Below are 61,619 nucleotides of genomic sequence, written 5' to 3'. Positions count from 1 at the left end.
TTTCGGATGGGACCACCCAACTTTTGATGCTATGTTTCTTGCCATTCCTCTTTTCCAAGTATTAGACTAGATCTATATATATATATATATATATATATATATATATATATATATATATATATATATATATATATATATATATATATATATATATATATCACTTATTTTAGAAAAAAATATTTTGTTGGTTTATTTTGGTCAAGAATAAAAGGCCCGAAATTGGAGAGCTGGAAAGAAATATCCAGGTAACATAGTTTGATGATGCTACCTGCCTGAAAATGCAAATGATGCCAACTAGGCATGACAAGCTTTGATCATTGATACGCATTCGTCAAAATTTAGAAAATCAATTAATAGCTATCTATTCATAACTTAAGTGATATATGTCATTGGTCTGAGCTTTCTCAGATCAAAATAAATACCATATATAGTGGATTATTAGATTATGATGCAATGCTGCTCGGATGGTTCCCGAGCTTCACCATTGAAAATGAAGAATCTATTGATTAGTTTTGCTCCATCATGATGCTATCTCATAACTAAATTCCTTTTAGACTCCTGCATGCAATCATATTCCTTTTTGCTAAATATTATTTTAGTTAATTAAAATATAATTTTTTTGTTAATGATGTGTGCATAATTTGGAATATTCTTGGAAGACATAATAATATTCTTTTAAAGACATAACTTTCCTTAAATAAAAAGTCTGAAAAATGAATCTAAAAATATGAGAAAATGTACAAAACTAACACTATACACACACATATGCTAGCATACATGCATGCACAGTGCATTTTGGTAAATAAAGATAAAAAATAAAAAAAAAATATAATTAATAATAAATAATAATTTAATTATATATATAGATATATTATAGATGCTAAATATTAAACTCATTCATTTAGAACTTGATTTATTTAGATTTGTTGGATATAATAATCTTTCTTAGAATTATTTTATTAAGAATATATCTGGTAAAAATTATATTTATATATGAATTGAGGCATGGGAAGGCTATGGTAGAAATTGTGGGAAAGTTTTATTATAATCTTTTTTTAAAAAAAAAGTCAAATGGAGTTCAAAATTATGAAATAGGGTTTTTGAGATAAAGATAATAACACAGATAGAGATAAAGATAGTAGACTAGAATATTCCACTCGATGGTCATAGGATGACTAGGAGCGCCATAAGATTTGTGCGATGGTGATTAATGGAGAGCAATCTCTATTTCTCCTCCTCTCCCTCTTAACCTAAGGCCTAACACTCTCTTCTCCTGAGCTCTACCTTGAAACAGTTCAAAGCACCGGCAACCCCATTCCACGCATCTGTCGGAGAAACAGATAAATAACAACCATCGAAACAAAGATGTACGCCTCTAATGATCCAATATGCCCTTCTGGATCACAGTAAATTTTTCGTAATAATATAAAACAATCTCAAACTTCAAAAAGAAAAGATAAAAAAGAGTAATAAAAGATCAACCTAACAGTAATTTATCAGCTAATAAAAGTTCGCACATATCAAATCTATAGATCAAACTATCAAATCCAAAAACTTAACACCCGATCGAGACCTAGCATCCATAAGGATGTTGGAGAAGGCATCCATGGAGAGGAGATCCACGGCAATATTGTGAAGAAGACAAAGTACTAACAAATGCATGTTGGAAGAGTAAAGGTAGGCCCGGATGGCATAGGTGACATCACATCCTTCAGTCAGTTGTTTGTTTGTCAATTATTATCTCCAAATCATTCTATAATCGTTGTCGAGGTTTGCTGTCTTGGTACCGACTTCATGCCGGTGCCATGTTAGCATAGTATCGGTACAATATGAATTTTTTTTTGACGTACTAAGTACTAAAACGCCATCCATTTGATAAGACATATTACATGGTTCTTGTTCCAAACTTCTTAATTATTTACTTATTGAAATGACAGTGTTAAAGTATAAATCTAACAATGATTAGCCTATGTTATAGTATATTCTAGTCTCTATGAATTAAGAGCCCGGTCTGCTCTAATATCGTTTTTTTGTTTACATAAAATTTTATTAAAAAAACTAGTTATAAAATATTATTTAGATAAAAATTAATAATATATATATATATATATATATATATATAGACACAAACGAACTGACAGGCCATTTCAATGATACGGTTTTTATGCATAGAATAACCTTAAAGACACGCCAAGGACAAAGCAAGGGTTTTTGCTACATGTAAAAAGATACCAAGTCAAATGCAAAACTGAGCAGCGAACCAATATCTTCTAATGTGATCTTGAGCAACCACTCAGCTATTCGTCTTTAGGCTCTTCCTCTTCAGTCTCTTCATCTTCAGTCTCTTCCTCTTCAGTCTCTTCATCTTCAGTCTCTTCCTCTTCAAACTCTTCTCTCGCCAACTGAGCAGCGGATTCCCACTTCTTGTTCGATCTTGAGAAACCACACGGGTAGGTGTCATCTCCCACGGACTTCTTTTCACTCCAAACACAAAGCTTAGAGAGTCGAGTTCCCTTAGTAGCCAGCTCAATGGCCCTGGCATTGGCTTCCTCATAAATGTGATAAGCTACCCATTCAAAAGATGAGAGCAAGTGATTTATCTCAGCAAAACCAGCAGTATGACACTGAGGTGGTGGGATGGTCCCATTGATCCATCTCACCAAACTAAGAGCATCACTCTCGATGACCAATTTCTTAGCACGACTCATGAGTTTGAACCATTGCAGACCTTGCTTCAATCCCTCTAACTGTGCAGCAACAAGAGAGGAAGAACCATCTTCTTCCACGGGGCCAGCATATGATAACAGCAGCGCTCCTTCCTCGTCATGAAAAAGGCCGGCAAACCCCGCCCATCCTGCTCTTTTATCATCCATGACTGTTGCAAAGTTGAGCTTGATCCAACCAGCATGGGGTGGCCTCCATGCACCAAGAATTCTTCTTGGAAGTCTTATTTGTCTGAATATATCTGTCCAATCCCTGTTCTCTTCTCTGATAACATAGGCAAAACGTATGTCTTCAATATCAGATGCGAAAGGTTTTGCAAAATCTTGCTCCCCAAATTCGCTGAGGTCTCTGAGAACATGGGATGATGGATAACTCATATTAGCTTTTCAATGCGATGATTTAGAAACTGCATGTTGTGATAATTTTGGCCACAAAGTGAATCAATTTATAACTAAATTTGGTTTCGAACTAAAACACAGATAACTATGTAATATAATTAAAGCATATGAGCACATTTCAGTTTTATTTCCTTTTGTAGCTACTCACCTTTGTATTTATTTGTCTACAGTTTGCACTGTACACAAAGAAACTGAGTTCATCAACCATACATTAATTAATCCTACAGCTTAGCAGGTAGAAGCAGTAGGCCATGAAATAATTTTTCAGAAGCTCATTTGGAGAGAGACATCTGTACATATACTTGAGATACACTTTCTCGATTGTGAACAATACAACAAGCAGGCATACAGAAATTAACCAAATCTACTTACTTACCATCAGATTTCTAACCAAACAGGTTAATCGTTTCCCGCTAGGCTGGATTTCCAAAATACAAAGTTTAAGTAAGTGGCACACTCAAAAATGCCAGTTCCAGGGAGAAATAAGAACACAATTACAAACTAGCTGAGTGACATTTTGTGCTTTATTCCTGAGTTATTAAAACATTGTTATATATGATAATGAAGCACTAGGATAAGCTAAAAGATACACCATGGGGCATAATCAATGTATAGTTAATTTGTTCGCGTGTTTAATGAATGAGTTGGATTCACACTAAATCCTGACTTTAATTTAGATATTGCAGCATTTTTTTAAGGAAAATTTTAAACATATATCCCTTACCGTATGGAATCAGCAGGGCTCCAACTAGAAATATAAATGTCTGCTTCTTTTATATCTTCAATTTCTTCGAAACCTTGATCCATAGTGATAAAAACATGCATCGAAAAAATATATATAAAAAATAGAAGAGTTAGATTAGATAATGATTAGACTAAACGGGAAAAATAGATGAACTTAAGACTCTCTAGTTTACCCGACAATAGACCTTCTAGCTCCATTTCTGAATCGATGTTGAAGAACAGCCATTGGTACTTCCCAAATGGTTCACTATCAAAGACAGGGAATGCAGTGAAAGGATATGTAGTGATGTGATCCCGAATTGCCCAGACATACCAGGCATTCCCCTCTTTCCAATTAGAAATGTCCTCCACTTCATTGAACAAAGCACCACTCAACATAACAATCTTATGCAGCTGTTGTGGCTCCCAGTTCTCTTTAATAAGATTTCCAGTGAGGAACGAATAGCAGCAAGGCATGAAGAGCAGTGTGGGTTGGTCAACTGTTCTACCACAATTCTCATTCACCCTGAGGACTGTGCACCCAAAGGACTGCATAACTACGATATCAGCCCAAGTAAACACAGGATCGAATACTTGGATTTCTAAAATGTTAAGGATGTCAAGCTCCCATTTCAGAAGCAATGCTAAAGCAAACTGGAATTGAGAGAAGTGGTAATGTTGAAGGCTGCCAAGGGCATAGACCACCATCTGACCATGTTTTCCAAAGTTGAAACGGCGAGAAAATTCGCTTCTAAGCGTTGGATCTTTCTCTAATTTTTCAAGAAATGACTGATAGAATTGAGATTCCTTCAGTTCCTTTATGGTGACTTCTATTTCTTCTTTAAGTCTTGATGCTTCATCAAATTCGTCCTCATCCATGCCACTCACAAAACTGCATCAATGTTTCAAATAGAACATGTTAGCAAATACAATGATCGTAGGAAGAAAGTTTGAGAAACTACTTTTCCCCAGGAAAAGATTTTTCTTCTAGTTGTTTGTTTTGCATGATAGAAAAATTATTCCCTGTATTTGGTGAAAATTTTGACTTTTCATTTTCCTAAAGAGTGCTGGAATTAAAACATAGAATTGAGCTTTCCTAGAGCATAATGAGAAGCTTTTCCTTGACCATATCATCAAATTTTCTAGCAAAAGAAACCAAATGAAAAATTATGGTCTTGTGATTGATCAAATATAAATTTCATTATTTCCATGAAATAAAAACAACAAGATGGGATTTCCTTGTTCATGCAAAATTACCCATGAAAAATAAAATAGGTAGCAACAAAAAAGAAATAGACCAAAAGTGAGCTATGATTTTAACCATATGGGTGAATATGACAAATCATTGCTTCATCATCGAGCTGATAGATGCATGCCAATTAATAGTCCAATTCAATGGCAAAGACTTCTATGAGAATCAAATATAGCTCTTATTTTTTGAATTCAAATGCACCACCTCCTATCATTTGTATTCTTGCTTGGACCATCTCAAGTAATACTTTTCATGGAGATGGATCTTTTGAATGTGAAAAATAAGACACCTATTAATTTGGATCGATGCGGAAAATATGCTAGACATGATTAAGTCGAGTTTTATGAAGGCTTAAGTTGATAAGCGTAATGACACGTGTTCATCATGAAGTAGCATATCGTTAAAAAGAAAATACCAAAGATTAGATCTGTCCCTACTTCGCCCTTTTAAGATTCCCTGTCGGGAACATAACTGGATAACGACACTTTTATAGTCAAATAATAGTTTTATAGTAAATATAAAATTTATTAATTATAGCAGCATGCACGTAGAATGGAACGGCGATCCTAAAACAATAATAAGAATGCTAAAGAAAGTTTATAATATGTTTGAAGAGTTCTTTAAAAGACTCTTTTACTAAAAAAGGCAAAAAAACTCCTCATTCCAATATCTGTGCTTCACATGGTGGTAGGCATATAGATCTTGCTATAGTTAGGAGCATGATATTGGTTGGCAGGCCTAGAACATCTTTAATTTACGGGTCGAAAATGTACTACAATGTGCTTTTAACCAACTTCTTCTAGATTACATAGGCATAATGGATCCTCTGAAATCCAATCCATTTTGCAACTTGTCAGAATTAAGAGAGAGAGAGAGAGAGAGAGAGAGAGAGAGAGAGTTGTAAGCAAATGAAGTATAAATTCAATGCATGTTGTGGTGTGTTTGTATTTTTTTTCTTTTGAATGATGATGAAGTAAGACCCCTCCCCCCTCCTAAAGTTGTGGTGTGCTTGTGTTTACAAATTGAAACCATTATAGATTGCCAAAATTGACTTATCTTTTTCTTTATCATTGAATTTGATTGTAAAATTAAGTTGGACAAGAATTTGCATTCAGAATTCCTACACATGTACGTATGACATGGTAACAGCGAATACAAACATACATAGATTGATATATAAAGAACTGAAAGCTTACTCTATCCAATCTTTCCTCACAATGCTTTCTGGCAAGCCTATTTTAGCAGAAAGAAGAAAAGATGAAATATATATTAGAGAAGAACAAGCCAAAAGAAGTTGTAATACAAGTATTGAAGGTGAAAAATGAGTTTGCAATCACTTACGAGGCAAGAAGGCATTCATATCGATCTCTTGCGCTGGTTGGAAGAAATGCCATCCGAGGTCCTCAAGGTGTTCGTCAGCTTCCGAGCCTGAGCTCTGAATCTTGTCTGATACATCAAGGATGTCGAACTCCAACGTGAACCATGCAACGGCACACACGTACCTCATCCTCTCTGCTTCATGGCTGCAGAGATCTTCCATCATGGGATGCCCTTCTTTGATCGAAATCTCCTTGGCCATATCGTTCACGATCCTGGCAAAGCTATGTCCTAGAATGGCCAGCCGGTTCAATCGAGAGGGGCGCCAGTTCTCCTCTAGCAGGTCCCCTAGGAGCCCTTGACGGGTGGAGGACATCAAGTACAAAGCTGGCCTCTCGCTCTCAAATCTTATCTTTCTACAGTGTTCCTTGATGGAAACAATAGCGCAACCAAGGGCGGTCATGGCGTCTCGCTCTAGAGGACTAAGGTTGGGGTGACGGACTTGGATAACTTCGGCACGAAGGACGGGATGATCTTTGAGCAAAAGAGCAAGGGCGAGGCGATACTTAGATGTGGGGCTGTCCCGGATGCTATCGATCCCGTATAACACCATGGGCATGCGATCATGGGAACACAGGATGCGATCGATGTTGGATTTGATGGCAGGGTTGGTCTCCAGCTGGGTAATGAGGTTGTGGTAGGTTCTTGAAGCCAGTATCTCTTCCTTAGCCTTCTCCATCTCGGCAACAAGGTTTGGAAGCTTGTTCTCATTAGCCTCCACGGTCGTGATGGGTGCAGAACTGGGTTTCTTTGAGGGGTGGGGAGGGGAGAAGGAGCCCTCTCTCTTCATGATGGTTTGTATACGACTGTTAAAAGAAGGAAAATAATAAATACTACGTCTAGAGTCCTGAATGGGGTTTGATTCCGGCCCGAACCAATTCCCTTATCTCTATCTTTGTACAATCATTTATATATAACATTTATTTTTGATGGAGAGGAGGTAAAGACTTACCTGTTCGGACTTGCAGGGAACACCTGGAAGCTCCCGAGATCGTTTGTTTTGCTGCAAGAATATCGCGTTTTCAGCACAAATAAGGCTAGAATTTGACGCTAGCAAAGTTCATGGCGATCCAGAAACCTAAAAACAGATCGGATGCTGAAAACAAAACAAACCAAAAAAAGAAAAACTAAAATGTGCGATCAACTTGAAAGCAACCTTCTTCTCCAGAGAAGGCCAAAAGAAAAAATGGAACTTAACAGGAAAAAAAAACCTGTATATGAGAGAGAGTCTGATATTAGGAAGAAAGACTGGGGTGAGGGTAGATGAATGAGAAAGAGTACTAGAAGAAACTGAGGAGAAAAGAAGGCGATATATGGAAGTAGTGAAAGGGTAGGGTGGAAGAAGCGGGCAGGACGGCTTTCCTCGCTTTTCCTTGCTTTAAATATTGTTCTCTTACGGGCGTGTGGCAGTGGAGACCTGCTTTGTTTCTTTATAACTTTCCAATATAAGACGAGCTCGGTGCGGAGGATGCTTTTCGTTTCCACGCACTTCACGTCGAGGCGCGCTTCGCATACGACGAGCTCTAATGCACGTAAAAGAACATCCTCCTTGGTGCACACCCACTGAATGACCATTAAACCTCCCCTCTTATCTTTCACTCCAACGTTTGAAAATTATTGTGTCAATAAAATGCGAGTTGCTTCCACTGTTGCCACTCAAAATACTCGTGAACGACATGCAACGACAAATATATGGAGATTATGGCCAAAATAGGCAAAACGGAATAACTACGCTAAGGTATCAGCTTTAGTATTTGAATCTTTTCATAAAAATATGTTTAATAATATAAAATATATAAAGGATTAAAAAAAATCTCAGGCAATATGTTGGCATTGTGCACACAAAAATTTATACTAATTAAGATGGTAAGAGATGATATATATAATTATTGTTATTATTTTTTAACCACTATCATTGAATTTGATGGCAGGTGTAAAAATTTTGGGTGTGCTATGCTTGTGTATTATTTTTCTATCAAAAACAAAAAAAAAATCTCTTTCCAAAAAGATGCATGTATGACATTATGGAGGACCAAATATCGACAAAGATTGATCATGTTTATTGAAATCGCATTTGCAGGATCTTTATGTAGGCTCGATCCTTTAATGCAAAGATTTTTTGCTTCCAAAATCTTTTGCGCTTGTCGGTATTTCGAGATGTAACAGTGTATCGGGTAGCTTTAAGACAATGCAAGAGCAAAATCTATAAATACTGCTTGACTGTAGTTTGAGTGAAAGTGAAAGATTGGATGCCACAGTAGTTTTTATTAGGCCAATGATTAGAAGCTTCATAAGAAGTAAAAGAGTTTGTCATTTGAGATTGGGTCCTAGGTTACTGGTGCTTTAATGTAATCTTAGAGATAAAAGATGAGATATGGACGTCGCATTCTATAACATTTACTAGGCCTACATTTTGAATCCTCGAAGAAGTATATAAAGAGCTTATTGTTTTGAATAAGATCCTAGATGTCCAATGTCGACGTGGAAAATTTCTTTATATACTTCCAAATGGTTTTTATATAACATTGTCTTCAAGATGGCAGCAATTCTTTCAAATGATAAAATGGTCCCACACTTTTGATGATTTTGGCAAAAAAAAAAAGAACTTAGTCATTTTCAACTAGTTAAAAAATTAATCGTTGAGATTGATCAGAACTAGCGAGCTGCAACTAGAATTATTGGTCTTTAGATCAAAGATAGTTAAAACTTACTTGGTTAATAGATTAAATATAGGACTAGTTTGGTTGTTGTCTTCATGAATCAATATTTTCCATTCAATTGGTAGCACAATGTTGGACACTAACAAATCATTTAGGATTAGGGATATTACAAGATTAGGTCTAGGTATTTTGCAACCATGTGACCACCCAAATGGAGGGTTTCGTTCAAAATTTTGACCCAAACCCTACATATTTAATTAGGTTTTTGTCTAAGTAACTCTACCCCAATGCCAATTGTTTTATACTGCTACGGCCCCTTGCTACAAACTCAAGCAAGATGTGTCTTGAAGGAAGAGGAGACATATGCATTTATCATTTAGAGAAGCTTCCTTCCATTTATCTCGTCTTTTTTTTTGTTTATTTTTCTTACATAATGACATTTGTTTCTCAATAGACTTCGATTACACCCTGCTTGCCTTAACTTTATTTCTTTTAGAAAGGGTCAAGAAGTGGTCAAGGAGTGAAACAACCTTACTCTTTGTGAGATCAATTTCCTCCATTGCCTGGCTAGGTTAATATGCATCTTTACATTGTTTATATTTTCTTGTGCTTTTGGATAGACACTAACATCTCATCTAATCTCTTTTCCTTCTACTAGCAACTATAATGCAACATATATACATTTTAAAGACAAATATAACTATATTGATATAAACTAAAAAAATAATATTTTGACTAAATATTATATTAAATAGAATATTATGATACTGAGATTTAAAAAGAAAATATTAACATATAGAGGTAGAAAATTAAAAAAAGAATAACTCTAGTGATCAAAAGTTTAATATTTAAATATTAATGAAAAATGCTTTGTGTATTTCTAATGTGCAGATGAAAAATCCATCAAGCTCATAATCAATAACTCAGCAACCACCCTGCCATGTTTGGCGACAAATTCGTGAGTTGCACCAAACGCTCGTTACCAACGGGTAAAAAGAATAAGATAAGTATAGGTCAAAAAGGAAAAGTACAAACTGATATCTTGTACAAACTCTAGAAACATCCTCTCAGAGATATAATCGAAAGGTACTTAGACGAGTCTGCTACACTATCCGATCGATTCGATCAAGAGGACGATATACATTCTCCCAATATAGCCAGACAAAAAAGAGCATGAAGGGTAAGCAGGTAGAGAGTGACACGAAGGGTGAGCAAGCAGTGAGTGGCACACCAAAAAGAAAAATAAAAGATACCAGCAAACCTCGTGGAGAGTGTGGAGGATGAGCCAATTCATTCAGATTCAAATACCAGGAGCCGCAGTTCTAGTGGTCATGAATCTGCTAAACAAGAAGAGTTTAAAAGATATGAGACCACCGTTTATGAGACATAACCGCAAAGTGGTCTTCGATTTACTAGTGGGTCTCAGTTTACGTATGCTATATAAGATAGAAACCACGATGTACGATCTGCAGTCAAGTCATAAAGTAAAGTGCTAACGTGCAGCTCCCATTCCGAATCCAAGAGAAACCCTAAGAGAAGACCATGCTACCATTAAGCATGCTACCAGTCCTAGCTGGCACCGAAGCCAAGGGAAACCATTTGAACAAGAGGAATGAAAGAAGAGCTTATTCGTATTCAATGCTAGCCGACCCAGCCTCCCAGATCCGCATCAGCGAGTGGTGTGACGACGACCAGGCCAATCTTCACATTTAAAATAACGATTTGAATGTAATCTGACTCGTTAGAGCCCGCGAAGATACGATGGCATATAAGAGACAAGCTTTCGAGGTCATTCAGGAGGACACGATACAGCTACAGATTACTTCGCATGTAAAGTAGGATTCATAGATGTATCAAGTTCTAAGTCGTATACTGGATCCTATTACCCACAGCCACGAGCAGTCTATGACCCATTCAGATATGGATATGGTGCATTCGAGGCATCTTCCGATAGCTACTACTCTACGTAGCTTGGAGCATCTTACGAGTTGGATTTTGCTGTCGGCTTATTCGGATGAGCCCCTTCACAGCCGTTTTATCAGTCAGGGACACTTCTCAGAGCGAGAGCTTCAACGAAAGATCGAGAGAAACCCAGAGCGCGTTCCTTATGGGATGAACATACAAGACTATGGTATCGTTTAGTTAAAAAGATGGACTGATGTGCCTCCTGACTATGCTAATGATCCGAATATTTACGAGAGGCATCGCCTCTCGTAGTGATTTTAGATATCGGTATGTATGTTGTACTTTAAATATATATAATTGATTATATTATTTTATACTTTTTACCTCACTAGTTGATTTTAGGATATTTCATGTTTGTAGCATACAACATCTCACTAATCATTTTTATATCTTGTATCACTTTAAAACAACAAGATGTATCATTTAGGTTAAACTAAAATCATAGAAACATCAAAAAAATATCAAGTTAGACTTAAAATTATTTAAAAAGTTAAAAAAGATTGATTATCAATTAATTAAACTTGCAAAACTTAAAAAAAAATAGGCGTGCCAGTTTCAAACTGACATGCCCAAGAGTACTGCATGTCAATACGGTATCGACCTGCCTGCTGACCGATACGAGTTTCAGTACCAGTTTGGCGGATCTTGGCTCAAATCTGCAAATTTCTTTTCTTTTTCTCTCTTTTTGTCTTTTGACTTAGCTGTTCAAAATACAAATAATTATATCATAAAAAAAGAAAATACAAATGGTTATTAAAGAACATTCAAGGAAAAAATGAAGCCTTTCCGAGAAATCAATATCTTCTATGAATTTTTATCTTTGATAATAAAAAAAAATCAATCCGTCCGATCAACTCCTTCTTTTAATTCAATATTCACTTTTGATCCCATCAAAACTACGGAATGGTAATATTGCAATTGAAATGTCATATGGAATGGTTGATTTGGGTGTGTGTTTTGCCAGCGAGATTCTCAAGAATTGAACTCGCCAAGTGCAATTCAGGGGAAGAACAAAACTCATTGGGGCATGGTATGACGTACACCCATCTCCAAATATGTTGTGATCTAATTTCAACTTTTCCTGCAAGATTATCTTGGTCCACCAAGATTAAGACAAGCCACCAAGATTAAGACAAGGCCTGTACAACTTGGACTAATGCATTATGTTTTGATGATGAGAACATGGTATCATCATACACAACATATGGATTCGATGGATTGCCCTATTGTGTTGGATTGCTGCATCCTTGGGAGGATTTCTTAACCGAACGTGTCCTCAAACACCGACCGATTCATACGACCAATGCCATCATTTTATCACAAGAACATACAAATCCCTGAATGACATAATTTATGATCCCATTGACCACTTCCGACCAACTGCCTTGTTGTCACGGGATTTACCGTATTGCACATCCTAGGAATGCAGTACAAACCAGCCTAACAGCACCAATGACCACCCACATTAAAAGATCACCTAGTTTTCAATGATTTCCACCATTAACCTTGCACAAGGCGGAGACAGGCAACACCTAATTTCCAGTGGAATGGTAGGGTTCGCATGACCTGGGGCCATGCTATTAATTTGCCCATATGAAGAGAAAATACCCCAGGATTCCAGGTTTTCTTATCAGAGCTAGCTCGGGTACAAACGGCCAGCACCAACATGATTTCCCAGCGGTAAGGGCAAGAAGAGCGTCGCCAGCCAGCCAAGTTGATAAAATAACACTGGAAACAACTTTTTTTAATCAGAACTTTCACTCACACACCCCTAATTGTTACAGATATGAATTGGCATAAAGAACCTGTCCTGCTGCTACTCCATTGGAAATATTCCTATAATTTATCAATAATGATCTCACAAATGTACAAACAACTACCTGTTTTCCACCATTTTACGCTCCATCTCTTTTAGTTTGTTGCAATGCACCACGTAACAAACACTCACATCTGTTAGTTAGAGAACAATTAACTCCATTGGTAAAAACGCATCAGAGAACTCTTACCCATTGTACTGCACCAGTGTGCAAAGATGAGGGTAGGAGAGAGGGAATACAACGAAGTGGCCATAGGTAAATGTTTATATATTAAAATCCTGCACAAAATTTCATTTGCCTGACAACCATTATATATGCTGATAATGGTTACATGACTGCCTAAACAATTAAAAAACAAGGGCTCGTTTTTGCTGGAGCGCGCATACGATGCCACAACAGTTGGTTCGTACAATTAACAGGTTGTACGTGTTCAACCAGGCGCCGTCTCTGGAAATGGGCATCCAGTTCAGCAGATTAAAGTGAAAATCAAAATATTGCAGTAGAAATCCAGATTATACACTGTTGATGTCCTCATGCAGTGGTACCAGCTAACACCCTGAACAATGACAATTGTGTCACCTTCTGCATGATAAAGACAGGCTGCACGGAGTATTCAAAATGATCACCACTTACACAGTTGGATAAGTTCTTCAGATTTCACAAGGCTACCTGCCACCAAATTGGCTAATTATGTTCCCAGAATCGGAAAAGAGAACCCTTCTCACCCTGCTTTTCCTTGGTGCATAAAAATTTAAAAAATGTCACCAAATTGTTGTATGATTTCTTCATAATAACAAACCTGAATCATCATAAGAAAAAGGTATGACAAAGAGAAAGGAGCAAGGGGCCACACCTACTATACCAAACAACGTTAGCTGTTTTGGAAAACATGGACCAAATCAATAATAACTGCCATAATATGGTTGAGCAGGTGCTGGTTGCTGGGGATACACCGTTGCTGCCCCTGCTGCTGCTGCTGCTGCTGGTGCAGGTTGGGCATACGTTTGTTGTGGATAAGCCTGTCGTAAGCCAGAAACAGTCATATCAAGACTTTGTAATAATAACTATTCTTATTGGTACCGTACGTGAGAAGCGCATTACTGATAAGGGTATCTCAACAACCATTAAAATGAGATATTACCCAACAATAGAAACTGCAAAGTTGCAAGGAAGGTTAGAAGTCAGGTAGGAAAAAAGAAATGATACCAATTGGACTTTAAGCTATTCTAAGCAGTGGGAAGATCCAAAAACAGTGTCAATGACAGGAAACGAAAAAACTCAATTTGTCACCCTAAGATTTCAAGCTAGCTATACTAGTTTCAGGAACTGTGAAGAATGGTTAAACGAACAAAAAAAAGGAAGCAACAGAACCATCAGCCAAAGCATGCAGCCTAAAACAAGATGACAGCACAACCAGACGGTGATAAATGCAAGCAAAATTCTAGCAATTTCAGAAATCATGACTGAGAACCTCAAATTTATGTTGTGGCTAAAAAACCAGCAGCAACACATATAACTATACCCCACGGGGGGTGATGCATGACAGAATTCACCAAGAGTGGCCATGCCCAAGTCAGATTTAGTAATATGCTCAGAAAGCAGCTCGATAGTTTTCACACAGAATAATTACTTCTTAAAACCACATCTAGCACAGCAAAAGAGAGGAAAGCAAGATAAGAAACATTATGCAATTTCTCTCTCTGGCTCAAAACTTCAATTACAAAAATAAAATTTCAAGACCCTAAACTATCCAGCTAATCATTTCAAACCCTCCTTTTAAGTTGCTCGGACTCCACTCAAACCACTGCACAAGAAAATAAGCACCAGTTGTTTTAAGTGGCAGTACCACCATTTAGATTTGGACCAACAAGAAGGAAAGATTCACCACAATATAAAACACGGGCCAATATAGCTTCTGCTGGTCTGAATCTCATCATTTACGACCATGAGAACATGCGAACTTAAAATTAACAAATATAACTGAAACCTAATCTGCAGTCAGTGCAATAAATTTCAACCTTCAGCACACACTTTTCTTTCTTCGTTATTTTTATTAGCATGTTTAATCCTGTAGCATAGTATGAATTAGTGATTTAGCACGTTCAAAAATCTTTTCCACCAATAACAGGAGCATGTCCTAGAGAAATCCTGTGGGAATCAAAGTCCAGGAAGCCAATGAGGCAATGAACAATAAATATAAAGCCCAAATAATGAAAAGGGAGAAAAAGATTGATGTAGAAAATTGAGACGGATTGGTGAAGATGGATTAAGAAAAATTTAGCATATAAATGGGCACAAAGCAGCCAGTTAATTTTATGGCTCCTTATGACAGATTTATAAATGGAAGCCTGCAGTCATCTTAAGCTGCACATTATCCCAATCTGGGATCACTCCTATCGATGAGGGATCATGCTTAAAGGCTTAATGGCATTGTTAACAAGTGATTAGATTTAACATATTTTCCCTCCAATTATGTTGTCCCTAACATTATCGGCTAACATATTAATACAGAACAAGGTTGAGATCCTCGCAAGAAAAAATGAAAGAAAATGCAATGATTCTGTTCGATTACAACTGTCCATGTCTATTAACCAAATTCGAACATTAGAAATCACTGGCATACATATTAGCTCTACCATGTAACACAGAAACTTAAACCTTACTATGTTAAAATCAGTCTGAGCAGGACAAATATATCATTTTTTGAAGTTCCACTATAGTAAGCGTACCCTGGCTTCATACTAAAAGCCAAACAAACTATGAGTCCTTAGTAAGTACGTGACCAGAGCAAGCAATTATATCAACAAAATTACTATCCACCAGGTGTTACTGAATTTTAAATATAACATTAGCAGCTGTCAGCCATGAAAGAGAAACAGCAACTACGAGCTCTGTATAAATGAATGACATGAGAAAAGACCCAATCTTAGACCAATTTAACATGTGCACCAAAGGTCATGATTCTGACTATACTCTAGAATCAAAATAAAAGCACTAACATTAATTTCAATGATAAATTGGTATTTGTACAAATTAGATTCCTTCAATTTGTAAAAATTACCGAGTAATAACAGCAACCAAAGATAGAGCAAACACAATAATTTTATATATACTGTAAGATGTTCCAAACACATTTCATAAATAAATTGGAAGGTCCTAGTACCTGGACTGGATATGTGGGAGGATATGCACCATAAGAAGCACCCTGAGCTGATGTTGGCATCTGTGGCTGGCCATAATTAGCATAACCTCCATATGCAGTATACCCAGCCTAACATAGATTAAAAGGGCAAGAAAAGGCAGATTATAAAACGGTGCCAAGAAAATATGCATGTCAATGCATTAGCAAAGGCCAAATAGAAATTCTGCACCATTAGTATAAGTTGGCTATACCAACAATGAAATATGAAATAAGTCAATTAAGGAAATAGAAAGAAAAACAATATGGCAGACGATCCTTTTCAGTTCTGCTAAATGACTTTAATCTCAAGACTATGGCTTCTGATACTTCTATGTTTGAGATTAGTATAAGTTGGCTATGCCAATAATGAAAAAATAAGTCAATTAAGGAAATAGAAAGAATATGGCAGACCATCTTTTTCATTCTGCTAAATGACTTCAACCGAAAGACTATGGCTTCTGGTACCTTTATCATACTCAGAAAATATATAATCATAACCATCAAGCCTTGTCACGACTATATAGGATCTACTTCACAGATCTTCATTCCAGGTCTGTTAAAGTAATCTAAACACTACGGCTTGTCTGTTGAAGTAATCTCAAGATTAAGGCTTCCAGTGACTATAATCATAACCATCAACCCTTGTCCTGACTACACAGGATCTGCTTTACAAACCATCATTCACCAAGAATACATATTTCGGGCTACTTCTGATCTCATAAAAAAAGTTATATTACTATTCAATAGAAGGTTGCAATATATGCACGAAATGAATCCACAAATTGTTTAAAGTATGCAGAGGTCCAAATGAGGGAAAGAATTAAAACATAAGAAGCTATAAGGTTTAGTTTGTCATCCACCATAGCAACATTCATCTACACTAGCCAAAGAAGTCTTACATAATAAAATTAAATGATAAGCTATAAGGTTTACTCAGTAGCAGACATTTCTGCAAAGTTCACCTGAACTCTAACAAAATTTTACAAGGATCAAAAATGATCTACCTGTGGCGCATATCCTGGATTCCACTGCTGCCCTTGTGATTGGGAAGTCTGAGGCCAAGCTGGCGCTTTTTGTCCATAACCAGCAGACCACTGGTTTTGTGCATTTGGGTATGCCCCCATAATTGACTGACCTGGCTCTGGATAAGTCTTTGCTATTTTAGCCTTGTCGGAGGTAAGGAAATCTTCAGCATGTCGTTTTTTTGATATCAACACACTCTTCTGACGAAGAAAGAGCATAGTGTGCCTACTTTCAGCCCTTTTTATTGACTGTGCATCTCCAAAGAGATCCAAAAACTAAAACAAAAGATATAAATAGAATTAATGTACAGATATTGAAATAGGTCGAGTGCAATATGCAGGACAAAGTTAAATAGATAACCAATAAGCACAAATCTCCCAGGAAAGATTCTTCTTAGCAGTCAAATAGAATGCATCTCGATAATTGCTAAAGAGATACAGTAACAGCAGGAAAAAAAGAATGTCGAATCTACTCACAGAAAAAGTAATTTGTTAGAAAAGGGGGTTTATTCTCAGAGTTCTCGTCAAAGATCTATAGTATGTTTTGAGATCTAATTTGAGCACTGTTCACATTTATCAAGACCCAAGTCACAGTGTACCAGCAATCAAAGTACAAGGTGCTTAAGTTAGCCATTATGGTGATAAACCCAAGTCTAATCAGTGTAATAGTTATGGCAGTTGCCTAGAGGCCTGTGAGACCATAAATGTGATGGACAGGGCATCAGACCCCTAGACAACCCTCATCTAGACTATCGTAGATATAATAATGCAAATGTCTATTTTCATACCACTTTTGTCTCCACATAAGTTCGAATGTCTATAGATATATAACAGTCGTGTATATGCAGCAGCATATACATGCATACAAGATATGGAGTATATATAATAATTTAGAAGGTGACAAACTAGTATACAGGCATGAGAAAAAATGTCTAGAAATTGTGATTATCAACAATTTGAATCAGCATCTTAAATGCACAAGCCAGGCTTAAACTATACTCGTGCCTGGATCATGGGTCACCAGTTCAACCACCATAAACTACAAATCAAACAGGCCCATCTCTTTTTTTATTTTAACCATGCCATCCATGATCATATACGATGTCCAAACTCCAAAGCCTCATCTTTTTGCATCGCTTCTGCCAAAACGGAAAAGAGAACATCCTCCTACCCGATGAAGAGGCGAGAGGGGAACAGAACAAGTAGAGGGGAAGAATGAAGAGGAAGGAGTGCAAGGATCTAGACAAGCACTTCCAGCATCATCAGCTGCCTCCTAATTCTAGCTGTGGTGACCCTTCTTGATAGATTCAGCAAAATGGCCTTCCTCAAGAAATCCAGCAACAACCTTCCTGCATCCTGGATCCGATGACAATGGCCCTCATCCCTAGATCCAGAGACAATAACTCCTCCCTGAGTACGGGTGATGGCAGTCTGCCTCCCACCCAGGTTTGGTGACATCTCTGGGGTACTAGCACATCACTTCTCCGCAATCAAGAAAAAAGTCCTCACAATTCCATGATAGAGAGGAGAGAGCAAAAGTGTTTCAACCTTTTGTCATCATTTTTTTTCAATTTACATTAGTTGAAACGTGTGGGTCGAAAACATTTGGATCGGGCAATTCAAATGGTTGAACTACCCATTTCAACAGGTTGGGCGAGTTTTTTAATACTCCTAAGTACTGCCATGACCCAACCCCTTTTGGCTGTTCGGTGACATGTTGGTGGGCCGACTCGGTCAACATGCTTGGATTTTAAAACTTCCTTTTGTAAATACAAAAGGAAGTTTTTTTACTTGTTTTATCTTTGTGATGTATGCCTTAAGGTATGCTAATAGGTGCATATACATTTTAATTTACATTACATTAAATAGACCATTGGGGATCCTTCGGGTCCATCAAATTTGAACTTCGAAGGAATACTAGCAGTCTACAATAGACAGTTAAAAGGAACTAATAAAATAAGGCTTGTTTGGTATTCCTGTTAGAGGCCAAAAAGAACTTGAAAGGCCAAAAGCACTTTTGGATGATTTTGAGGTGTTTGGTAAAAATTTTGAAACAGCTTTCTACCCCCTCCAAAAGCTAGAAAAAAAGTCTACCAAGGGGAAGCTCCAATTTGAAGCTTATGGGCAAAAGCTCTATATGAGAAAATATGGAAAGTTTTTTCCATTTTAATAAAAATTTCGCGAAAACGAAAATGCCCATGTTAATTCTTCATATGTAATATAATATAATATAGTATAATATGATATGATAGAGGAAAACTAGGATCTGGTCAAGTGAATTTCCACTCAAATATGGTCAAGTCCTGATTGGACGATAGAGGTCCAACATCAATGATCAAAGCTACTGGATGTGATCTACTACCACTAAACTGTTTGCCAAATCGTGTGATTTGGAGGTCCTTAACTTATGCATCAAATGGTAAATTATATTATATTACACTATATCATAGTGATTATATTATAATATATACTATGATAATAATATTATAATAAAATAATACTATATATTATTTAAAATATATAGTATGTATAAAATTTCTTATTTATTACATTATTTAGATTAACATATCAAAATGGATAATTTGTAAACTAAGGATACTTTCGAATAACAATTTTGATAGTATAGACAGACAATTAAAAGCACTATCTGTTGTTCTTCATCATCGGCTCCTAATACTAAAAGCACCTTCTTAGGTAGGTTATCAAACAAATATTAAAGTCCTACAATACTTTGTAAGTGTAATTACCAAACAGCAAACTATTTCTCACTAAAAGCTCTACTAGCAAACACTTTTGTTCAAAGCTTTATAGATAAAAGCACTACCACCTACAGCAACACCAACTTGGGCCTAAGAATATTACAAATTATTGAATTATATAAAATACAGAAAGAGATAAAATAAAAACAAATCCAAAATATAATATCAATAAACAAAAAATTAGCATGCATCTAATGCATGTCTCAAAAACACTAATAAACAAAATAACAATAAAAATTTTAAATCCTTGAATTATTGTAAACAAAAAATATATACGAATAGATAAATTGATTGCACAAAAATATAAAAAATACATGAAAAAAATAAGAAAGATTTCTCTAGAATGCATGTGAAATTTCCATGTACCTATAAAATATTTTACACTAGAAGGATAGGTGCACATGCACACGCAAGCGAGAGCACGAGAGAGCGGAGGGGGCAGGTTGGAGAGAGAGTTCTTCTTTGTTTGTCAAAGGCGAATCCAGTTGGGAAAGGGGGGAGAGACAAAGAGGGTACGATCGGGGGGAGGGAGGGGGAATGGGGAAAGGAGGGTGGGGGGAGAGAGAGAGAGCATATGATCCCACAGATAGTGCTCTTTTAAAAAAAAAATCAATTAAGTTCAGTGTTTTCTTAGGATTCAAAGCAATTAAGTCTCTAACGTAAACAAAGGAAGTCTAGATGTTCGATTAAGTGAGTATTTCTTTTGAAGACTCGAACTAATTTAGGGGCATGTTTCGTGTTACCTTTAAAAGTATTCCGTAACTCTAAAAAGCAATTTAAAAGCAAAAAAGGCTTCCTAAGAAGTCTCCAATCTGATTAAGAAAGTTAAGTTGTTGTCAAGATATCAAGATAAAGAATTCAAAACTAAATTTTAGTTTTGCAGTATACATGTAAATAAGACATTTGTGGGATTTGTTGCATTTTTTCTCGCTGATTATAGTCAGAAATTTGTTGGACTAAAACTAATATGGCATATTCGTCTTTTGTTTATAATAAATATTAATTAGTTCCATTAGAAACTTTATTAGATAATCACTGGAAAGATGGGTAACTTTGGAAATTAAGTTTTGCATAACCTTAGCAACAAACCTCAAGTCTCATCATTCATTACGATTCATAGTTCTCCATATTTCTCTCGCTCCACTCATATATCAACAATTGAGTCCCATTTAATTATGATCTCCACCACCAACAACTAAAACTCCTAATATCATTTTCCTTTAAATTTCAAAAAAACTCTACCCATATCTCTCCCACAATCTCTCTGGAAAGAAGTATAGACTTCCCATATCGGATTTTAATTAAATGCCTATCATACCCATCAATTTAAACTATGGTTTCAAGAAAAGTGAAAGCAAAAAAACATATCAAATATTCACTTGAAACTTTAATTTTATCTAAAATGGATCTAGCTAATTACGGAAAGCATGGGCATGTATGCAAGTATAAATGTAATAGTTTAATTGAAGTCCTTTTACTAAGTCCATTGCCAGCAAAACCACCAAGGCAATTGGCCAACTGCTAGGGTACAGGTTAAGTCTGATGCCGAAGGTCACCAGAGGTGTTTGACAAATATACCAGATTGACTTTATACCAGTGAAATTTTGTTAATTACTAAGAATTGGAGCACATCTCCCTCTTGTTCTATCCAAGCTGCAACACTACCCCACTCCCTGCTCGTACATATCAACTCTATATTTGCACATCCACAGAAGCAAAACACAATATTCTTGAAAAGGAAAAATATGAAAATTAACAGTCTTAAAGAGGATCTAGTTCATACAGCTGACACTTCCCGAAACAATATTATTCTTATTCTTATCCATCGAAGCATTTATAAGATAGTTAATTTCTGCTAAGTACCAAGGCAATTCAGAATGTCCCGAGTGTAATGAGAGAAATTGCACCCAGTTAGGTAGAAAATGATGCTACTGGAAAGACTTGCATCAAAATAGCATCATACAGAGGCTTATATGAACCCACAAAACAAAGCAGATCTGATTTCCACAATCTTAACCATGTCTTCTTGGTTCGTATATAAATTGGATAATGATCAAAATTAAATCATGTATGAGCAATAATACAGAAACATATGAACAACTTTAAGAGGCAAAGCAGCTAAGGTATTGGCACACTAACAAACAAGTTAAAAATGAGCCCCATAGCTGAACCTTAAACAACCAATTACAATTCCACCAAATAACGTTAGAAGATTTCTTAAATTACTCATGACCCTTAGAATCACACTCTAATTAAGATGCAAGCAGTAATTTAAAAGGTGATCAAGGTAAGCAAGTGAGCAAGGAACCTCATAGTCCTGCAGCAAGCAGTTATCTAGGTAAATTGTATCAAAAATTGTTAACTAGCTAGCAAATCAAAGATAAGCCAGAAATATTTAAGGAAATAAAAGAAAACTAAAAGAATAATTATCATTTATGTGATGATCTATTTTAGTGGAATGACATGTGAACTAGAAAAACATATACAACAGTAATTGATATTCATCCCAAGAACATGCTCAAAAATTTAAGGATACAACTTTCAAAGAACAAATATTCAATTTGAAGTTTATGAAGAAACAGCTCACAAAGGATGTTTAAAGGTGAACATGTTGTGGCACAGCAAGCTTTGCCTAAATCTTTGCTCATAATTTTACCCACCTTATCCTATCTTCCTCCTTTTTATAAACCCTATTGCACACAATATGCCATCTAAATCAATCCTCCAGTACTCTGTCTACAAATTTTTAATAAATTCGTTTGGCACCATATCCTTCTTGCTATTACCAAATCCATCATAACATTTCCATGTCTTCACCATCCATCTTGTATGTTTAGATTCTTTGTATATCCAACACTATTAAACATACCTCCTAGGGCAATATTGTTAATTTATAAAAGTGGTAATCAATCATACAACCCAGAAACACTTCTCCACTTCAATTACTCTATTTCAATTTGATGTCTTCATATACCTCTCCATTTTTCCATATGACACATAAAAGAGAGCAAACTAATTGCATCATGGTATCTCTTTAAATATTTATTACAACTTGGGCCTCACTTTCACTTCTATTTCTATTTGAAAAAAACTGTACATACTCAGTTTCCTTCCAACAACTTTTAGGCACTTGAAACTTTTCTTACAAAAATTCAACAGAGCCAAAGGACTACTATGACAACAAGAAGCTAAAGATTCAGAATTCTGGTGATCACTAATACACCAAGACTATTTTAAATAGAAAACTTAATGCAGAATCAGAAATTTGGGGACAAAATGGATACAATCAGCATACCTTCTAACCCCTAAGGCTAATACAACTCAAGGAAGAAAAGAAAAATACATTGCTCTTGCACATAAGCCCCCACAAAGTTAGCATTTTTAGCAAACAGAGAGCACAATAATGTGCACTCTGACATAAATTCACTAGTCATAATTTATTTACTACAAAACTTACTTGCCAAAATCTTCAACCTAAGGCAGCACAGACCCTGAAATCTTGCTTCCATTCTCGCAACCACTTATTTGTGCTCCCACGCCATCTTGGATTAAGTATTGTTTATGCCAGGACTTCATTTTAAATAGATCTTACTACTATAATTACTGTACAATCAATCGTTCATTTTTCATAAATTACTGATTCTTGCATCTTTTGACACATGATAATCAAATGAGTACTTATTTTATTATGCAATTACCCAATAATATTATTTTTATAAGTGCTATCATATTGTTAGTTTATTGGAACTCTGCTTCTCCACTTCAGAAATTGAATTTGCTCTTGCACCCACTTCTATTCGAGCATATTAGCCTTAAAAATGCTTGACGTAACACCACCATCAAAGAATTAAGGTCCTTGCTTTTGGTGGCAACAATGTCCAGAGTAGTGAATTTTCACCAGGTTCCAGCATTAGATCAACTTCCACATAACAAGAAATCATAGGCAATTGAAAATAAAGGTACAATATCTATTATCATAACAGGAAAAAACACACTGCTAACATGGGCAGTAAATAAGTCATGACCATACAACCAGGGTAAAAAGGTTGACTGTGAACCTGTTTTTCAGCTAATATATGAGGACTACAGACAATCTTAACCCAATTGAGCAAATTTACTGTAACCTGTGTAAACAACAAATATATGGCAACTTCCTTGTACTCCCAAGAACACTAAATGAGCTGTCGGAAATTTAACTCTTTACTATTTTGAAGATATTGATTACTTTCTATCATGAATAGGTGAAAACTAACTGTTTTGTTAAAGTAACACTTCGAACTATTACCTCCAAAAATATGCTGGATATCTCTTCTCTGTCAGTGGTGCTAGCCATGTTAGAATTGTCAGGGTTGGGCATAATGAACTTCTCCACCAGTGAATCCAAATAATCAGCACGCTTTGGAGATGGCTGGATCGACTCGAGATGGATAACAGCCTGCACAAGTCAGATGGAAAACTTAATGATACGTAACTACGAAAATAAAAATTAAGAAAATTGACAGCTGAATAAGATCCACAGCAGAAAGTTAAGAGAGACAAACCTCCAGAAGAGGTTTTGACAGTTGAATATGCTCAAGAGATCCAGCTAAAATTTCCCTAGCCTTTTCTGCATTACCAGCAACCTACAAGAAAATGCAAATATAATAGCCCAGAGCCATGTATGAGAACTTAATGAATTAATACAAGCACAAAAAATATATCAGATATAGCACAACAATTCTACAGTAATTTATTTACCTTTCAAAACCTATGATGTATTTATTTAATAGTTAACTATAATGTGACCAACGGATTATATTCTAGATCTGCAGTAGTACATTGACAAAAAGATCAGCAGAAACTTAGAAAACACATTTAGTTAGCAATATTTTGAAAGTTATAAAATATTTTCAGCATATGCCCATACTTCGATAATATTTTAAAAATCACTGAAAGCAAATGTTGGGGCAAACTTACTGACATTTAGTTTGTTCAGACATATATATAACTTTTTATAGTTTACCTATAGGTTTGAAAAGAGCAAGCAAGGTTTAGCTCTTGTAATAAACCTTATGTCAGTATGATGGATATCCTAAGCAACACAGATTTTGACAGTGAGAATCTTACCAGATACACAAAACGTGAATACTGAGCAAGCAACATTGGCAATATCAGAGACTGCTCCTTTTCCTGTTCAGCAGTGATAGCCTTCTCATATATAGCAAAGGCAGCATCTTTATCTCCCTGCAGAATCATGGGAACCTTCAACAAACATCTTCGACCAGGTATAATCAGTATATGTTTTGAAGGTCAGTAAGATGAATACCAGTCGATTTTCCATGTTTGCATGTTTAACAACGGCTTCCAACAGACCAGGTGAAATTTCAGAATACAAGAGCTGATACTCTGTACGAGCTCCCAAAACATCTCCACTTAGTTCCTTAAATCTAGCAGCGAAAAGGTGAATTTCCGGTTGTTTCTGTTAAAAATGAAGTAAATGACTGGTGAGCATTATGAAGGAAAACAAGATGTTAAATATTAGTGTTTCCAGACAAATTTTTAAAAAATGTTAATCACCAGCCTCCTTGTCATAATTTTTTATCTGAACTGGCCAACTCAAGGTACTTCGGATAATAAATTTAAAATCTCCCCACAGTTTCTAGGAAGTATATTCAACACCGCAATTGAACGTTAGAATTGTGCTAGATAATTGCAATTTATGGCATCACACAAAGATGGTATAATTCCAGAGATTAAAACTGATAGAATATTGACCAGCGGATATAGCTCTCCCCCACCCCCACCCCAACACCAATATTTAGGGAAAAATTCTTATGACAGATAAGCCATTCCTACGCACAGAGAGATGTGATCAAACTTACATGCTTTATCTATTAATCACATTAAACATATTCAAATGAGCACGGTATACATGTCAGTGGTTCTAAATATCAGCAACTCACTGCAGATGAATTACATATTTGAACAGCACAAAATTCAGTCCCGCCACAAAAAAAGAAGAAGGGTTAAGGTTGGGTTAACAATCAAATGATAAAAAGAAAGTCAAATACGAAACTAATCCCGGTGGGCTTTAAGAAGGAAAGATGTGCCAAAACAGTACATTGATATTATTGAGATGTGTCCCGGAGAAATGACAAGAGTTAGGAGTAGTATAGTTGGGTGACAAGAATATTTCTAAGCACTGTGCTTACACCAATGATCAGCAATAAGCCTCATCATTTTACACTAGTTATAAATTAACATAGTGCTAAAATTGAAGAGGACATAGGTATGGTGCATTTACCTATAGAACATGCAATGTTCACTAAAGAGAATGGAAGTGTAAATGCTAAATCGGATACTAAAACTTACTTACACTTATAATTACTAAGTAATTAAAAGTAAATGTTAAAATTCTTGATTGTCAAAAAAGCATCCATTAGAACTCAAGTATTGACCATCGCTGAAAATAGTTAAAACCAATTATTGATTACATCTTCATGCATTTGCATAGGAGTTCATAAGAAAATAATATAATGAAAGTTTCCGGAAACATTACATAACAAAAAGCCATGCTAATCTACATAATGATAATTTCACCATCAGAGCATGTTCATATTTAAAACATAAAATCATATAAAGAAGAAATAAGTAATGTCAGAGAGGTAATCCATGACAAAAGTCTTAGAAAAATAATCAGGACATTTTGAGAAGTCCGTCACAAAAGGCTCATGGATGTTTTAGATTGTGAAATTCAGCAAAAGTTTACATGAGAAGAACTATTTTTTGATATTGCTATCACATATTGTTGCAAGCTAAACAAATTAATAAATCATGGGTGGAAAGGCATAATTAAAATATTATTCATTATACAGATGTAGATACTATGGCTATTTCACAAAAATAAAAAAAAAAACAATGAAGAAGAAAAGATCCAAGAAAAACAAAAGCATACTTTCACAAATACTTGAGTAGCCCGAGCAAGAGCATTATTTGCAAGCTCCATGCTTCCACTCGCTTCCATGCATAACACATAACGGGTCCAGAACTCCGGATAATTGGCACAAGCAATTAGACATCTTTCATACAACTTAACAACCTGAAAATAGCATATAGATGGTATCAAAGAAGAAAGAAATGAAAGGAAAAAAAAAACAATTCAACTTAAAAGAACAATATTCTTGCAACAAAGAGAAGTGCACAAGAAGTACTCCATTAGCTGATAAGGGAGGCCCCTCAGTATGAAAGGAGGGACCATCCTTGCCTGCTAGATAGATGGTTAAGTGGCTAAGCAATAAGCAAACACCTGCATATATGAGATTTGACCTTTTAAGAAAACAGATATTTGTGCAGCAGGTATCATGAACCCAGAACATCCACTGACAAATGAGGGTTTGAAGTACTTAGCCTCATAGAAAGCAAACAACATGCCCACGCTTTATCCTCAGTTCAATATCCCATTTTAAAAGCTTCATCGAACATACTAGCCACTAAAGCATATAATGCAGCCAATATGACTAAATTGTAAGTTCTTAACCATTTGAAGCAAAGGTAGAAAACACTAACAAGTTTGAAATTATAAATTGAGTGTCAAAACAAAAACAGTTGTATACCTTGTTAAAGTCATCTCCTCTCTCAATAAAATCAAGATAGTTGTGCCAGTTTTCAAGCTCTGGTTCATCAAGAGGCCTGACATGGAAGTATGGCCTTCTAATAGCTGTTTCAAAACCAATGATCTTAGATTCGTATTCTTTAGCTTTCTTATACATCTCTTCCCTAATTGCAATATACTTCTCCAACTCCTCTGCTTCTGTTAAACCTGCACTTACGGGTTTTGGAGATTGCTCTACACCATCAGGATGAACCTCGCTCTCAAGACTTTGGCCACCAGTCTCGGCATTGGCAACTGCCATAGCAGCTTCTTCAGAAGTCCGTATTTCAGATAAAGATCGACTAGCAGCCAACTCCTTAAAACTGAAATGACAATAGGAGCAGAATATAGATTAGAAATTCCAAATTTTAGCCACATTAAAAAGATTTTAAGAAATGGATCATATAATGTCGAACCAACTAAAAATTGCACCTAGTGGGACAATCAATACATTTTTTACTTACTCTTAGTCATCTTATTTTACTTATTCTTTGTTATTATTATTTTTTATATTTTCCACTAATATAAGAGGGGAATTTTGCCAGTCACAAAGCCTCTATACTCTTTTTTCAGATGAGGATTATCATATTCCTCCCTTTTTCTCCTATTGACTCCACTTCACATCAAGATGTTTTTGCAACTATCAAATCTCAACTAGTTGCGGATGTTTCAGGATGCAACCATAGCAGCAACTTAGCCATGACCATGTTTACTTTAGAAGCAAAATAAATATGCATCTCATAGTAGATAAGTAAAGCATGTTAAAAACATCGGCACAGATCAACGAGATAATAGGACATTAGCACAATCTGTGAATGAGAAAGACATCATCAAGCAAAAGAACTACATGCCCAAATTCATCATCATCATCACAGATCACTGAACACATCTTGGTAGTTGATACATTGAGATATTCGTCAGTTATTCAAAAGAACAAGTATTTACTGCTCAGAAATTTGTTGGCTACACATTCATTCTTGAAACTATTACATCAAGGTCTTATCAACACATATCACATATCCCTATGGGCAAACTTTTTAGTACATCAAAGCTCAGCCATGCCAGAAATGGGAACAAGGATATGGGTAACAAAAGGTAACAAGAATAAATGATTAAGTTAATAAAAGCCATCCCTAAATGTCGTGATTGTAATCTTACCTCATATAGAGGCTAAAATCCATCCAGAAAGTATAAACTGCACCATTCAATAATCTCTCTTTATAGGTTAGATGATTTAAGGTTTAACTTTCTGATTCTTGCCTTTTACAAAGTCACAAATGAACCTCCTAGTAATTAACTACTACTTGTTCCAGCTTTCTTTTATACTCAATCATCAACATCACATTTTTTACCAAATACTTGATACAATATCATTATCTTTGTGACGGTATTTATTACTTTGTTGAATCACAAAACATTAACGTGCATGCTGAATATTGCACGACTAACTATGAATTTATCTACACAAGTGAAACCAGTCACCAGAACATAAAATTGAAATATTCAATTTTTCCAAACATAAAAAGTTATATAGGACAACTGAAAATCTCTTATGCAAACATTAAGAAAGGTTTCAGATATAATTAAGTAGCAACCATTTAAGAATCAATAGTCCTGATATAGACAACAATGTGTAAGCAAAACTTAGAGCAACGGCTACAGATCAATCAAGATTGCCACAATATTAACTTGCATATCAAAGTAGACTCAGTGAGAAGAGTTATCACCAATTATAATAACGATCCAGTTGTTGTATAGGATGCTCCAGTATTCTTGTATAAATCATGGCCAGATGACTCCATGCTTGTTGTGATTCTTCATATCTGATGTACTCATCCCACAAATTGTGTGACCCATAATCTGTTCCAACATATGCCAATCCACGTTCAAACAGCCTGAAAGACAACAAAACATGCAAAGTTGTTATGGTAAGCATTCAGTCCTCCAGTAACATTCATGTCCATGCATGAATTCAAGACAATTATATTGTTAATATTGAGGACCATTTTTTTTAAAAGCAGATGACACATCTGAAGTTGACACAAATACACTGCATTTACCTTCCTGAAATATTCATATTATGCCCGTGGAACGGAGGGAATCATAAGGGCCATCATAGCCCAAAACTGAGCGTGATCTTCCGAGCAGCATTTTGAATAATGTTGCACCAATCATAACCTCAAGAGTGCCAAAATTAAAGGAGCAGTAATTCATGAACTACATCACTACTATAGGAACCTTTCGAATAAAAGACAGGGAGGGGGTATAAGAACACATAATGATGCAAGTACAAGCTAATAAAATGAAAAGAGCTACACTAAACAGACTCAAATCAAGGGTTGGCACATTAGAAAAGAGTTCCTAAAGTGCATCCCCAGCAAACCTTTCCTCCATCCATGTGGCTATCACTGTTCATGCCAACATAAGGTTAGAAGAACACAAAAATCATGACTAGCATCTCATCACAATGAAAAGGCCCACAAAAAAAAAAGTGTGCAATACACTGGAGGGGCAGATTGTTTGACTGTTACCTTCGAATAGTATCTGGATCTTCATATGTTGAGATTGCAAATTGACAGTACTGCAACCAAATTTCCACAGAATAAGTAACTGCCAGGACAGCCCGTTCATACACCTCCACAACCTTGTCAACACTGTCCAGACGTCCCTCATGATCTGCATATTTCTTCCAGTAGCCATAACACAGAGGAAACTCGGCCAAGAATGCGTCATAAACTTTTCGAATTTTTATAATGTCGTTCTACACAAAAAAAAAGGTAAGAAAAGACATGTCAGTTCAATTCAATTTTTCCATGCAAATATTAGTAACCCAAATATAAATTAAGTACTGAAAGTACTAAAATAAATACAGTATAACAAGTAAGCAACAATCTGTTTGTTCACAACCCAAATGCATCTGAAGTCAAAAAAGTAGTCTTCTTTTCATATAGTTTTTGATATTTTAGGCATTTTACTATCAGTTGGCATCTTTACCAACTAGATCCAAATCCCTTAATCAACAATCAGTTTGTTCACAACCCAAATGCATCTGAAGTCAAAAAAGTAGTCTTCTTTTCATATATTTTTTGTAATTTTAGGCATTTTACTATCAGTTGGCATCTTTGCCAACTACATCCAAATCCTTTAATCCAGCTAGTAAGACACCATCTCAAAGCATGAGAACACATCACAGGCGTGAATCTAAAACAAGAGACAAGTTGGTGGTTGTCACCAGCTGCACAAAGGCAAGCCAGAACTAAAAAAGATATGTTAGGTCTTTCATAGACTACACAATAATATCCAAATTAACACCATAAGCATTTTTTGTGCAATGAGATTATTGAAAAATGTTGATTTGCGGAAGCACGGCTGATCAACCACAAAGGTTTTCTACAGATCTGCAGCAAGGATTTCCATACCATCAGGTAAAGGGCATATCATACCATACCAATACAGAACCTGTACCCAGTACAACCCCCACACCAACGTGTTGGTCCCAAGGTTGTATCATACCAACACTCAATAAGGGTGCACTGGCTAGGTACCAAAACTGCCAGGTAAAACCTTGATTATCATAGCTTCTTTCATCATATCCTGGCCAAGATATTGGCTTCAAAATCTTGCACCTAATAATTGTTGCAACTTGTTGGATTGGCATGTTATTAGGTGGACATTCTGTATTATTCCATCATCATTGGAATTTCATACTATTGTCTACAGATCCACCATCACCTTTCTCATTTTGCACGATATGAGGACAAAGAGGGTTAATAACTATTTTTTGTCATATGTGTGGGTAATAAATGTTAGGCTATATGGTACTCTTACAATTAAGGCTGCAAATGGGTCGGGTCGACCCGTGACCCGACCCGACCCGACCCGCATAGACCCGACCCGACCCGAATTTTAGGACCCGCGGGTCCGGGTCGGGTCCTAAAATTGGACCCGAATCATTTTCTGGGTCGGGTCTGGGTTTACCAAACGGACCCGACCCGACCCGAATGGACCCGAAGAGAGAGAGAAGAAAAGCAAAAGAAAGTCTTTTCTTTTTCTTTTTTTTTTTGGCGTGGGTTGTGGTACTGTTGGTCAGTGTGGGAGGATAGCAAGTTAGCAACAAGCATAGGTTCACAGAATCCAAAGGAACGTCAGGATTCTCTCTCGATCTATTACACTGTTGAGACCTCTGGTGTCTCGGTAGCTGCCTTTTTTTTTTTCCTTCTGTTTTTTGGTTTTTGTTTCTTTTAACTTTTGAAGGGAGAAAGTGAGGGAACACTGCAACTGAATATGGGTCATGTGCCAGTTTTCTGTAATGGAATTGGATTTTGGAAGAAGGTCTGGGATTTTTTTTGTCCTCGTGAGAGGGGAGCTGGGAGACTGTCCAATCAGTCATATAGATAAAAAATAGTGTGATATGAAATTTGGCTTGTAGACCGACTTAGTTAGTAAGTCATGGGTCATCTGTTCTGACTGGAGCTCAATTGCAAAGTCTTTCAAGTCATGGGTCACCCAGCACCTCATAATTATGATATGACCAAATTAGATTTGCCCAAAACTTTTCCCAAAAGCACAAAAAAATTGGACCCGATCGGACCCGGACCCGATCCAAATCAGACCCGGACCCGACCCGAACCCGACTCGGACCCGACCCGACCCAACCCGATCTTCAACCGGGTCGGGTCCGGGTCCAAAATTGGGACCCGAACAAAAAAACCGGGTCGGATCGGGGTCACCTAGGACCCGACCCGACCCATTTGCACCCCTACTTACAATCAGCCCTATTATGCTCTATTTTTTCCCATTGGTTGTCACCTGCAGGTGTCTCAGCGACTATCTGAATTCCAATAACAAGCAGTAGGTGAAGGATTGTCTCTATTGCTCTTATAACACTATACAGGAAGTACTGTTGGAAAAAAACAAAAAGGTTACCAGAAATGCAAGTACTTCACTTGTTAATCATTGATCCGATTTTTGTTCGATGCAATACATCCTTTAACAAGTAACTTTAGAACTAGATCAATGACAAGGAGTTATTTTCAAAGCAACTTTTTAATTAAGAAAAGATATGGAACATTAATATTGAATTAAGCTTTGTACCTTGCATAATGTGCATATGTTTTCACATAAATATTAGAAATTGCAATACTGTTAGAGGCAAACCAGTTATCCAAGGAAAAAAAGAGAACTGAACAGTGTTGCATAGCATATACGGCTAAAACAAACATTCCTTCACATATATATTTCCAAAATAAAGAATCTGCCAATGTAGTGAGTTAAGTATCTGATAGAATGTGGCTTATAAAATTTTTTTGGCAATATATTTTTTTCATATTTTTAAGTTCTGGCTGTTTTGTTGTTGTAGAAAGTACTGCATGTCCACGTGTCGGATTGAATTGTAATGATGATAGCTGCAATCAGGAAAGTGAAAATGTTGGTGATGTATTAGATCCCACAACAATCAGCCAAATCACAGTTCTTTTTCTTGTTTTTCCTTTATCTTTTTCTATACCTGAGGTTATATGCCTCATATGAGAATAAAATTATATTCTTACATATTGCTTTTACCCTCAAAATATGCCTCATGAGAATATACAGTTGGCCCAGTTCCATTGCTTTTCAAGCTATCCATGTGGATCAATCAATACCCATCCACGTAGTCAAACTCAATACATGGACTTCCTATGCATAATATCATTAACAGATAATATAAATAGTACTGATGACAAATTGTACACGACTATAGCATTCTAAGTTTTTGATGGGGACATGATATCTAGTTTACCCTAATAGAGAATATTCTCTTCGTGCAATTTGACACTTTAAAAAGCATACCTAGCTTATCCTAGTAGCTAGAGTCAGAAACTAAGAACTCTTAAGAAAACATCAAAAATGCAGGTGTAAGAGTTGGAAGCACAAAATCAAGTAATCAGTTTAGTTGGATACATAAGGTTATAATATTTTCTATTCTAATACCTAAAATTAGTTTGTAATATCATAAAGCTCAGTACTATCATTCAGAGTTCTTCCTGAAGTTTTACTTTGCTCCACACATAACATGAGATAAGAATCAATTTCATTCTGCAGGTAGCTACATAACTAATGATAAATCAAACTTCATATCTTGAACAAAGCTAAAACATTGTTCATTAATCTACCACCGAAAACTAGGTTCACATAACTAATACCACAGATTTAATATGCATACAGACATGCTTAATAAGATATGTAGCATATTCAGAAAAACAAACGAAGTCCAGTGATACCTCTGCGACCTTCTCGGTTTCTTCAATGAGGGCTGTCCAAGAATTGAAGTCTAAACAATTTGCTCTTACCATATTCCATAATCTTTCCTCCTCAGCAGTATACGCCACTACAAAAAAGGAAGATTTAAATCAAAGGCCACCAACGTCAATGAGAACAATACAAATAAACATAAGACAAACACCAGCAATCTTTTAAATACTGACGAAACAAAACCAATTCAAAGTAACGAATCTCTTAAAGAATTTCACATCTCAAGAAGGAATAGAAAATTCCGATACCATCTTCATATGGTTGCTGAACAACAGTACCACCCACATCATTTGATAAACCTCCATTCTCAATAACCCCTGTAGATTGATAAATGGCCACTTCACTTGCAGCTCCATTCATGGAATCATAACCAGTTGTATGAGTAGAAATACCTGCCACGGTTTCATGACCAATGGCAATTTCACTAGCTACAGCAGCCCCATCATCAGGCTTAGATTCATATGCCATGCCAGCATTCTGTGCAACAGAATTGGTATCCTGGCTGTACATATTCCCGTTGCCAGGATTTGAAGAATCTGACAAAGCGTAATCTGTAGCTGCAGTAGGTACACAAGAAACAAGGCCTTCACCACCTGAATTGGTCATGGGGTACTCGGCAGGAACAAGACCTGTGGATGAATACTCTGCAACGTTGGATGCTTGAGAGACTGCTGATTGACTATCATCCATCCTACAAACCAACCAAAGAGATTCACAGGGAAGAGCTGCAATAAATAAACAGTTCAGTATGTCATGATAGAGGAAGGAAAAGACTATGCAAAAAACAAAATAAAGCAAAGTCGATTTACTGGTTCACAAGAACGCAAATTCCAGGCAAAGCTTGCACCCTATTGAAAGACAGCTTGAGTGAGCAAAATCAGCCCAAACTAATATCATTTACCAATTCAAAGGTGAAAATATTAATCAAAGGGGGACACAGATCTGGATCAGAGGTATTGATTTGCAGTGAAGATAAGAAAAATGAGAGCACTAATCAACGAAGTTGGCATAAAAAGGTTCAAGAAGTCAGAAAAAAAAGGTTTTCCATCAAGGTTAGAACTTCAATTGCTTCAGTCAGGATTTGCAAATGAAGCATCCTAGTTTGAAAATCCTACTTGTATTAGGGTTTCCAGAAATTACAACAGTTGATGAAACTAGAGCTCTATGAAACCAGATAACCGCACAATCGTACATAAGGAAAGGATGTTTCTGTGTTAGTTGAACTTATTTATCTCTTTTCTTGACAATTCTGTAACTTTTCTTTCGAAAAAAAAAATCAAAAGGCATTATTGCTTGGACTGGGCTGGATATTCAACAACAGATGAACGTGAAAGTTTAGTGAGAAATAATTCCGAATCCACAATAAGTGGAATTATCACCAGTAGAAGACGTAGAATTGCTCGATCTTGGCACGGATTCAACCCAAATCAGTCACAAGTTCAAAATTTCAAAATACAAATCAGAATAAAAATGATAGGGACCATCAAAATAAAATTGAAACCAATCCACAAAACAGATAAGCTACATAACAGCCCACGAGCCCCCGCAGGAAATCAAACTTGGATCTATCAGCATAAACCCTACCGTATTAAGCTAGATCACAAATCTATCCAATTAATTCAATTAAAAAGGAGAAAGAATAGTTAGCGTAAACCGTAGCCGTAGATAATGGAACAGATAATCAAATTTTATGTGAAAAAGTTCAGAATAAGAACAAGATTTCTACACTACAAAACCCTAACTCTACCGTAATTTTAGAGAGAGAGACAGAGAGCGCATACGGGAAGAAGGCACAGGCACCGTACCGGCGGGGCCAGTGGAGAGAGAGACGGGGGAGAGAGAGACGGGCCGGCGCGACACAGCGGTGGCGGAGAGCAGAGGGGGGAGGGGGGTGGAGAGGGAGGGGAGAGGAGTAGTGCTTCGTGGGAGGGAAAAGTAGGGGTAGCCGGTTAGGGTATTAATGATCAGTAATCGGCACCTCCGGTGCATGTACCTGATAGAAGAGTGGATATATCTGATGTGCGGCCGTGATTGAAATGGATATTACCCGACTCGGAGGTCAGCCTGAGACCTCAACTCACGTCTCACCTTTGTGATGTTCATCAAAGAAATAAAGTCTTCTTTTTTTTTTGTACAAATATGAGATATCTCAAAGCAAATATTGGACGGTCCAACAATGGATTTGTAAAGCCTTCTTTTTGAATTCTTAAAAATAGAGATATATATTTTTTTTTTTTAACAGTGTGTGTACGAATACACCCAAGAAATTCAAAATACAACAACTCACGGAGTGCTAGTAGCACCTTCCCCTCCCCTAAGCAAAGGGTGTACCCTAAGTGGTGGGCTGCGTGGGCCGCCACCCAGTCGGCCGCCCCATTGGCTTCTCTAAATGCATACTTGGCCTGAAAGGCCCTCCCATCTCTCATCATCATCCCTATGTCACGGATCAAGGGGCGGTCTGTGCCGTCACCCCTCGACCCCCTCCGAATCCATCCGATAATTGTGGCCGAATCGCCCTCCAGAATGATCAAGTCAAGAATAATAATCGAACTGGAGGGCCTCCGGCACTACCCGCGCACGACGCAGATTCGCCCAGACAGCTCGCAACTCTACTCCTGGAACCGACGTGTCAAACAACTGGCAGCCACCTGCTGCCACCATCCTGGAGTGCAGGCCCCGTATGACAAAGCCTGCATTGCCCCGCGTACCATCATCCAGCACCGACCCATCGAAATTGACCTTGAGAAAACTCGGGGGTGGGGGCTCCCAGGTGAAAAACACCATCTGAAGAGCTGCCATAGTAGAAGGGGAACTCCAGGTGTCCCGAGTTGTCAAAGGTCTAAGAAATGGTGGGCCTGATCTCTGTGACCTGTGCTCGAGCAAGCTTCGCAACAAACTTCGATGACACCCTGCGCTCACCGAGAGTACAAGCGTTCCTTGCCAGCCACGTATCTTACCTCTCTTTCCATCCCACTATCCTTCTCTAAATTGATTGCCTGCTTCTCTCTTTGATCCTCGATGAAAAATAGAGCTTTTGAGAAGTAGAATAAAGGGAGTAGAAATTTTTTTAAAAAAATCTATTTGCTATTTGGTAACTACATATATAAAATGCTGTGAAGCTTTAACATAATAAAAAAATATTTTTGTTATAATAAAATGAGAATAAAGAATATTGTATAATATTGTTTGATAGAGTATAATACGATATAATATTACATATTATTTATTATATATTAAAATATTATTAATATTGTATAATATTATTATAGTAGTGAATATTATAGCATAATAATATAACATAATATGATATGATCTAATAATGTATTATTAATAGTACAATATAATATAATGTTATATAATAATATTATAATTTTGACATAATATATAATATAATATATATATATATAATAATATTGTGATATAATATAACAATATAATATAATATAATATAATGGATTAGAATCTAACCTAATAATAGATTATACTGTATATAATAATATTACATTATTATTAAATATTATTATCTCAGATTGTATTATTATAATATAATATTGTTATATTATAATATATGTTTTATATTATAATAATATAATATTATTATAATATAATCATATAATACAATGTAATAGAATGTAATATAATCCAATATATTATCCTCTTATATTATTAATAGTATATTATAATATTATTATGATAATAATATATTATATTTTCATAAAATAACTATTATTATTATATAATATTATGATTGCAATGATATGCTATATTATGCTTATAATATAAGATAAGAATATATTATATTATAATTATGTATTACTATATTATAATATTTATAATATAATAATAAAATATAATATAAAATAATATTTTATTAATTTATTATTATATTATTATATTTATAATATAATAATATATTATGATATGATATGATATGATATAATGATGAGATTTGTTTGTGGGCATTTTGGTCATTAAAAAAATTAATTAAAACCAAAATAGCTTTTCGATATTAGTTAGAAAGCATTTTTGGAAAAAAGCTCTAAAATAGAGCTCTTTTCAAATAAACATTTTTAGTTTTTTAACAAAGCTAAAACAGCTTCTCAATTTTTTACCAAATATTAATATACCATCCAAAAGTACTTTTGCAGTGCAAGAAAATACTTTCAAGCTCACCAAAAGCTGTTTAATAATTTATATTATTAATGGAGCCTTAATTATTTAACCTATTTAACTTCATTTTAACCATTACAATTTGAGATAGATTACCTATTTAAAACAATGATCATGTTGCTTCTCAAAGAAAACAAAAAAAGTCAATTTCATGTCAATTTTTTTAACCTATTTAATAAATAAGTCGATTTAGGATTACAAACTTTTTATCTATTCCGTATCCGACCCTATCCATAACTGATCAAACTTGATCCAATTATCAATAGTTGCATCACTCGCATGAAAGAAGGATTTATTTTTCTTCACGTAAATCCACCATTGGACCATTTGATAGAAGGATTTAATTCTTCTTTCATATGAAAAATATGAAGAATTCTCTTACCAATACATATATACATGCATATAAACATACACATGTGTGTATATGTGGGTGTGGGAAAAATTAATTTATAGTATCTTTTTTTTTAATCACCCTTCTAAATACAAAAATGACAAGATTTAGAGGCTTACTCAAGAAAAGGGAGCATCTGATAAATGATCATTAATTGTGCTTGCTTGGAACAAAAGCCCAACAAATACCTCCCTGTCGTGGAATATTTTCTTGCTATCTTTCTCTCAATCATTTTTTTGACGTGAAGGTATATCTACTAAAATGTCGTTAGAGAAAGGAAATGAGACAGAAGGTTTGGAAGCCAAACATCAGTTAGATAGTTGGCTTCTGCCTCAATGTGAGAAGGAACCTTGATTCATGCTCTCTTTTTTTTCTTTTTTCTTTTTTTTTTTATGAAGAAGGATGGTCAAAACCTTGAGTCATTGTGCCCATAGAATCCAATTTTGTTAACAAAACCAATCTTTGAGGGAAGTCTTGTGTCCATAATCATCTAGATTTATTAGAGTCACCAAAATGTGCCAAAAAGTATGCAGCTTCATTTCGTTCCCAACAGGCAAGGGTGATTGAAATAGCTTGGCAACTCTCCAACCAAACGGCACAGCAATATCGTGGATGTAAGGGTGCTGAGAGTATGCAGTCTCTTTCCACCAGTAGACAACCATGACAAAATCCCCTGGGATCCAAATTCGAGTGGGTTCAAGAACCAGAAGACCACGCCACAAGCCAAGGCTGACATGTTTTGCAGAGGGATAGAACCCCTGGTAACATCAAAATTCTCGAAGCTTTTCCAAACCACAGATTCAACTCCAGAATCATGATGGTGGAGAGATCCCTGGACATTCAACTTTACGATGCCCGGCTGAGAGGATCCTGAATTTGGGAGGATCCAAGGATTTGGGAGGAATTCAGGATTTGGAATGATGCATAAAACAAAAGAATGTAGGATTTGGAATGTGATGGCTAAAACATAACATATGAAAAAAGAATGTAGAGACAATAAAGTAGCTGAAAGCAGGATTTGGAAGAGCTAAAATAAAAGAATGATGCATAAGAAATACATAGTTAAATTCTGATACACGCAATTCATAAACGCAATTCAAGAGAAAGTTAAATGTAGATTAAGCTAAACAAATAATTTAATGATGTTGCTTATCCTATTGCCAGGAACTCGAGCAAAGGAAGGGAGAACATACAATTGTCTGTTTAGCAGGTTAAGTCCTCCCATAAACAGATCAAGAATTCTCAGTTATATTTCAAATTTGCTTTGATATCTACAACATTCTGTGTACATATCTGGCCAATACAGTCCATTTGATTGGTTTTGTCACGTCCTAAACAAATTTTTATTTGTTGGGAAGAAACTGAGAGTTTTTTTCCTCTAAAGACCACTTTACCATGGCATGAGGTTTTTTTTTGAAGTAATGATCTGTAAACAGAAGTCGGATACGGGCGGAAGACGTGAGAAAATGTGCTGAAACATTCAGCAGATTCAGAATTATAGCCCTTGGAGAAAATACTACCTTGTCTTTCAACTTTTTTACTGGAACATTATGCTTATATAAAAAATGACATAATGGTTTATAATGTAGTATGTGCAGAAAGTAGTGAACTATTGTATTTTGAATTTGCTAGTCCAACAAACATGCTAGACTAGATAGAGAGGTGGATGATTAAAAGAGAAACCATGAACAACAGGGAATCTGCTCACTGCTATAAATTCTTCCAACTTGTTCTATTAAAAGATGTCAAAATAATCAAGACATTGTAGGTGGCTTGTTCTAGTTCCCCCTTTGTAGACTAATGCATTATACTAACTCACCAAAAACTGGAACCCAATTACAATAACTGCTCCACAGGACTGTTCTACTACACATTAATTGGATTCTGGCAGTAGTTCAACAAACTGATTGCTGGATGTATTACTTAATGAAGACAACCATGAAACTAGGACTTGATGTATTTATAAGTACATCATGTCCTTTGACAGGCTTAATGGTGCTGAAATACAACAAATGAATGGTAAAGAAAGCTCAAGTCAACATAACATTTTCCAGAGTCTTGATATTGCTACCATATTCCTCAAGCAATTCGCATTCTCCAAAGATGACTATCTCTGAAACTCAACAATTTATTTCTTTCAGTATTTCACAGTTAAAGCTATTATGCAACTACCTCAGTTTCTTCCCTAATCAGCTATCATGCAGATCCTATGAAACAAATATCATTCAATGATAAACTAGCTGCAATATTGACCATCATCTCGTCTCCTTGAGCAATTATTCTCCTTGAGAATATAACCAGACCATTTACAAAGTTCAATGCTATCATCCAACATCACGTGGTTATGAAAAATCAAAAATGTTGGCCCAAAGACTAGGTTAAGACAATCGATCAGCCTTTTATTCCAGAATCCGACATAAAGGTCATGCTACTCATCACCAAAATGGCCTATAATGTCAGATGTAGAAAGGCTGCTAGCTGGTCGTTGTCAAGAGATGTGGAAAGGCTATTCATGAGAAACCTAGATTGGCCGCAAGAAGCAATGGTCATGCTGCATCAGTCTAATGCATCTTCTTATTTGATCCCAACATAAAATGTCATACCAAGACCAATGTCCTACAAAATAGGCAAAATAATGTAGGATGCAAGAAGGCTGCTTCTCTGTTCTCATGCATCACAACTGATAATAAGAGTTTCCCTTGATCATTGATAATAGGGGTTTGGATGAAAAAAGAAAAAGGCAATTCCACTTGGATACACGAGCATAGGATCACCGATAGGGAATGTAAGTGGCACGGAAATTAGATACAGTTGGTGGAACCATACCTTTTATATCCTTCATAGTTCACAGTTGTACAAGGATGAGATAGAGCCAAAGTTAGAACAGAGTTACTGAAAAAACTTGACACTATAATCCAATAATCCCTCTCTTCAATGAAGGGTTTGGCAAAAAAATCAAGGTTGTAACCGTAAAACTCTGTGTTTCTAGCACCAGGCAAGATTCGCAACTCCTGAATGAATGATGACACACAAGATGACGTCAGCAATAGATTTGACACTCTAATACAACATGCAAGGATCAAACCCAGCAACATAAGCCTTAACCGTACAAAAGTTCAATAGTTTAGCAGGTCAGACCTGATAACCTCCTTACAATCATGCGACACATTGACAAATAAACTATACTCTCATATGAGACCAAAACACCTATTAAGAATAAACATGAAGGAAAAATAGGAACGAAAGAAAGAAAAACTGGTACCCAACAAGAATATATATGATACCATTGTCAAACTTCAATGGACTTCTATTTGTTATCAGGGAAGTCCTTTAGAGTTAGTGAAACAATTTATAATCAACAAATCGAAGTTCGTCAATGTTTACCGTCATCCACCTGTTGTAAAAGGCTCAAGGAATATATAAATGAAACTAGAATATATTCTACTCCAAACTCATAACATGAGCCGTGATGGAGATGACTTCAGCTATGCACAAAATTGGGCACCAATCCTAGAGTTGCAATAGCAGCTATGAAATGACATTATATGCTTTAGGAGCCACGTTGGAAACATTTAAAGAGAGGTTCTAAAAATTAGGGACAAACTTGCAGAGGAAGATATGAGTTGAGAAACACATCACAGAGTGTTGGAGTTGAGATTTTGCCACCTTTTTTTTTTCTCCTTTTCTGTTTTCTCCTTCGTTACAATTATTATTTTCTGTTTTCTTATTTATCCACTACATATTATTTGACAATATAAATGAAAATTACCAATTACATTTTGGCATCATTATACATGCATCTATCATCAAACCATAATTTGAACCTCAAAAATTCTAAAACTGAAATTTCTCATTAAAGATTAAAACCAAGCAATCGCTTCATCATATATTTGCATATTGATTAGATCAATCACATATTTCCCTTCTGAACATGAATGCATCTAATATCAAGTAATGGTTTTGATTAAAAAAACTCCAGATTGAATAAAACTTAAAATTTCACACTGAACGTTAAAAGGATGCAATGATCGACTCCAGAGAAGCTGACCACATATTATGCATAAATGGAATGGTAAAGACAACTTATTACAAAAGGGAAAGAATGCTTGGAAGACTCACTAAAATAATGCTTGATGTTGGCAATGAATCATTTCTTTGTCTTCATTTAGCACATATGACGAACACAAAAAGTACTCATCTATCACAGATGGTAAGAGTAACTACTTAGACCACCCAGATAACAATGACTGATGATTTATAAGAACAACAATCAAAGATCTTTAACAACTTGGATACCCATGGAATTGGCTGTACCAATGATGGACTTGCATATGGCCTCAATTGACATGTGCTGGCAGAATGGGTCGGATTGCTTCACCTTTGCAATCTCATACACGTGGCGAAGCGTGATGGATGACACCACCACGTGTCCCGGACGGCTGCTACCAGATTCAATCCCAGCAGCCTTCTTGAGAAACCAGGTGACAGAGGGGGACTTGACAGTGAACTCGAACGTGTTGTCCTTATAGGCTGTTATCGTGACAGCCATTGGCGTGTCAGGCTTGTACTTCTGAGTCCTCGCATTGAAATCTTTGCAGAATGCCATCAGATTCAGCCGGTACTGACCAAGAGCCGGCCCAACTGGAGGGGCCGGCCGTGCTCCCCCAGCTGGCACAGTAAGCCGAATAGTGGCTGTGATCGGCCGGCGGGCTACCACATCTTTCAATGTTGCCATGTTAACAACTAAGAAAAATCTGCATTCATGTTATTCATTAAAATATCACATATTGCTCCCAAACTACTCTACATGTACAACAATAATTACCTAAAATTAAGACATATGCCCTGTATTTTGACTCTGTTCTGTTCGGATACATATAGTTGGAAAAAATGAAGAAAAGGAGAGTTTTTCTTGTCTCCAAAACTCTCCACTTTCAGAGATGTTAAAAAAAGTGGGTAGGAAGAAAACTTGTTTTCTCTGTTTCTCTTCTCGTCTCTCCTTATCTACTGTCCAAGCGAGGGAATATAGGAAGTAGAGGAGAAACTACGAGAAGAGGAACTGGGAGTAATAACTGAAAACCAGTTGCCCAATTAGGGGTTAGATTACCATGAACACAACTTTTGAAGAAGATTGCAAATTATTATTTCAATTGTAAAAATCTGAAAATGAAGCTATCAGAGAAATGATGACAATATCCAGTAAAGATTGCTAAATATTGATTATTTGCCACATTAGGGATTATATTACCAAGACTACAATATTTAAAAGGAGAAAGGGAAATATCATTCTGTGGAATCGTAAAAATATGCACGAGAAACAAAGGCATAGGAAAAGATGTTAAGAACTCCATGGCCAGGATTTTTTTTAAAAAAAGAGAGTAAATTTCCATATTTCCAAAACCCGAAACCTAAACATCACCACCCCGCAGAAAGAAAAAAAAAATGCACGGTCCACAAATCAGCCTAGATCACTTGAGCCATTCGTCGCTATACACAACCATTCTTTCTCAAAAACAATTACCATTTAAGGCTTTTAGAATGGTACTTAGTAACACAGTAATTTATTCAAACACTTGTTAGGCGTTCTCTTTTCAATCATGTCCATATATCTCCGCTCCCTATTCCCTTTTCAAGCAATTACGCCAAAGACGAGACCACAGAAGAACGGAGAAAAGTGAGAGGAAGAGGGCGTACAAATCCACGGTGCAGTGGGGCTCGACGCTCCGGTCGGCCGGCCGGTCGAGCAAGCGGCGGCGGGGCTGGAAGAGAGAGAGAGAGAGAGAGAGGCTAACCTGTCCCGGATGACAGCGGCAGCAGGCGGCGACGAGGGCGAATAGGGAGCGGTCGGTGCTTGAAATTGCTATACGGACTTATGAAAGAAAGCTATCGAATCCTTCACAGTAAAATCTATATTGTTTTGGTACAGTGACCTAGAGAAACACTAATGTGATTTATTCTTTTATTATTTATACATATTGATAAATAAATTCTTGATTTTGGAAGGTATATTCTTTTTTGCTTCTCCCATTGAGAAGTAAACATCAAATTAAATACAATAGAAATAGTTATAGCAAGGAGAACATAATGTGGTGACATCATTGAGAAATACTATTTCCAAGGAGAACAAATTAAAGGCGGCAATGTTTCATCATGAATTATCTAAAATAGATAGATTTGGATAAAGATTTCAAAATTGGATCAAGTATGGGTTATGAAAATCAATCAGACTTAAATGGGTTAGGCTTCAAGTCCATTGTCCAACTCAAATGGATCATCATATTGGATACGTAAATCCTTAAAAGAAAATCTTGCCCTGCATTCCTAGAAGATTAGTGATAGTAGGTAATAGGCTAGTCAAAATTTGGTTCATTTATCAAAAAAATCATGATTAGAGAATAAATAACAATTATTTGAAAAAGGTGGAATGTAGAACATTTTCAAGATTTATCTTGTTTTTCTTCAATTTTTCTCAAGTGATAACCTTTTCACCTCCAGAAGAATCTCCAGTTTTAATTCTCTCTCCTGCTTTTTTTGTACTCCCACCTTAAAATCCTTTTTCTTAGTTTTATTTTGTTTTGGTATTCTAAGAAATAGATCAAGCAGCTATCAATATATTGGCAGGCTGCATACGTTCTATATAAAATAATGGGTTATTTCTAATCCTTGTTACAAATGGATTAAGTAAATTTAAGCATGACAAAATCCAACTTTAACTCTAAGCTGAACTCTGGCTGAAACCAGTACCATACCTCAACTAGAGTTCCTCATGTCGTTCTATTAGTTGTTTATAACTCGGACATTGCATCTTCCATATCACCTATGGTTAATTAGGAAATCTCCAGGCACAAATGTTGGTTATTACAACGAGAGACGACCCTTAAACATACCCTAATTCTCCAAACTCTAGTGAAAGTAAGATTCAATTCATGGTCACCTGGTCTAGCTACCAAGAACTTTATCAGCTTAATAAGCTAACACCAGATATATGTTTGAACAAAACCCCATCTATGTTCTCAAGCTACTGTGTTTTGTGAGCCAATATATCGAACCATAGTGATAAGGGTAGAGTTGCTCCTCTGTAACCTTAGCATCACAGGTTTAAAATATGAAAACAATTCCTTCACATATTGAGGTAAAACTGCATACATCTAACCTTTTTATCATGCAGTAGTCTGGAGCCTCATGCATTAAAACACCATGGTCCTCCTGAACCGCTGCTTCCTGCGAGTTCAGATACCTTGTGCATGGGCGCAGTATGTGCAGCATGTGCCTCCATTGTGTGCTGAACTTCAGCAATGGCATGGGCCACAAAAGTCTTCTATTTAAATTTCTGCTATATATGCATGCAGCATGACAGATCCCCTCCCAAAACAACGGTTATAACATCATATGCAGCTGCTTATAACATCATAAAAGATATATCATAACCATCAGTAACCAAATGACACTGTTCCAAGCCATCTGACAATCCCCAAAAGACCAATTGGCAATCCCATTCGTTAGTCGCATACTTCTGCTACCAAGCTGAGCTTTGTACATCATGCCAGAATTCCGATGCCAAATGTAACTACAGTATAGTCATTCAGAAGAAGCAAGTACAGCAAGAAGCTTTCACATTAAATATAAAAGGTACAACTACAAAACAATTGTATGATTCCCATCAACAGATTACTTCTCACAAAGATGGATGGGAAGACAAATTCATTAGCCTAAACTTCGCAGTGGTACAATAATTCAAATATGCAACCACAGGTAGTATCTTCACGTGATACTAGATAATCTACGCAGAAGTTTCCAAGTCTCCTCTTTATATGAATAGACAGGTACATGCTCCCTCAACGCCTGCAGCAGTATGGCAAGTAGATGATACATGTCATGCTTTCTTTTAAATGAAGGAAGGCTTAAGCTAGTCAAAACACCCGTTCCTTCCACCACATGTAACTAGTTGTCTTCAAGATGATCCTGGGTAGCATAAACAGAAGCAACTTCTCTCCATTGCCCTCAACCTCAAAGAAGCAATTTACAATTACGTGACTGCTCAGACCAGCATGCACACCTGACAACCACTCAAATTACGAGAACAAGCACCATCATGATAATGAAGCCTGTCCCCAAAATTTGTGGATTTCCTGATACAGTACCAATATCCCACATATTACAACAAGGACTATGCAGTAGGAAACCACAAGTATGGGTACAATAATTTAGGCGCCTCTCTTCTTTTGGTCTTTGGCTGCTTTCACTTCTTTTGAGAACATTCTGGGAGCAATTGCCATGGCCATGAGCTCTTGGAAAAGCAGCTTACAAGCGTAAGGTATATGCACCTATATAAGGAAGATGGTATGTTTGGTTACGTAAGCGAGCAATCAAAAGGGGTGTCAGGCAGAAATAGTACTTCCACTAATTTAGTGTCTCTATTTAGCCGCACTCTGTGCATATAATTAAAACTTTATAAAATTGGGGGGAGCCACAAGAAAGAAAGCAAACATATGACACAGAAACATGAGAACATGTGGTTAAGATTAAACAGAACTGAAGTTGACTGGAGGCATCAGAAATAGTGCAACAACATACATACAGTAAAGCAGTAAAATTACATGAGATTAAAATTACTCATCCAACCTTGCCCGTCACAATTGCTCAAGAATGCTTACCTGTTTGAGATTAACTGAACTATCAGAAAAATCAACCGATCCCATTATGCTACATCACATGTTTGTGTTTCAGCTAGCAATCCAAAATATTATACACATATCATTCTGTCCAAAATATTACACACATCATTCCGTCCAACTAAATATGTGATGTGGCATAATGGGATTGCCAGCTGAAGTTATTACCCCAAACTTAACTAGGCATTTGAAGATATAAGACAACCAGGCATAAGTACCATGCGCAACTACACATACAAGGGAGTGAAAGCTATGTTCATTGAACAAAAGCCACTGAAGTATTGGATGGCCAACATTTTGAGCAATTATAAGTTTATGCACGAAGGTTTGCATAAGCAAATATACTTTAGATAAAGTCTCAAAAAACTAAAAATGCTCTCATATATGATAATTACTTCGCAAAGCATTTTTTGTAAAGGAAATGGACTAAAAAAGAAAATTCTTACCTGAACAATGTCAGTCTTGTTCTTGCAACCTCTGCACTCAAAGGAATTCTTCTTGAGGTTGGCAATAGCAATAAGTCCACATCTCTCACAAACATGAACCCTATAAGCATCGCTTTGGTCAAATAATCTTTCCTTCAGGAAATGCGCAGCCCCATGTGCAATCATGCAATCTCGCTCCATCTCACCAAAGCGGAGACCTCCATCACGAGAGCGTCCTTCTGCTGGCTGCCTTGTAAGAATTTGCACAGGTCCACGCCCTCGAGAGTGGATCTTGTCATCAACCATGTGCTTCAGTCTCTGGTAATAAGTAGGTCCTATGAATATCATGGCAGTCAACTTCCGCCCAGTGTGGCCATTATACATAGTTTCAAACCCACGCATCTGATATCCACACTTATGAAGAGCTTTGCTGATATTGTCCACCTAGGAAATTTGTGATAATATAAGTATTTTTTGTAATGGGACAATTACAAATGAACAATTACATATTAAACTTCTACATCAGAATATATCTGAAATCAATGTTAGAAACATTATTTAGGATAGAACTCCTGATAGATCATTGAATTGGAAAATCCAAGTCACAGACCAGTTACAAGGAGATAGTCTACTATATAACTTAGAAGAGACCGTAGTCAAAATAGTATGTCTTGAAACTTATACAAGTTTAGGATCATCAGAATAACTTACAAGACACTCGTCCAAGGTCAATCTTCAAAGTCACGTTTCTGTCTATGGGGGTAAACTTACCTCTCAAGAAATTAAAAAGAGATATTCAAAGTAGACTTCAAATAAAAGATTATAATTAACTAAACCAGAGGCAAATATGAACTCCAAAGGCAAAGCTCCCCTCAAAAAAAAAAGAAGAAAAAATCAAATCCAGGTATGAAGTTGAAAGGTTCTAGTTGCGGTGACAGTTCTCAAACACATTTATCATATTTATTAAACCATATCTAGTACAAATCCTTAATGGTAATGCAAAATGAATAACATTCTGTTTTTGTATAAGCTGTCAACAATGTCTTTTAGCGAGATATGCAAAAATTACTTCCTCCTGGAGCAGACAAAAGAAACTTCCCTTAATGTTCTTTAACATCACAGTGCCTCAGAATTCTTAAACTGAATAAGCAAAAATGCTCCAGCATTTATAGCAAATTAAATTGTGACACGCTTCTCAGGTAAAGCTTGCATGAAGGTTTTACAGATTTACTTACTGTGACATCAGTAAAAGGGGTAGCATCTCCCTCCTTTCCCATATGGGCAGCAACCTTTCCCATGATGCACTCAATAAGTTGACCTATTGTCATTCGAGAAGGAATGGCATGTGGATTCACAATAATGTCAGGTGTGATGCCTTCCACAGTCCATGGCATGTCTTCTTGTGTGTACGTCATTCCAACAGTTCCCTTTTGGCCATGCCTGCTACTAAATTTATCACCAATTTGAGGAATACGAACTGACCTCATTCTTACTTTCACAAATCTCAAACCATCAGCATTTGTCGTCAATAGGACCTGTGATAAAGAAACATTACCTCTATTTAAGGAAAGAGTAGAGAAAAGGAAAAGGAACATTATTTCAACACAAAAGGAGAAAAAAGATATAATATCAATTATAGTTAAGTCTTGAAATATTTTCATGACTTAAGAACTCTATTTAAGGAAAGATACTACAAACAATATAATTGGTGGAAAATAAAACAATAGCCAACCTGATCCACCATCCCACTTTCACTGTGTCGTACACTGGTACTATGATCACGTCGTGTGTATCTTGAAGCTTGACCTTGAGAATCATCTTGAGGGATTGGAGATGTCTTTCCAATTATGACATCTTCACCAGAGACCCTTGTACCCTGATAATGTGCATAAATAATTATAGAATAACGAAATACTACTAAGTTATCCGACTACATGAAATAATTGACTGTCTAAAAAACTCACCGGAGGTGCAAGACCATCATCATCCAATTTGTCATAAGAGCCATGTCGCATACCCTGCATAAATAAGGGAAAGGATCAATGCACCTATGGTGCCTGGAGTTCAGATCCTTCATTTTAGCCTCAAGTACCCAAACACCTGACACTTAAATATGCGTATTATTATGACATAGCTATGAATCCATAAGACAAAATTCTTCATTATTAGAAAGATCCAATATTTATGCACTTGGCACACAGCACATCTATCGGCATCCATGTAACATAATAATCCACAAACCAAATGAACAATAACAAGCCAACATCTAATCATTCCAACCACTCACCATTGTATTTTCCCTATTTGGGCGCCCAAAGTCCTCTTTAACAAGAGTTCCCATCTTCTTTTCCTCATCTCTGGATATAGGACCATATATTCGAGAGGATGATAGCATCTTAAAAATGACACTAGAAGAACATCATAAAAAAGGAAGAAGAGGGAACCAATGAGGTACCTGTAAGAACGGAAAAACAAGGATCGAAAGAATCCACGATCTATTGAAGATTGGTTCATGATAACAGAATCTTCTTGGTTATATCCCGAATAGCAGGCAATTGCAACAATTGCATTCTACATTATGATACAATGCAAGAAGATATCAGAAGCATTCTGACAATTAACCATTTAAGCGCGCGCGCGCGCGAGAGAGAGAGAGAGAGAGAGAGAGAGAGAGAGATTCATACAATGCCAGCAGGCAATTGTCTAAAGTGCAAATGTTCCATGGCACGAGTTGTAACGAGAGGCTTTTGAGGATAGTAGAGAACATAGGCCAATGTATCCTGAATGAAGAAGTGGATCAGCATCCATTAGGATTAACATTAAGAACAAGAGATTACAAGAAAAGCATACCCACCATTCGTAATTGGTAATTGGTTACATAAATCCCCATGGCTTGCTTTCCCATTGCTGACTGGTATGTATTACGAGGTGACTGGCGCACACAAACAACTAAAAATGAGAATAAAAAGTGACGGAAAAGAGAGATCAATATCATACCACTTTACTGGATAAATGCGAACCTGGTTGTGGTCAGGGAAAGGAATGATAGATGCACAAACACCCAAAATTAATGATGGATGGATCTCACAGTGAGTGTAAGTTTCAGAGTATGCCTCCTCTGGGTTCTGTCTTGCATTTACAAGATCCTGAAATATATAATTGTCATCAGAATTTGGAGTTTGCCATATAACTGACTCAACATGACTATGGTTGACCATAGCAAGTTTAAAATAAAAATAATTTCCAGACACGGTTTTGGATTGAATTAATTCACACAGGAAACAAGAAAAATAAGCAGCATATGTTCATACAGACGTATATCAGACAAAAATAAATGTATGTTTATCGTAAATGCACACAATGCGTGTGCATACATACACAAACACATAGTGTATAGACATGAAATAGTATAGCATGGCCAAGAAATTATTGCTCAAAGGCTTATCTTGTGATCCTACTTTGCAATGAGTTACTTGTATATTGGATTACAAGCATCATCAGTTGCTTGTATCTCATTTACAATTCTTGGAATAACCTACTCGACGTCTAATTAACTGGCAATTAAAGATCAAAGTAAATTACATAAGGTAAAACTCTAAATTGCTTATTCAGGTGAGCAACATACATAATATGAAGGACAGCATACTCCAATATGTATTGGAAATTAATCTGTAAAAAGGGCATGCTAGACATTATTAACTGCATCATACGTCCAAGCATCTGGCAAAACTAATGCAATTTAAGGTGCTGTTTTTGGTGAAGAAACAGGTATTCTCTCAGTTAAAATAATAATTGCCTAAACTCATTTATATTGAGATGTCAAACGAGTACTGTTGATCATATAGAAACTCACATTGATAGTCATGGCTATCATTGTAGTTTCTTCTTCCTCAGTATCAATGTACTCTATAAATCCTTTCGCAACAAGATCATGCCAACCTTCCTCTGGAGATTCCTGGGAAGAAGAACCTCGAAGGATTCAGTAGCTGATTTGAACAAATAAAATACATATACTTGATCTTAAACTATCAAGAATAGCAAACCCTTTGTTGCAGTGCTTGAATATGCCTTTTCTTTATCAGCAGCCTTTGGTTCTCTACAATAAACAGTGGACGACTACAGCGGCCATAGTCAGTATAAAGCCGTAGTTCTTTGAGACGAATATCTCGTACAACTCCAACCTCCGTGTTGACATCAATCTGACAACAATAATACTAACTATAAGCGAGCAGTTCTCATTTTTTTTAAGGAATAATGAAAATAAATTCTTGCCAACTAGTCTCAAGAGTAATCACTGGACAATGACAGAAAGCACGTCCCATTAGTCTGACCAGTGGAACCACTGGGGCATTTCAGAGTCAGTGCACTTTCAATATATAACTTGACAAGAAATTAGTGAACCATTACTGGTTCTTGCCATATAATATACAACAAAGCACTAGAGTTTGGGCTCACAATTCAAGTGGTTCACAAGGGTATGATCCACTCCTCAATTAGTTCTATAAAAAAAAATAACCAATATTTGCATTTTCCGATCAAATTTTTGCATTCATGTTGGCATAAAGAAATGAAATTGTAATAAAAAATCACAAGGAGAAACAATTTTACTGAAAGACTATATAGAATTAATTTTGTTTCTGTCATCACAGTCCTACCACATTTACAAATCAAAAAGGTCTCTTTACAACAAATATGCTCGCATGCATGTTTGCATGCATGTATATATGTATACAAAATTAGCTGACTCTCCATCCACAGTGACATAAATAGTTTATTCATAGAAAAGCATAAAAATGAAAAAGCACTTTGAACCAAAAAGGCAAAAGAAATATCAAGATTCAGGACAGATTTCCTAGACCACAATTCTACCTTCCCTTTGATTAACAAAATAAGAAACAGGGAACGTGTTAGGACTAGTTGAACATTTACCCTTATAAGGTAAACCAATCTCACAAAAAAAGAAGTTTTCCAATTTGAAATTCATTTCGAATATAAAGAGATTCAAGCATGTTATAACTCTCTGAGTCCTTATTTATCTGTGTGTAAAATAGATATGAACTACTTGTAGTTCTCCATCTGTCCAACTAAATTACGTCTTATAGATGGTTTGCCAATATGGGAAGCAAAAGAACCAAGTCTTAAATAAAACGAAAACCAAGGGAGAGACTGAACAGAGAACAAGACTGCACTTATTCATCATAGCCTTGAAACCACAATAGCTACAGATTGACATGAAAGAAGGCTTCAGACCAAGCTGGAAAATGACGGTCATCCGCAATTGGAGCAAAAAGAACCATTAGGACTCCAAGACAGGATTGATGACCTGAATCTAAATCAAATTATAGCTAGGCTGATTTGACTTAACATAATGTGGACAGGATCAGCACTGTTCCGCTCTAAGAATTGCAGCCCTACAAAACTAAATAATATGCCAACAGAAAAATTAGTTTTTCTGTATTAGAAGTTTATTAAGACAAAAGACTAAGACAATGGAAGTATATAGAAAGATGATGTGAATTATTGAATACAGATATCAAGCAAGAGACTTCAGGCAAGACACGTTATTTTGGAATATCACCAAATACATGGAGCCATGAATCAAATTTACAATCATATAGAAGAAGATAAGAGGATTGGAGGCAGGCCACTAAAACTAGTAAATCCACTACAAGCTCCAAATGTGGAATGGGCATATCATGAGGAGACATAGTAAACCAGGAGTCAGGCAGGACAATTGAACTGTAAGATAATTTATGTATACAGAGACTGAAAACTCTGAAAAGAGAGCAAAGAAAGCCAGCCCGTATGCTGATTGATAAGAAAAGGCAAGAAATACGACTGCTCAAATGAAACATGTCGAAACTTCTTATACATAAACATCATGGAAGTAAAGAAGTTCCAGGGTTCTGTTGTCCAGCAAAGAATTAAAAATTGACAAGAAACATACCACCTGTAAATGAAGAGGTTAAAAATAAATAGAAAATAATCCTGAGAATCTAATCATTAGGATGTAGTTACCACAAATACATAAAAAAATCATCAATCTGTCATAGAATGATGATTAAGTATCAAAATCCTGTTTGCAGGCTTTTGTATCCAAATCGAAAAAATTGGAGCTATAAAAAGGTGTGCATGCAAACCTGTCTCCTCAACCGTCTTAAGGTCCTCACCAAGAGGTCAGGGTTCCGATGAATACCCACCCAGGAACCATTGACAAAAATTTTGGATGCTTGAGGAATAACTGCAGGTGATATTTCCTGAACAAAGCAAAGTCATATGACTTGATGAAGGAAAAGACAAACCTATATTAAAAAAAGATAGACTAAGGCGCCAACCTAAAATGCCAACTCAGCAAATGGGAACTATAGAAACCAGACATGAATCATAAGCTTGCAATAAGATGTATGTACCTCAAAGTTCTCAGTACCCCACTCCTCTAGAAATTCTAAAATAGGATGTGCAGCCGATCCTACAGTAATGTACACCATCAAAGCGAGATTTTTCACCAATCCACAAGCCTGACATCAAAATCATAGAGGACAACTTAGAAACAGAATATGATGTATGGAAATAAACAACAAGCAACAACTTATACTGCATTTACTTTAGTTGGCATTATTATCAGCTCTTACATCTCTCAGATTACATCGTATCTCACAAGAATCATCCAAATGCTGGTTTCATATCCATTATAAAGAAACTTCCGACAACCAGGTTATTACCTGTCCTTCAGGTGTTTCAGCAGGACACATCATTCCCCAATGAGAATTGTGCAACTGTCGAGGTTTAGCCAACTTCCCTGATAACACGAGAAAGAAATGTTTCTCAGAAATTAAAAATGTGTTGTTAAAATATAATATGAACAATAAATTGGAAGCTTCATATATTTTTTACCTTCACGTCCTATAGGAGAGTTCAACCTCCGCAAGTGAGAGAGAGTAGAAGCATATGTTAGGCGATTCAAAACCTGTCAGGTGGAAGTATATCCAATAGTAATCTTACATAAAAGAGTTATATACTGAGGATTTCTTTTTAACAAAATCAATAGGGGTGAAACAGACCTGTGAAACCCCTGCTCTAGCGCCAGCTTGATTTGCTTGTCCCCAATTTCCAGTAGCAAGGGAATATTTAAGGCCACTCGTGATGGTTTTAGCTTTGATCGCGAATTGCAAATTGACATCTTTTCCATTATCCACGCACTGTCCCACATAAATAAAGATAGTTTACAATTACTACCAAACAGATTTGCAGAAATTGTAACTTAAACACTTCAACTATAAACTAAAGGAGTACAAAGGCAAGCATTAAAACCTTTTGGACATATGATCTCACATCCCTGGTCAATTTTCTAAAAAGCTGCATTGCAAAAATTAATCATGTCAAAATTTTAGTCTAAAAAAAATAAATCTCAAAGATGGACTTATGAAGCTTCCAGGTTTTGTAAAAACAAACCATTCTGAACAAGCCTCCAAGTAGAGGACCAGCAAGGTCCAGCCTTTTGTTGCCATAATGATCCCTATCATCTTCTGGTCTTCGTCCAAGTGCACACAGCAACAGCCGATGAATAATGTAACTAATGAAAAAACAACACAGTTAATATCTCAAATGGAATTTATATTTATGTCGCAAAACAATTTACTTTGGAAAAAGATGGGTAACTTACCCAAAATAGTATGCTTTCTTAGTTTCACAAAATTCTCCAACACCAACATGAGGCAACATTTCTTTTTGAAGAATTTCTTTAGCATACCTTCAAAAGAAACAAAAGAAACTGATGCAACAAAGAAAAATAGCAACAACCAAACATATATCTAAAGTCTGCCAATGGCAGGTCCACCTAAAGGTTCATGCGATTGGGCATACTTGATCCTCTTCTCCCTCGTGACACCAACAGTTGCCCCTCGCTTCCCTATGTAGTCCAGAGCCACCTGCAAGAGAACTGGTAGTGTCATACAAACAGTAATAAGAGGGATTGAAAAACAAGGAAAGAGAATGTAGCTCACCAAGAAATAACCAGGAAACATTGTAGAGAACACTAAGGAAAGTACTGTGATTAAATTGCGCATCTAGTTCCCAGATAATATCAAGTTTATTATTCTCATAGCACTGTCAATTCTAGTTCATGCTGAAAGACAGGTATACTATACAGTCCAAGGCTCTTAAGTTTCAAAGATTTGCAGGATTAATTATACTTTTTTTGAAACAACACGCTACATTTCTTGAAAAGACTGTGTACCACCATAGCTTCTTATTGTTCATACACGTGAATTATTTGTGGACAGGGCCATTGGGGTATAATATTTATGCTGTCCTTCTAAATGAATAATTGAATTTAGCAGGTCAGGTAACGTTAACTTTTAACCATTATCAGTAATTACTGATAAAGAAAAGAAGAATCATATTTGAAATAATTGCAGTTTAATCATAACCAAACTCCATATATATGGCAGACACAAAATGGAAATCTTTATTTCGATAATTTTATTCTATAAATTTCCAGATATGGTGCAAATGTCTCTACATATTATCACTATAAAATCATACTATGAAGTAGATTCAAACCATAATATTAATATAGAATTCTGCATTCCGTATCAGTCTCCACTTAAAGTATCAATGAAGCACTTTGCAGCAACCTAAAAGAATTATCAGCTAAAGGTGCCAGAAAAATGACCACCTTTTCTTCATAACATTTCATTCCATTTTCACAAAGCTGCTCATACATCTCATGGGGAAGTTTCCTCTTGATACGGGATCGAGGTTTTGTTTCTGTTGCAAACTATCCTACTATCATATCGCCTATTCTTGTCGCTCAAATATATTTTCCAAAGATTTTTGATGTCTAATTTGCTCGAGTAAACTTGTTTTTCACAGGGTTGGTTACAAACAACCCATGAAAAACATGGGTGTACAGAACAAACTATCAGCCATCAAAAAACCTCACAGTTTGACCCCCTAAAAAACTTGTACACAAGCACAATCGCAATCATATTGGAGAGCTTGAAATTACTAGTGCACTAGATTAAAATAAACCGCAGTATATGCTACATAATCCCCTTCCAAGATCAAGATTTAGAGCTCATGTTAACCCATTTCAGAACCTTAAGGTCTGCATTGCATCAGTAAATGCAAGTACGAATAACCAACAAGTGTAATGCAATTTAAAGTAAATAAACAAAAAAAGATAGCATTATCATGTGACTGAATGTCATTATAACAATACAAATACTGCCTACTTCAAAAAGTTGAAATATGAAGATAAAGGCAATTAACATCATACAAATTATACAAGACGGCGGCCATGTCATTTATGGTTAGTATTACTTGATACTCTACAATGAATGAAATTGTTCCCTTGTATTTGCACTTTGGCTCATCTCTCAAGAGTAAAAATCTCTGAGAGGAAAAAATGCAAAAACTAGCCCAATCACATAAATTTAATACCACCTCATATCCATAAGAAACTATCTTGAACAAGAAATAATTAGGGTTCTAAACAGGTTGGATTTCAGGTCAAATCTATGCTGTATTCATATCCGAACTCAATTAGATCCGGATCCACCAAAATGAGTAAGCTCCAAACTCGCATGCAAATTCAACTAATAATCGGATTCAAGTTGAAATTCAAGTTTTTTTGAGGCTCAATTTAGCACATGCTTTTAACGGGACACTAGCCAAGGATTAACAATTTCCAGCACAAAATGAACTCTTATCACAATAATATGTGGTAAACTATGATATGAGAGGAGTAAGATAATAGGAAGTAAATGATTGGTTTTGTTCTATTTATGTTTAGCTTAATTGAAATATAATCAAAATCTAAATATTTTTTGGAATTTTGGAATTAAAATAGCAACAAACGAGTGTGAAGGACAGCATGCATGAGAAAAAGGTGTAAATCCAAATAAGAAGAAAAGAAATTAACACAAATCATTTAACCAGTTTTCTTTATATTTCCATATTTACATATATTACATATATTGTTTGTTTTTCAGTATTTGGGTTATTGGGTTTTTCAGATTCAAACATACATAAATCAGGGATCAATTCAATAAAAAATCGCATCCTACATATAGAGTCCAAATTCAATATAATAAGGTTATTGAAAACTTATTTTGAATCCACTCCCCATTATTATAAAGTAATCGGGTTGGGTTATTGAGTTTTCAGATATCATTTACACCCCTAGAAATAATTCAGTCCAAGAACCACAAAAACATCTGTATTCTGTAGTAAAAATATGGCATGTAAAAGATAACAGAAATTACCTGTTGATTTTGAATAACAAATGCTTCTTCCAAAGATGGTCGCAGCAATTCCATCATTTGTGTATCACTGAAGTCATAGCAGATATGTTCTAAAATATCTTTGTCGGCAACAAAACCTAGCGCTCGAAATACAATAATTATTGGAATATCGGCTCGTATGTATGGAAGAGTAGCACGAATATACTGTCCTGAAGAACCCTGGAAAAAAAAAAAATCAAAGTAAACCTTTTCCAGATACATTTCAACTATGGCATATATAAGTGGATTAGGATAGGCCCACCTGGGAGAAAAACACAGCATAAAACTAATGTCAACAGAAACAACTACATATAAAAGAAAAATTTACCCCTTTGGCACTGGTACGGGAAAGCATGCGCACAAACATGGTGCTTGCTGGCCTGCTTTGGGACTCTGGCATAGATCGGACTTCAGCAACATAAGCATATTTATTGGGCTGCCTTTTCTTAAAGACATAAACGTGATTGGTGCTCATCTTCTCCTGTGCAATCAGAACTTTTTCGCTCCCATTAATTATAAAGTATCCACCTTGGTCATAAGGGCATTCTCCAAGTTCTGTTAGATCTTTTTCAGAATTCTGATACAATGTGCAATAGCTAGACCGTAACATAATGGGAACCTGCACAGGGTGCAAATGAAAGCTAACTGAATCAATCAAAAGAAAACAAATTTCAAGCAACTAAGTTCATTAATGCTACACATTACCTTCCCAATAAAAACTTTGGGAAATTCCTGTGTCTCAGTCACTTCCTCACAGTCATGCCCTTTCTTTATAACTTTCTTCGTGACATCAACATATAATGGGGCCGAGTATGTCAGATTCCTCAGTCTTGCAGCTTTTGGGAATAATGTCGCAGTTTCTCCATCTGACTCTGTCATCATAGGCCTGCTCAAATATATTTGGCCAAAGCTGATTTTGTATATTGTCTGCAAATTACAAATTATGTAGCTCAGCAAAAAGCAGAAGTTTACAAAAAATGTAATAGCACCACAATATCATAGAAAGTCTGAGGATCTAAGGAAGGTGGTGCAGGTCAAAAGTATGAAATAACACCTTAAAGGTAAAGCTCACATCCAAAACTAAGGAATGGCACTAAATAGAGTTTATGCTAGAGATGGTAGTACTGGCGATGCTGACCCTTTTCTGGGAGGCAATAGAGGCTTAAGTACGATAACCCAAACTGATCATCATTTATCCCTGGGGTTGCAAAACTTGAATTTGCTGCCCACATATTCCAACAGGAATAACATATATTACAGCACAAAAGGACCTATTTCTGTTTACTGTTATCCACCTCTGTTTTTAACAGAAGTGAACATTTTAAACAAGAACTAGCATGGAAGATTTTCAGATTCATGATAATGGACTGAAGATGCCAAAGACTTACTTCAAATAAAATAGGTGAGTTGAACATTGGAGCAAATGCACGTGGAAAGTGACTTCCCCGTTACATTTCAAATAAAACTTCTCAAACATTTTGCAAACTTTAAGCCGTAAAGGTCAATCAAATAAGTTCTCCCATCACAATATAAACCATGATCTACCCAGCTTCCATTAGTGCCAAACATAATAAAATAGTCATAACAAAATTTCAACTCAAGCCAATTTTTATCTTGGCAATCTTCGATTGTTAAAAGGATTGTTGAGATTTTTGGGATAGTGGATACTGATTTGTTATCTAAAATACATACATCACATGAATTCATCATCGCTTATTTCCACCAAGACTAGCTTAGAATTTTGATGTTTGTCGGTTTAGAAATTTGTGGGGCACCCCTTATTTTCGGCCTAATGGATAAATCTCTTCGGTTTAAACTGAAAACTCTTTTAACCTCAACTGGCCTATGTCTTTTTCTTTTCTAGATGTCAAATATTTACTGGAACTGAGCTTATCCATCTCCATCATCCCAATTGCATCGGTCCCTTTTGCAATTAACTTCATACCTACTCGATTCAGAAGGCTGGTTCCTCTCAGATGATATAAAGGATTATCTTCCAGTGAAATAAGGATCAAGTGCTCTAGGGTTTCATTCACTACTCCCTGTCCCGGACCAGCTTTGACCTTCTTCTTCTGCTACTTGAAAAAGTTCCTTGCAAGTTTCAAGAAACACAAAGGGGTTGCCCATATTCTTATCTTCAATGAACTTTCCTTTAGAATTTGCAGAATTGATAGTTTTCATTCTTGTAATTAGTCCTCGACTTATTCCATCACAAAGGATCATCGGATTAGGTTACAATCTCCTTTTCGTCCATCTAATTTTACCGGAATCATTGGCCGCTTCCCTTCAATCAGTCTAACCCTCCCCCTACCACCTACTTCACTTCTCCACAAACCAAAATACCTCCCCATTCAAATGATCAGGTCCAATTAGACCCTATCAGAGGAAAACGGGAAATAAAAAGAACGAAACGGGAGAAGAAAAAGCAGCTGCGGAGGGAGGGCGCGGACCTCGACAAAGTCGGACTGGCGGCCGGGATTGTGTTGGGATTCAGGTCGGATCTCGATGTTGGCCGACTCATCGACGATCTCCTGCATGGTGTTCTGGATGAATTCATCGAAGGAGTCGAGCTGCTGCCGCACCAGCCCCTTCTCCTCGAAGTAGGCGCTGATCACCGCCCACGCATCCTCCTGGGTGATCTCCTCGTCCTCCTCGTTCTCGTTCTCCATCATCGCGTAGTCCTCCATCTATATCAAAAAAACCCTAGCTTCGATCGATCCAGAACCAGGCCTCGATCGATGGAAGAGATGGATCAAAACCTTCCGAAAGAAAAGAAACCCTAGAAAAAAGAGAGGCAAGAAAGAAGGGCTTCTTCCGGGCGGGAGAGGAGAACGAGGACTTAAGGCGGTCGAAGAGCGGAAGTGCGGAGACCGATCTCGATAACGCAAGAATCGTACTTAAATCGAAGGGAACAGGTTGGTCGGCGAGAGGGTAGGGCTGCGTTGGGTCGGATTGGTCTTTAAATTGAAAATTTTGTGCACGTGAAATACACGTGGTTGACCCAACGCTGTGCTCAACCGGGCGGTCCGACGTGCAACCGCGTGATTTCACATTGCTTCCGGATTGGGAAATCGGGCGGCCCAACCGCAAAATAAGGCCGGCTTGGCCTCTAGCTCTAAATCGAGGTACAATTTGAAATTTTGAATAAGATGAGATGTGTTTTGGATGGTAACAGAAAGGGTGGTACGGATTTTACGATCAGATATTTGAACTCTAGAGTGGTTTGATTTTCGACATCTCAATTTTTAGAGTGGAGCTGAAGGCAACTTGGGATGGTTTTCGTTAGCTCAACGTTTACTGAGGGTCAATGTCATCCTACTTAAGAGTGACTCGACTATAGTGATTGGTTAGATCCAGAGAAATCGTAGAGAAGCCGAAGAGTGCCATCCTTCTTCGGGATATATGAAGTATGGCTAATAGTGGCATTGTCTTCAGGGCAAGGCATGTCTATGAGGAGGCCAATGGAGCTGCAAACTGGGTGGCTTTCTTTATAGCAAATCACTCTAGAGGTTCTTTAGACTAGTGAAAGAGAGCTGCCTCGGGCGCTCTGTGACTTATTATTATTTTTATTTACAAAATATCTCTATTTTCTAACTAATGTTCTCATATGCTATAGAAATGCCTAAGCAAAGAAAACTATCATTCCTATATGTCTATGTATGTGTCTGCATTTGTAAATAGTACATATTTTGCTCATATTGAACAATAAGTTTGATATAAAACAGCATTTTTTTCATTAAATATTGCATGAGATTTGACATGATATTACAATGAAAAATATGACCTACATAATTTTTGGAAAGTTAATCAACTTCGGCTTCGAGGAAGAAAGACTGAACTCAAACCTAAGATTCTTTGCCTGCCTTGACTGATGGA

General features: G+C 36.3%; 3 protein-coding genes across 19 annotated transcripts; all 3 read right to left on the bottom strand.

Moving 5' to 3' along the window:
- Positions 1-13,152: 13,152 nt before the first annotated feature.
- LOC103715431 (pre-mRNA-processing factor 39-like) lies at positions 13,153-35,793 on the bottom strand. Of its 17 annotated transcripts, none has more exons than XM_039117229.1 (17): positions 35,581-35,793; positions 34,192-34,524; positions 34,048-34,116; positions 33,769-33,875; positions 30,040-30,269; positions 29,236-29,403; positions 27,471-27,831; positions 26,813-26,956; positions 25,184-25,336; positions 24,985-25,101; positions 24,420-24,500; positions 24,164-24,313; positions 17,102-17,395; positions 16,080-16,187; positions 13,770-13,935; positions 13,550-13,651; positions 13,153-13,472 (listed from the first exon to the last, which is right to left on the bottom strand). In XM_039117229.1, exons 1-15 carry the CDS (start codon positions 35,786-35,788, stop codon positions 13,816-13,818), a joined length of 2,643 nt encoding a protein of 880 aa, XP_038973157.1. In that variant the 5' UTR covers positions 35,789-35,793; the 3' UTR covers positions 13,153-13,472; positions 13,550-13,651; positions 13,770-13,815. The 17 variants fall into 17 exon arrangements, with proteins under 17 accessions (XP_038973157.1, XP_038973160.1, XP_038973121.1 ...); XM_039117232.1 differs by having other exon boundaries at positions 35,605-35,793; XM_039117193.1 differs by having other exon boundaries at positions 34,048-34,524.
- Positions 35,794-42,393: 6,600 nt separating this feature from the next.
- LOC103715430 (54S ribosomal protein L19, mitochondrial) lies at positions 42,394-44,437 on the bottom strand. Its single transcript, XM_008803041.3, has 2 exons — positions 44,153-44,437; positions 42,394-43,114 (listed from the first exon to the last, which is right to left on the bottom strand). Exon 2 carries the CDS (start codon positions 43,093-43,095, stop codon positions 42,631-42,633), a length of 465 nt encoding a protein of 154 aa, XP_008801263.1. The 5' UTR covers positions 43,096-43,114; positions 44,153-44,437; the 3' UTR covers positions 42,394-42,630.
- Positions 44,438-45,941: 1,504 nt separating this feature from the next.
- Positions 45,942-60,666, bottom strand: LOC103715429 (DNA-directed RNA polymerase II subunit RPB2). The gene is made up of 25 exons (XM_008803040.4): positions 60,194-60,666; positions 58,449-58,670; positions 58,072-58,362; positions 57,726-57,923; positions 55,321-55,385; positions 55,121-55,207; positions 54,910-55,030; positions 54,769-54,813; positions 54,519-54,656; positions 54,352-54,424; positions 54,180-54,256; positions 53,868-53,975; positions 53,598-53,714; positions 51,501-51,656; positions 51,311-51,412; positions 50,478-50,603; positions 50,312-50,389; positions 50,142-50,237; positions 49,913-50,028; positions 49,745-49,814; positions 49,422-49,475; positions 49,190-49,333; positions 48,693-48,992; positions 47,479-47,901; positions 45,942-46,684 (listed from the first exon to the last, which is right to left on the bottom strand). Exons 1-25 carry the CDS (start codon positions 60,428-60,430, stop codon positions 46,565-46,567), a joined length of 3,564 nt encoding a protein of 1,187 aa, XP_008801262.2. The 5' UTR covers positions 60,431-60,666; the 3' UTR covers positions 45,942-46,564.
- Positions 60,667-61,619: the final 953 nt, after the last annotated feature.

The sequence above is a fragment of the Phoenix dactylifera genome, chromosome 2, assembly GCF_009389715.1.
Source record: "Phoenix dactylifera cultivar Barhee BC4 chromosome 2, palm_55x_up_171113_PBpolish2nd_filt_p, whole genome shotgun sequence".
NCBI classification, from domain to species: Eukaryota; Viridiplantae; Streptophyta; class Magnoliopsida; order Arecales; family Arecaceae; genus Phoenix; species Phoenix dactylifera.
This window is presented reverse-complemented; position numbering and strand designations above follow the sequence as displayed.

Coding starts and splice junctions, on each gene's coding strand:
- LOC103715431 (XM_008803042.4), bottom strand. CDS start 35,788: ATGCACCGGAGGTGCCGATTACTGATCATTAATACCCTAACCGGCTAC. Junction 29,404..30,039: donor GATCCAGATACTATTCGAAG/GTAACAGTCAAA, acceptor GTTGTCTTTCAG/GCTGTTTGAACGTGGATTGG. Junction 24,501..24,984: donor ATTCACGTTTTGTGTATCTG/GTAAGATTCTCA, acceptor ATTTTCTTGTAG/GTTGCTGGTAATGCAGAAAA.
- LOC103715430 (XM_008803041.3), bottom strand. CDS start 43,095: ATGGCAACATTGAAAGATGTGGTAGCCCGCCGGCCGATCACAGCCACT.
- LOC103715429 (XM_008803040.4), bottom strand. CDS start 60,430: ATGGAGGACTACGCGATGATGGAGAACGAGAACGAGGAGGACGAGGAG. Junction 54,425..54,518: donor CTAGAGCAGGGGTTTCACAG/GTCTGTTTCACC, acceptor TCCACCTGACAG/GTTTTGAATCGCCTAACATA. Junction 51,413..51,500: donor TTCAAGCACTGCAACAAAGG/GTTTGCTATTCT, acceptor TCTTCTTCCCAG/GAATCTCCAGAGGAAGGTTG.